General features: G+C 35.4%; 3 protein-coding genes across 9 annotated transcripts; 2 read left to right on the top strand and 1 right to left on the bottom strand.

Annotated features, from left to right (window-relative positions):
• Positions 1-24,123: 24,123 nt before the first annotated feature.
• Positions 24,124-29,494, bottom strand: LOC148575155 (uncharacterized). Its single transcript, XM_088506081.1, has 4 exons — positions 28,436-29,494; positions 27,349-27,422; positions 24,653-24,675; positions 24,124-24,194 (listed from the first exon to the last, which is right to left on the bottom strand). Exons 1-4 carry the CDS (start codon positions 29,492-29,494, stop codon positions 24,124-24,126), a joined length of 1,227 nt encoding a protein of 408 aa, XP_088362207.1.
• Positions 29,495-32,409: 2,915 nt separating this feature from the next.
• LOC107625715 (COP9 signalosome complex subunit 2) lies at positions 32,410-44,265 on the top strand. 4 transcript variants are annotated; one of them, XM_016328415.3, is made up of 14 exons: positions 32,410-32,564; positions 34,482-34,608; positions 37,082-37,169; positions 37,827-37,919; positions 40,678-40,756; positions 41,097-41,337; positions 41,435-41,509; positions 41,618-41,752; positions 42,477-42,664; positions 42,896-42,964; positions 43,083-43,173; positions 43,247-43,381; positions 43,720-43,832; positions 43,932-44,265. In XM_016328415.3, exons 3-14 carry the CDS (start codon positions 37,160-37,162, stop codon positions 44,017-44,019), a joined length of 1,317 nt encoding a protein of 438 aa, XP_016183901.1. In that variant the 5' UTR covers positions 32,410-32,564; positions 34,482-34,608; positions 37,082-37,159; the 3' UTR covers positions 44,020-44,265. The 4 variants fall into 4 exon arrangements, with proteins under 4 accessions (XP_016183901.1, XP_020971833.1, XP_020971832.1 ...); XM_021116174.2 differs by lacking the exon at positions 34,482-34,608 and having other exon boundaries at positions 32,424-32,564; XM_021116173.2 differs by lacking the exons at positions 32,410-32,564; positions 34,482-34,608 and adding an exon at positions 36,118-36,679.
• Positions 44,266-48,985: 4,720 nt separating this feature from the next.
• On the top strand, positions 48,986-54,668 carry LOC107625714 (protein NRT1/ PTR FAMILY 8.1-like). 4 transcript variants are annotated; one of them, XM_016328406.3, is made up of 6 exons: positions 48,986-49,131; positions 49,223-49,305; positions 50,672-50,852; positions 50,954-51,171; positions 52,156-52,709; positions 53,664-54,668. In XM_016328406.3, exons 3-6 carry the CDS (start codon positions 50,729-50,731, stop codon positions 54,493-54,495), a joined length of 1,728 nt encoding a protein of 575 aa, XP_016183892.1. In that variant the 5' UTR covers positions 48,986-49,131; positions 49,223-49,305; positions 50,672-50,728; the 3' UTR covers positions 54,496-54,668. The 4 variants fall into 4 exon arrangements, with proteins under 4 accessions (XP_016183892.1, XP_088359848.1, XP_088359849.1 ...); XM_088503722.1 differs by lacking the exon at positions 48,986-49,131 and having other exon boundaries at positions 49,161-49,305; XM_088503723.1 differs by lacking the exons at positions 48,986-49,131; positions 49,223-49,305 and adding an exon at positions 49,859-49,873.
• Positions 54,669-72,089: the final 17,421 nt, after the last annotated feature.

Raw genomic sequence — 72,089 nt, 5'->3', positions numbered from 1 at the left:
GTGAAATTTGGAATTTTGTAGAGGAAGTTATGATTATTCAAAGTTGGTGTTAAAAATCTAAAATTCTGCAAAGTTGCAGAATTTCAGGATTTTCTGATATGTGCAGACACACAGCCTTGTGCGTACGTACACCCCTGCAAAAATTCAATTTTGTGTGGATGCATAGACTTGTGGGTACGCACAGGCAGGGGAAAGGGCTCTGGTAGCAGCGCTAGCACAGGTTGTGCGTGCGCACATCAATGAAGAATTACGACCTGTGCGGACGCACAGCCTTGTGCGCACGCATAAGTCGGGAGGGGACGTCTGTTAGGGGTGCTTGCACAGCTTGTGCGAGTGAACTGATTTTATTAATTTTTGTACCTGTGCGTACGCACACTTTCAAAATATTCCTGGGCGTGCGAACGCACAACCCTGTGCGGACGCACACGCCCTGTTTCATAATTTTAAACTTTGTTTTCAACTATTTCCCCTTCCCAACAAGGTTGTAAGCATCTTTAACACCATTTTAAGTCATTTGGGCTTAACTTTAAGTATGGGAATATGAGAGATAGGTGACGAGTTTTAGTTAATGATTACCATTAAAGATTAGAGAACGGAGGCTTAGGTTTCTGGTGTACTGAGCATGGGTTTCTCTCTGATTGCAAGGTGGTAGGGCACTAACCCACGGAATCATGCGACAACCAGAGGAAGGTGGTAGGGCATGCTCCCTCGAAATATTCCTCTCTGAAAGGAGAAGGTGGTAGGGCACTCTCACTCAGAATTTTCCTCCTTATGCGCAATAGAGAGACTAATCCGGGAGTTATCGACCGGATTTGCTGTCGGGTTTGGCACAGTAACCGACATGTGATATCACAGCCAATAGGACAGACATTCATCATATGCATCTTATATATGTTTGCTTGCTTTGACTACTTGAGTTTGCCTACTTGTATACTATGCCTACTTGCTTCTTGAACTACTTGCTACATACTTGAATATTACTTGTGTTTTTCTTGCTTGTATTATCTGTGTTTGTCTGGTTTTGAGGAGGTTATGTAGGCGATGGTGATCTTGTGATGGATATGGAGCTAGGATTGTCTTTGGCGTCCCGGGGTCTTATATCCTACATCACCGGGCACTGTTACCATACTGAGAACCCCTGGTTCTCATACCATATTTATGTTGTATTTTTCAGATGCAGGTTGCAACCCACCTCGGTGAGTTGCTTTGGATGGTGACAAAAGCGGAGGATCTTAGATTCTTTTAGAGTTTTTTTGGTTTATCTTGTTTATACATCTCTCCTTTAGTATTTTGTCTTTGCTTAGAGGCTTGTATTATGAGAGAAAAACGTGTATAAGCTATTTTCACTGTATGGTTCTGTGTACCTGTATGTGGCTAGTTGGCTTAAACTCCGCGAGCCGTGACTAGTTTCCTATGATATTATATACTTATTTCTTATTATATCTTATATGTTTCTTGTACCTTAAGATAGTAGCTTCGTTAGTACGTTTTGCGCTTTTCAAATCCTGTTTTTGAGCTATATCCTTCATCGGGCTTCTAGATTATACTATTCTTTCTATAAATATAGTATGTATGAGCTTAGAACTGTCGTAATCTCTGATTAACCTTTCTTTATGACGCGAGGTAAAGCTTAGGCTAATTAGGGTGTTACATTTAGTGGTATCAGAGCGGTTTGTCCTCGTGAGCCTGAGGAATGGACCGAGTATGCTTCATTGCATACTGTGTGTCTTTTCTTTCATGCTATTTAGGTTATCTACTTGATATTTCGTAGCATGCTTGTCTGTGAGTGCCGTTTTGGGATAATTGAAGCACTAGACCTTTGATATTGAGACTGATCACCTTGATATCGAATGATTGGTGTAGACAGGAACCCTAATGGCTACTCGTGGACGAGGTCGTACACGTTCATGAAGAGAGAGTAGGAGTGAGCGACTGGCCGATAATCATGCCGAATTCATGGCGGCAATGGCGAATCTCACTAATACCATGGAAGCTAGTGCTGCTGCGACTCTGCAAGCTATGCAGAGGTTAGGCCAACCGGTGGGGAATGGAAATGGGAACACAGAAGGAAATGCGAATGACAATGCTAAAGGGAGCAGAGACAACACAGGAGGTGCTCCGATGACCTTAGCGACTTTTCTCAAGGTGCATCCGCCAAGTTTCAGAGGTTCAATAAATCCCACAGAAGCGGACAACTGGTTCCAAGCGATGGAGCGTATGCTGCAGGCACAACATGTCCCGCCCAACCAATACGTGGAGTTTGTTGCTTATCAGCTTCGGGAAGAGGCTCAGCATTGGTGGCAAGTAGGGCTGGAAGTGAGTCAAGCCAGCTCATGAGCCAGCTCGAGCTCGACTCGTTAATAGCTTGATAAGCTGAGCTCATGAGCTGGTGAGTCGAGCTTGAGCTTGGAATTGAGCTCATAAATTAAATGAGCCGAGCTTGAGCTTGGATAAGCTTAGCTCATTAGCTCGTGAGCTAGCTCGATTATATATATATATATATATATTTTGATTTATTCGTCAATACAAAAAAAATTGTGAGTTCCCAAAATGAATTTTTATCAAGTTCCTAGTTTCTATTTTTTAGGGAACAGAAAATATAATTAATTATACGGTCTACTCATTTAGATTTTTAATAAATTAGAAACCAAAAGACAAAGATACCTAAAGGGATAAAAATCATGAAATATAGTATGGCGGTACAGAGCACCTTTATACAAATCACAAATCACAATGGTCATTGGTCAATGATAATGAACAGAGAGAACCAGAGAGGAGGAAGAGTTTTTCCCAAAAGAAAATCTCTTGACTTGCAGTGAATCATTGATTTACTTCATTCTCTCAAATAGCGAATTGGTTTGTTCATCGATCTATTTTGAAAAATTCGATTACTTTGAAGTCTGATCTTTCTTGTTCTGGGAATCAATTATCAAGTTATATTTTTTATGCTCTTTCAATTTTTGTTTTTCTCTTTTTGTTGATTTTTTTTAATCTTTAGAGTTCTTTTTTTATTGATTGTTCAACACATTTATTTTTCTACTGACAGTATCATGGAAATTTCTGAACTTGAAAATCAATTGTTACTGTCTGCTTCAAATGAAAGCGCAAATAATAGACAAAATGAAGAACTACTTCTTCCTATTGATGGAATATCATCACCAGAAATACAAGTGGAGCTTGAAGCAGAAGCATTAGACAACAATGAAGGAGAAAATCAAAGTGGAGAAGATGAAGAGGTAGAAGACAATGAAGATGAGGGTGTTATTCACAAAAATAAAAGGAAGAAAACCTCCTTTGTCTGGCAACATTTTAAAGAAGTGAAATTGTCTAATGGGGTTGTGAAGAATCAATGTGTTCATTGCAAAAGAAAATATGCTATAACTGACTCAAAAGCTACAAGTCAATTGAATAGGCATTTGAAGAACAATTGTCCTAGCTACAGAAAAATGATGTTGGCAAAACAAAAAAATTGAACTTCCCTCAAAGCGATTCAACAGAGCATCCAAATGTCATTAGTCCTATGTTAGTAACTCCTGGTGGAAAGTATGATCATGCAAGACAAAGAGAAGCAACTGCACATTGGTTAATGATGCACGAGCATTCATTCAGCATTGTTGAAGAATTTGGTTTTTCATTGATGATGAAGTGCAATAATACAGCTTATGAGAAGATTGGTAGAAAAACCCTGAAAAGTGATTGTCTCAAAGTATATGAAGCTGAAAGGAAGAAGTTAAAGGCAAGTTTAAAAGATGTGAGTAAAATCAGTTTAACTACTGATTTGTGGAAATCACAGAACCAGAAAATTGAGTATATGGTTATCACAGGTCATTACATTGATACAAATTGGATACTGCAAAAACGAGTTCTTAGTTTTGTTCATGTTCCTCCACCTCGACGTGGTGTTGATATTGCAGATGCCATTTTCAAATGTCTTATTGAATGGGGTATTGAATCAAAGATTTATTCTCTATCTGTAGATAATGCATCCTATAATGACTCATGCTTAAGGACATTGAAGGACATGATTTCAAGGCATAGAAAATTGCTTTGTGGAGGAAAGTTGTTTCATGTGCAATGTTATGCACACATCTTAAACTTACTTGTTCAAGATGGATTGGGGGAAATAGCAGGAATAATTGAAAATATACGTGAGAGTGTGAAGTTTATCAATCAGTCTGAGGCAAGGTTGCGTACATTCTCTGAGATTGTTCAACAATTGCAACTTCCTGGGAGAAAATTGATTCTTGACTGTCCTACACGATGGAATTCAACTTATCAAATGATATCTACAGCATTGCACTTTAAGGAAGTCTTCCCTCGATTCCAAGATCGTGAGCCAAATTATAGATATCTTCCTGACCACGAAGAATGGGATAAAGTTGAAAAAATAGCTGAAGTTCTACAAGTGATCAATTATGCAACCAATATCATATCTGGAAGTGAATATCCTACTGCCAACCTTTATCTTGCGGAGGTATTTCGCATTAAATTAATTTTGGATGAAGTTGTTAATAGTGGACCTTTTTTCATCAAGGAAATGGCTGCCAAAATGAAACTGAAGTTTGATAAATATTGGAGTGAATATAACCTTCTCATGGCTATTGCTACTGTTTTAGATCCCAGATGCAAATTGACAGGTCTTAAAATGTGCTTTCAGCAGATATATGGGCAAGAAGCTACAAGAAATATGACATTGGTGCATCAAATCTTGACAGAAATGTATCAAGAATATGTCATTCTATCCAACGAGCAAGAAGAATCAACTTCACTGAGTGCAAGTGGCGAAAGTAGTATCAACTCTACAATACAAAGTTCAAACTCCTCACAAAATGGGTGGTCAATAATGATAAATTTTGTAAAGGATGAAGAAGCAGTTCCAGCTTTAAAATCTGAGTTAGAGACTTACTTGGATGAACCAAAATATTTTCAAAGAGAACGTGATGTAACTAGCTTCAGTGGTTTAGAATGGTGGAAGGTAAATCGTGGAAAATATAGGATATTATCTAGAATGGCAACTGATGTTCTTGCTATTCCAATCTCAACTGTGGCTTCAGAGTCAACTTTTAGTGCTGGTGGAAGGGTAATTGATACATTTCGATCCTCACTAAGTCCGACTACATTTGAAGCTTTAATTTGTGGAGGAGATTGGCTTCGAGTTTTTTATGGCCTAGAAACAAGTCTAAGGTTGAAGATAGCTATGTGGAGATTACATTACCAATTTAAGTTGTCAAATAAATATTTAAAACTTGATAGCTGATAACTATAAGATATAATGTTTTAAGTTTGTTAAATATATGGATGCATTGTTTTTTATTTTGTTATATTAAAATTATAATTTTTTATATATAACTATAGATTATGTTCCAGTTATTTGAGCCAAGCTCGTGAGCTTGAGCCAGCTTGTGAGCTTTCCGTGAGCTGAGCTTGAGCTTAAGAAATAAGCTCGATTGTTAATGAGCCGAGCCGTGAGCCAAGCTCAATTTTTGTGAGCCGAGCTTGAGCTTTGTCTGGCTCGGCTTAGCTCGGCTCACTTCCAGCCCTAGTGGCAAGCAGAGTGCCGCTTGTTACAGCTTCAAAATGCCGACGTTCCTTGGGATGTGTTCCAAACGGCCTTCTACAAGAAGTATTTTCCTGAGTCTGCAAGGGAAGCAAAGGAGATAGAACTATTGCAGCTGGAGCAAGGTTCCTTGTCGGTGGCAGAATATACAAGCAAATTCGAGGAACTTTGTAGGTTCTCTAAGGCGTGTCACGGTGCCCAGGAGGCCTATGAAAGCTGGAAGTGTATCAAGTATCAAAGGGGTTTGAAGGACGATATCAGGACTGCTGTGGCTCCTATGGAGATCTGTATTTTCTCCGATCTGGTGAACAAGGCAAGAGTGGTTGAAGAGAATGCGAAGATGGTAGCCTCGTCAAGGGACACTCATGGAGTAAACACAGTAGGGAACGCGACAACAACCTTGGACCAAGGGGACAAAACCTTTAGAAATATGGTGAAAATAAGCGGTCAAGAGCTTATTCCCCTAATATGAAATGTCAAGAGTGTGGGAACTACCATCCGAGTAAGCCATGCCAATTGGGTAAGAAACTATGTTACAAGTGTGGCACACCAGGACATTTCGTTAGAGATTGTCCACACCGAAGAACACATGAGGCGGGTCGATCATCACAACAGGATTGAGGTAATTATGAAGCCGATGGCTAAACCACAACTTATCTTCACAGTATAGACTATCGTCGTTCGTGTCGAAAAAGGTTTTATAGCTTAGATTGATTTTTAAACTTGGTTTAAAATTCTGGTTTGAATGATTTGGTTTTGAAACTAGGACTGGAATTTTTGATCAAATGATACAATTTTTAAAGGAAAGTGAGTCCTAGGATTCTGTTGACTTGTGAGTTTGGTTGTAAATCTAACTTATCAAAAAGGGGTTCAAATTTAAAGGTTTTGATTTAAAGGTTTTAATGAATTTAGGAAAATCAGGCCTTAAGATGATTGATTTACAAATTAAAAAGTTTTTGACTCTTTTGATAAGGTTTTAACAATGGTCTCATTTAGATTGGACTTGTTTTAAAGGTTTTGAAAAAAAAAATTTGCAAAACCGGTATTTGATTTAAGAAAAATTTTCGGATTTGTAATGACGATAATCAGAGTGACGCAGCGGAAGTTGTACATTAAGTAATCGAAGTGTGAGTTCTGGAAGGAAGGAGTGAAGCTCTTAGGTCATGTGGTGAGTAAGAGAGGAATAGACGTAGATCCTTCTAAGGTAGAATCGGTGATGGAACGGGAAGGACCTATAACGGTGGCAGAAGTCAGAAGCTTCTTGGTTTTAGCCAGTTATTACCGGAGATTCATTGAAGGATTTTCCCGGATTGCACTACCGATGAACAAGTTGACAAGAAAGGAAGTGCCTTTTTGGGGTGGACATCGGAGTGTGATGAGAGTTTCTAAACTTTAAAGTAGAAGTTAACTCCAACACCTGTTGTAATCTTGTTGGAATCGTACGAACCGTTCGAAGTGTACTATGATGTTTCTCTGAAGGGTTTAGGTTGCGTGTTGAGGTAACACCGAAATGTGGTGGCGTACGCATCGCGTCAGCTGAGACTGCATGAGGTTAATTACTCAACTCATGACTTGGAATTAACGGCGATTATGTTTGCACTAAAGATTTGGAGGCACCCCTTGTACGGAGTGAGGTTTAACATCTTTTCTGATCACAAGAGCCTCAAGTACGTCTTTGATCAGAAAGAGCTTAATATGCGTTAGAGGAGATGGATGGAGTTGCTTAAGGACTACGATTTTGAAATGAGTTATCACCCTGGAAGGGCGAAGGTGGTCGCAAACGCATTGGGTCGGAAATCTTTAACAATTGCTTGGATGAGAATCAAAGAAGAGGAGTTAGTGGATAAGTTTGTGGATCTTAAGCTGGACATTGGTGAAGTTGCCGGAAGAGCTTGTTTGAACTAGTTACAGATCTCAAGCACGTTTAAATCAAAAATACAAGGAGCTCAGCAAGATGAGCAGAAACTTCAGCAATTGTTTCAACCAGTTGGTGATAAGAGGCGCGAAGAATTCATTAAGGATGATGAAGGGTATAAAGATACAAGGGAAGGATTTGCATACCGGATGTAGGAAGTTTGAGACAAGATTTGTTGTCGAAAGCTCACAACAGTGGGTTTTCTATTTATCCCAGAAGCACGAAGATGTATTATGACTTAAAGAAGATGTTCTGGTGGCCTGGGATGAAGGGTGATGTAGCAACAGTGGTATCCAAGTGTCTAACTTACTAGAAGGTGAAGATAGAGCATCAGAAATCGTCAGGGATGCTACAACCACTTGAGATTCCTCAGTGAAAGTAGGAAGAAATTGCCATGGACTTTGTGACCGGTTTACCAAGGACAAGGTCGGGATTTGATGTGATTTGGGTGATCGTGGATCGCTTAACCAAATCCGCTCATTTTTTGCCTATCCGAATAAGTTGTTCTCTGGAGGAGTTGGCGAGAGAGAACATCGACATGGCAGGATGATGGTGAACGAGATGCTTTGGCAACTTGTAGAGTTGGCAACGTCGAAAGTAAGATGCTTCATGGAGAATATATATATATATATATATATATATATATATATATATATATATATATATATATATATATATATATATATATTACATCAAGTGATCTGGATTTTCGAGGGCGAAAATCTTTTTAAGGAGGGGAGGATATAAGAACCGGCGTTTTTACGAATAAAAGCATTTAAATGTCCAAATTAAATTCCGGAAAGTTAGGATGATAATTTGGGGATTTAAATATGATTTTTGAAGTCAGTAGATTTTTCTGAGTCAGGAAATGTGTTTTCTATAAAAAAAACCGAGAAAACTACGAACCGACAGTTGAACCGGTTAAACCGGTTCAAATCTGCCCGGTACTGCTCGAGAAAAAGTGGAAACAGTCAAATACCTTAGAAAAACATTAGAAATGGAAAACCAAGCGTTAGTGTTAAAGGTTTGGCCCAAAGTTGGACCAAACGGGGCTAAAAACGCTAACGGGTTAGACCGGGTCTAAGTTAGGCCAAAACCCAACATGTAAAAGGGTTCATTAATGAACCAAATCAGCACAACACAATCACAAACACACCCACACCAGCTGAAAGGGGAGAAAGAGAAGAAACCCCCATGAGCACTATTCATCTTCTTCTTCCCCAAGCTCATATCTTGAGCTACAGAGCTCCGATCATCGCACCGTTTGCGGCTACGCGTTCCTTGTGAAGAGCTCTACAAAATCCATACAAGAAAGTAGTGAGGTAAAAACGAAATATTTTCTATTCTTCTCTACAAAGTTTCAAAATCTAAAGTTTTGGGTTAAGTGAGATTTTGTGATTTTGGATGTTTAGGTTTGCTCTAATACTTGCTTAGCCTTAGATTTTGGCCATCAAATCTGTTGGGAGAGGTAAGAGATACTAAAACCTTGTGAAATTTGAATTATGTGAAGCCCTAGGTTGATTGGTGGTGATTTATACGTGTATAGCTTGATTATTATGTAATTGGGAGCTTTTAGAGCTTATTGGTGCTTGTTGGAGTGGAATTGAAAGCTTGGTTTGGAGTTGAGAGCATGCTTGTGCTCATTGTGGGTTAAAGGCATATTGGGAATCGGCCAAGGTATGGTTTCGGTTTCCTCTATGTAGTATATAATATTCATGGACACTTAGGCTAGTGACCCATAGGATAGGTTTGGATTTGAATGATGGTATGTGATGATTTGTTGATGATTTGATGATTATTGAGTTTGATTATAATGATTAATAAGGATATGATGAGGATGAATGATTGGTGAAGTTGAGATGTGATTTGTGTTGATAGATATATATGATATTGATGTTGATGAATTGGTAATGTAGTTGGAAAATTGTTAATGAGAGTTGATATATATGATATATTGATGTTGATGTTGTGAATGAGGAAAGTGAAGGGAAAATGTGGTAAGCTTGGTGTAATATGGCATAGAGGGTTAATTTTGATGAAAAGTGGAGTTTGGATTGGGTTGGTTTAGCTTTGGTTGTGTTTACAAAGAAATTGTGGAAATTGTGACTTTCGGGTAAAAGTTTGTTTTTGATGAACTTTGTCTGATCATAATTTTTGCCTCGGTTTTCAAAATCTGATGAAACTTATCTAGAATTTAAAGATCTTTGAAAACCCTTTAAATTGATATAAAGTTTGTGAAATTTGGAATTTTGTAGAGGAAGTTATGATTATTCAAAGTTGGTGTTAAAAATCTAAAATTCTGCAAAGTTGCAGAATTTCAAGATTTTCTGATATGTGCGGACACACAACCTTGTGCGCACGTACACTCCTGTAAAAATTCTATTCTGTGAGGACGCACAGACCTATGCGTACGCACAGGCAGGGAAAAGGGCTCTGGTAGCAGTGCTAGCACAGGTTGTGTGCGCGCACATCAATGAAGAATTACGACCTGTGCGAACGCACAGCCTTGTGCGCACGCACAAGTCGGGAAGGGACGTCTGTTAGGGGCGCTCGTACAGCTTGTGTGAGTGAACAGATTTTATTAATTTTTATACCTGTGCGTACGCACACTTTCAAAATCTTCCTGGGCTTGTGCACGCACAACCTTGTGCTGACGCACACGCCCTGTTTTATAATTTTAAACTTTGTTTTCAACTATTTCACATTTCTAACAAGGTCGTAAGCTTCTTTAACACCATTTTAAATCATTTGGGCTTAATTTTGAGTATGGGAATATGAGAGATAGGTGAAGAGTTTTAGTTAATGATTACCATTAAAGATTAGAGAACGGAGGCTTAGGTTTCTGGTGTACTGAGCATGGGTTTCTCTCTGATTGCAAGGTGGTAGGGCACTAACCGACGGAATCATGCGACAACAAGAGGAAGGTGGTAGGGCACGCTTCCTCAGAATATTCCCCTCTGAAAGGAGAAGGTGATAGAGCACTCTCCCTCGGAATTTTTCTCCTTATGCGCAATAGAGAGACTAATCCGGGAGTTGTCGACCGGATTTACTGTCGGGTTTGGCACAGTAACCGACATGTGATATCACAGCCAATAGGATAGACATTCATCATATACATCTTATATATGTTTGCTTGCTTTGACTACTTGAGTTTGCCTACTTGTATACTATGCCTACTTTCCTCTTGAACTACTTGCTACACACTTGAATATTACTTGTATTTTCCTTGCTTGTATTATTTGTGTTTGTCTGGTTTTGAGGAGGTTATGTAGGCGATGGGTTCGCATAGAGGATAGGTTGGTGAAGGCTGTGGGACAACGGTGTTTGGTTAGAGTAGAAATCCTTTAAGAATAGACTACCCTTCTTATATACTAAGGTTTTAAGTCTTTTGTTAAGGTTTTACATATTATGCTTAATTGTTTAGAATGCTTTAAGTTTGAATCTTGTGATGGATATGGAGCTAGGATTACCTTTGGCATCCCGGGGTCTTATATCCTACATCACTAGGCATTGTTACCATACTGAGAACCCCCGGTTCTCATACCATATTTCTGTTGTTGTTTTTCAGATGCAGGTCACAACCTACCTCGGTGAGTTGCTTTGGATGGTGACAAAAGCGGAGGATCCTGGATTCTTTTGGTGTCTTTTTGGTTTATCTTGTCATTGCCTAGAGGCTTGTATTATGAGAGAAAAACTTGTATAAACTGTTTTCACTGTATGGTTCTGTATACCTGTATGGGCTAGCCGGCTTAAACTCCGCGAGCCGTGGCTAGTTTCCTATGATATTATATACTTATTTCTTATTATATCTTATCTGTTTCTTGTACCTTAAGATAGTAGCTTCGTTAGTACGTTTTGCGCTTTTCAAATCTTGTTTTTGAGTTGTATCCTTCATCGGGCTTCTAGATTATACTATTTTTTCTATAAATATATTATATATGAGCTTAGAACTGTCGTAATCTCTGATTAACCTTTGATTTACAACGCAAGGTAAAGTTTAGGCTAATTAGGGTGTTACAGAAAGTCCGTTCCGCCCCGTCTCGCCTAACTGCAGGCTGTCGAGTTAAACCCGTCAAAGCTCCCCCTTTTTTTTTTACTATTAACTACTAAATAATATATATAATTTCACAACTATATTAATAAATTTATAATTTCTAAAAGCATAAAAAAATTATATTTTTTATATTCACATTAAAGTCTTTGTAATTATAAATATGTAATAAACATAATTATAAACCAAGTTTTCATCCAAAATAAAATTATAAATATTGTCTCCAAAGTAAAATAAACATAATTATAAATATTGTCTCCAAAGCAACATAAACATAATCCAAAACACTCAATTTTCATCTTCATACTCTTGTAAGTTGGGTTGAGAGAAGTTGGGTTTTGGAAAAAAATTATAAAAATACCCCCTTGCAAAAAAAAAAACTAAGCCCAGCGAAAAAGTTCATCCCACCCCGCCAAAGTCCACCAAAATCCGCGATTTAAGCAGTGTGGGTTAGGCGGGCTTTTGCTTTTTGACGGTCTTAATTTTCAGCTCGGCCCGTCTTTTGGCAGGTTACGCGAGTCAGCCCGATATGTTTAGACTCATTTGCCATCCCTAATAACAAGCCTGCTGAATATCTTTCGTCAATCATATAAAATGGGTGGTTAAGATTAAAAAAATAAAAGGATTCGATCATAAACTTGACACGTTTTATATCATAATTTATTTAAACAGAAATTTATAATTAAAAAAATCTTTTGAGACCAACTTCAAAAATAATTTATTCTTTTAGGATAAAATACTAACTCAGCATTGATTGTGTTCAGCCATGTACAAATTGACATAAAAGCTAAAGTAGCGGACATGCTATCGTTGATTGGCAAAGAAATGAAATTAGAATTGAAGAAAAAAAAAGGAAACATTGTAGGCAAATATAAAAGAAATTAAAGATAAAAAATAATAAAGATGGGTTAGTAATCATAATACAATTAGAGAGACAATTACTATATAGGAACTACAAATAAAAGAAAGATATTACAATGATAAATCTAACGTAAATTGGCTCTCAAAAGTGGTGGTTAGAATACACGTTTTTTTTTTCGTACCAAATTTCAAGACGAAAATAGAAAAAATAAAATGAAAATTTCTTTAGTGAAGAGCAAAATTTAGTAAAGAGTGAAATTTTTACTTAATTTAAATAGAATATGTGCATACATATGGTAATTTGTTTAGTAGGCTTTTTTTTATCCTAAAAAAATTACTATTTACCAAAATTTTTCTCTTCACCATAGCAATATTCAAATAAAAGATGGATTATGGACAATAAATAAGGTGTTCGATTCTCTTCCCTACAAACTATTGGTGATTTTGAAAAAATCTATAACGAGTTATTTTCTTCTTTCAATCTTCCAAATGAATTAGATGGGTATAGAAATGACAATGGATACCCGTAGGATAAGTATATCCCTCCCTCTCCCCCATCCTCATTTATGAAATACCCCTCATTTCCATTTCATTTCTGTTACGAATGTTCATTTAATTGTCTATCTGGGGATGTGGATACTCGCAGGTATTTGCAGGTATTTCCTTTAAAAAGGTTAAAAAATTTAAAACAAAACTCATAACCCGATCAATTAAAAGTTCTACAAAATTTAACATAATCTAATACACATATTAAATATCCAACATGGTAACATATAACTTTTATATATTAGTGAGGGCATTTTAGTAATTTCTCTCTTAGTAGAGATTTCAAGGGTCTTCGTGGGACGGGTAGAGCTATTCTGTAACATCCTAACTTTTAGCATCTCATGATCGTGCCAAAAACTCAGGCGTCACGTACCTCTAAACCTTTTTATTCTATACTATCTTTATTTAATATTGAGCTTTCGCGAATACGAACTGATACTTTAATTAAGAAAATGATGATTCCTTATTACAAAGGTATATGTATTCACATAGCATTAAATACATAGACTTATTTCAAGATTCTCAAAACAAATCCTACCCCTCTAAAAACCAAAATAATAAACGACGAGCGGAAGATATAAATTCTAACAACTCAACTTTTGGATATAATCTTCTATGCTCCTGTAGCTCTGCACTAAACCTCCGCACCTGTAGCTGAAAGGGGTGAAAATAAGGGGTAAGAATTGGGAGTTTTTAGTAGGGTCCGGGTGTATAGTTATACTCATTTTATTACCATAGCCAACAACAACGGGCAATAGAATACATTTAGACTTAACAAACAAAGGACACATAAATCAAGCAATCATATAGCACACCCACAATCACAAGAAACAAACTCACAAACAAATATGCGCAAACAAGTATGATGCATGTCTATCCCTAGTGCAGGTAATGAGATCATCTGTCAGTTTCGACCCACTCCTGGCATAACTCAGCAACCTTTGTCTGAGTTTGGTTTCCAGTGCCATAACCTCTGTAAGCAACCTCTGTCTTACAGGTGCGACTCTCTTAAGTCGATGTATGCAAACATAACCTCTGTAAGCAACCTCGGTCTTACAAGAGAGGCTCTCTCTAGACAATGTATGTATCGATGACCTCTGTAAGCAACCTCTATCTTACAGGTGCGATTATCCCCTAGATTGGCCGATGTATCTCTGGAAGCAAATCTCGGTGGTCTCACCACCCTATCTCTGCTCATTTTCAGCAAGTACACAATCATCTCAACTCGTTCTCAATGCCAAACAATATCTCTACTTATCTCTACTTGAAAAATAACGTTATGTTCACTAGCCTATGCAGGATGCAATGAGAGGAAGACCATCCAAATTACATGTCATTAGACGAAAGGCAAGAATGAATGCCTCCACCAAATCACATGTGGCTGTATCTGCTGAAACACTGAAAGGAATAAGCTCCGCAACTACTAAGAAAATGCAAAGCTTTATGATATTTGTGCCAACTCTAGACTTCAAGCATCCAAGAAAGAAAGATTAAGCTTTTTGATTAGGAAATGTGTTTTTGTCTGTGGTTGTTACCCTTTTTGGTACAGGGCTGTGTAAACAATATGGTTATGTTATCGGAATATTTTGGTTAGGAATATTATGTTGTTTTGTTTAGGTGAACAATGTTATGGCACCTTTGTTTTGATTTGCTCAGTTATATTGTGGAACCTTGATTACCACTATGGTATATCTACTAAGACAATATATTATGATATGATTATGATGTTTGTTATGCATTATGACAATGATTATGTCTATTGTGATTTATACAGATTTTTTTGTGAATTTATATTTAGATTATAAACATTACCATATTGTATTTTCATTGAAACTCATCACACTCAATGGATAAGTGCATGTTGAATTAAACATAATCTAGTTGGAACACCTAATTTCATTCATAAGTCATATTATCATTACATATCAACTAATTCAATCTCAAACCTCTAAGAACACCCCTAAAGCACAACAACATAACACTCCAATGTAGCTTTATTTAGAGGTACATGTGAACAAAAGTGATGCACAAATGATAGTAGCCACAATCATTGCAACTGAGATGTACATTATTAGCATCTTCATTGCTCTAACTTTACCCTCCAAGCTACCCACTCTCGATGACACATTTAATCTCCATTCATCACAGTCACTGCCAACCTCTACATCAGTTTCTGCCACTCCTTCATACCCATCATCATCAACCCACCTAAAGAAGTTGCAGTGGCATCCCTTGTGAATATTTTCAAAAAATATCAATGTCAACAACTCAATAAAATAGACAAAGAAAAATGAAAAACAAAATTAATTTACCCTAATTCATTGGATATCTTGCACAAGTCTGGAACAACCTATCTGGATTCTCTTGTGTTCCAGATTTCTTAATCATTGTCTTCAACCCACAAAAACATGTCTGGTCCTTGATCTTCCTCCTCCGTCGCATTGAAGAGTTGGAACCATGGCTACCAAGAGATTGAGACGGCAAGTCACTGTCGTGACCTCCATTCATCATGACAGCGACTGAACAAACATACAAGATCATCTACCAGGAGAATCACACATATTTATACTTCAGATTGGGATTAGGGTTCTAATATCCGGATTAATTTGAGCTAAATAAACAAACTTATCTATTCAGCATTAACGTTAGCCACGCTGGGGTGTGCCACGCTGTAACTTGACGTTCCACCTCAGCCAACGTTAGCCACCTCATCAATTGAGATGACGGAAGGACGAATTCCACCAATGCTAGTATTTTTCGGAGATTCTTTTGATTAATTTTATTTTTTAGGGACCAAAATAGAGATCGAGGTATCTTTCAGGGATGAATTTGACTATTAACTCAAAATAAAAAAGAACAGATCAAAGAACACAAATTTATTGAAAAAATTATGTTCACTAGTTTGATTCTATGGAAAATTTTATAGTCGAATATTTAAAAGGAGTGAATATCTAATTCGGTCCCTGATAATTATCTTAAAAGATAACGAGACTCTCAATAAAAAAGACTATTTTCGATCCCTGATCCTTATTTTTACAAGACTAATTAACCCTTAAAAATATTGACAAAAAAATTAATTAATCTTATAAAAATAAAAATCACTGACCAAAAAAAATATTTTTTTTATTGAAAACTTTGTTTTGTCAAGTAACAAGTGTAATAGCCCGTGTCATGCACGTGATAAGATTGAAATTATAATTTTAAATTTTTTTGTTAAGATTAATTTGAATTATAATAATTTGATTAATAAAAATGTAACATATTATGTATTGTTTATTTTTTCTTAATCTAGTATTAAATGTATTAACTCTAAAATAGCTATTAATTAGTTTTAGTAATTTAATTTTTTCAATAAATCAAACATATATACTCAATGTGACCATAAATAATCTAGTAATACTTGGACCCACCAATAATTTTTTATATGTTATTTTACTGTCAAGTAAGAACATACCAAAATCAGCTCAAAATAAATAATAAATTATTAGAGAATTCTAATGCACAAAATTCTCTAATAAACAATAAATAATTTAAACCCACTAAAAAATAACTTAACACTTTTCTTTGATACCTGCAAAATATATACCTGAAATAATATTATATCAATGTTAGTATACAGTTTTGCAATCATCGACCGTATTTACTATACGTGACTCCTTCTTAAAAGTTATTCTACATACGTGTGGAGTCGAAAGATAAATTACTGGACTTTATTTTATTTTTCTAAATTACTATAATTATGCATTATTCATTAAATGCTACTTGTAATATAATTGTAATATAATTATAATAAAGATATTTTTCTAAAATAATTTAAAAGAGAGAATAGTGCTTTAATTTAGAGAAAAAATGAATTCACGAGGAATTGACACTTCACTTTTATTAGTTGATAATGTATTAAATATTGATTTTATATAATTATAATAAAGATATTTTCCTAAATTAGTATAATCATCCATTATTCGTTAAATGTTAATTGTAATATAATTATAATAAAGATATTTTTCTAAAATAAATTTAGAAGAGAAAATAGTGATTTCATTTTAGAGAAAAAATGAATTCATGAGAAATTGACACCTCACTTTTATTAGTTGGAGGAAAATTCAGTTTTAGTATATTTCTCGTTATTATATATTTTTCTCTAATCATATATCCAATGTTTTCTTTCCTTTGTTTCAGCATTTTGAATCTGGATTTAACTTGTCGTAGTTCTCACTTCTCAGTCATTCTATTAGATGTAGTTGATAACTATTGAAATTCTTTGATTAACATAGGAGAAAAATATACTATTATATGATAGAATTAATATGAGTATATTTTGTTATTAAATACACAAAGTTAATGTAAAATAGAATTACACATAAAAAAAGCAAAGAAAATAAAATTAAAATAGCAAAAATGATAAAAAGATTATTTTTACAATTTTGTTTTGTCATTTTTATGTATAGAAGATTAGAAAATAATAAACTTTTGACTAAATTAATTTTATATTTGTTGTATTCAAATTAAATAAGTAATAAGTTATATTATTTTAATTTATTCCTTAAATTTATATATCATAAAAATCAAATCAATATACATAATTTTAAATTGTGTGATACTTAAATATCTAATCAAATCAATTAGTTGATATAATTAATGCATCATAATAAATTGTATTTAATGAGTTAAACAAAATAAATTAAGAAACACTCTCAGAAACATGCTACGTTGACTCTATCATTAAATGTAAAAAATCGATTTTTATATAATAGAATCGATAATATAATAGACGGCAAGAAAGAGAAAGATAAACATTTTAGATTTTATGTTGTTTCATTTGGATGTTGTAATGTGGGTATCACATTATTTTACTTATTCTATCCTATGGACCTTTTTGCAACTTTATTTCGGTATCAATAGAATTTCACTACCTTTTAGTAATAAATTAAAATCCAAAATAAAATTGAAAAAAAAAATAAAGAATATAAAATTATTGATTAAAATTTTATTTTATTTTTTGTTATTATAACAGGTATTTTTATTTAATATACCAACACCATACAAAATTAATCGTAAAAAATTATAAAATATAAATAAATATACTGAATTAAGAGATAAAATTATATTTGTTATCTCATTTTTATTTTTGGCAGCACAATAAAATATCATGTACTCAACATAATTTAAGATGCAAATTATAATTATTTATACTTTTTATTTTAAAATATTTAAAATTAATCTTAATATAAATAAAAATAATTTAATATATTAAATAAATTAATAGAATAATATAAGTTAACTATTTTTATTAATTTTGTATTTTTTTCCGACTACCTTTAAAATTACGACTTTTTTTTTTAAATTTGACCGCGAAATAAAATTAGAGTTGTTGGTCTACACCATTAAAAAAAAATAATACTATGCAATTACATTTGCACATATAACATGTTCCTAAATTTTTATATGCTAAACTTAAGATTCTATATTTTTTTGTTTATGCCATAAATAAGTATTATTTACAATGATTTATATTGATTTAAAAGCTTAAAAATTTTTGTACGTATTAATTTTATATTTAATATTAAAACATGAAAATTTACTATGTTATTTTACTATTAATGTATGTAGTATTACATTATAAAATATAAAAATTAAAATGATTATTATATAGTTTAGATGGATTGAACTAAATATAAAAATATAAAATAGAATTGTATTATTAAATTTTAGTAATTTTAATTAGTTAATAATATAAAATAAGATAGAAGTGACTATTTATAATTGAATAGTTTTGGTTGATTAGACTAAAAAAATCGAAAAATACTCTAAATAAAAAGCTAAATTAACTTTAATATTAAATTCATTAATACGATTTTAATTTTATATAATAGTTAGATAATAAATTAGTAAAAGCAAATGGAAGGATGGCTTTAATTAGTATTTGATAAAATATTCATTTAGAATAATTAAAAAAAGTAAAAGTATGATATTATTAAAAATAATACATTTTTATGTTTAAAATACATTTAAATAAAATATTTCTAAAATATAAAATTTAGAATAACATAGTTTCATGAATATTAATCATTAACCAATTATGAACTAACATAAAATTATAATACAATTTATTGACGAAAAATAATCAACAATTAATATTAATAAATATAAAAATCATCCAAACACTTTGATTAAAAGTATGAGTGGTTAATTATCATTTATTATTAATAATATTTTGTTCATAACTAAAACTAAAAATATAATTATTCAGATTTAGATTTTAGAAGAATAAACGTATAAGTAACAAATAATCTATTTTATCATGCATATTATAAATTAATGAATTAAACTAACTGATATAATAAATTATAATTAATTATAATAAAAAGAAATAGAAGCGATAAAATACTATAATAACATAAATTAAGTGTGAGAGTTTTATTTTTTTTTTTTTACAAATTTTATATCACATCTGTTTCAATAATAATAAATAAAAATACATCAACTTGATATCTAAGAGAAAATGATGAGATAAAATCATAACACAGTTCTAAAACAAAAGTTTAAATTAAACCATAATATCATTGCACAACACAAATTGAAAGTAATTTCACACTATAATATACCACACAAATAGGTAAATGACTTAAGCTTAATTACGAAATTTTTTTTATTTATGCATATATGATAACACCATGGTCTATAAATGCTTCATGGATAACATATTATATATTGCTCTGAATGATGAGCACGGGAGTTGAAGAGTGTGTGGTAGTTTCTGTCCACGATAGTTGACTTCTTGCGACGACGCCTCATAGGAAGAAAAAGAATTGTTGTAAAAGTTACCTAATAAAAGAGTAATTGGTAAATGAATGATATTTTCTTCTAGCATATATGGTCTTTTATAGTGGTAAAATAAAAATGGAAGGAATAAAATTTTATATTTTTATATTCGGAGTAGAATTTGATATTTATCGTAATAAAATTAAATAACTAATCAGTTATAATTCATTGAAGGTTGTGGTAGGCTTCGAGAAGGGGGGTTGAATCTATGCCTTCTTTTTAAGTTGCTGTTATTACGCTTTTAAAATGAACTTTCAATTCAGGTTCAGTTTGAACTTAGCAACGAAAATTTATGAGACAATTTATTTTTGTCTCATGAATATCAGAAAACAGAACTCAGCAGAGAAGAGAAAAGCTAACACCAGCATGTATCCTGGTTCGGTTGCCTTGTGCTATGCAACCTACATCCAGTCTCCTCCACAACTATGGAAGAATTTCACTATAGTTAACAGTATTACATACACCAATTTCACAGGATTGACCCAATCCTTTCACACTCAAGTTCTAACCTAACTTGACATTGGCTATGCTAATACTTAACTATTCCTCTTAGTGCTAACCCAACTAAGAAAGGGATACCTTACAGGTACAAGATACAAGACACTTAGCCAACCCAAAGAAATTAGAAAATAACTCTAGGTTTTTCTCTCAAGTGTATCTCTCAACCTTTTTCCACTCATGGCTTTTTCTTAAGCTTTCTCACAATGCCTTTTCTCTCAAGAAATTACAAAAAGATAAACTTAGAAAAGTATATTACAATCAGTAAAACATGAAGGAGATTGACTTCATCAGCAGCCTCTTTGCTATGTGCAAAACCAGATTTGCAAACCTTAGATGCAGTTCTTCAGTATTGGCCGAATGCTTCTTTGAAAGAAAGCATTATCCAAGTAGAGGAACTTCCTAACAGAACACTGTTCTCACACTCTGGTTTTCTCTCCTTAGTTTCTGAATGAACATCAAACCTCTTTTATCTCCTTGCATGTTGCTGGGTTCTTCTTCCAAGGTCAACACCTTGAGCCTTGAGCTTCACCAACCCACAGAATCACTTTTTCTCATTAAACCTTAGAGTAGAAACTTTGCTTCTGACTTCTTCATCTTAACCAAAAGCCATAAAGCAGTAACCATAGAAATCTTCTCATGGTCAACTTGATCTTAGCCATTGAGAAATTACTTGGTCCCCAAGTATCACTTGTGACCGTAGATGTAAAGCAGAATAGGGCAGAGAACAACTTTCCCTTGAATGCCATTTTCAGATATAGCAGAGAGTTGGGAAGAAGAGATGAAACCGAGTTGCATGTATGAGGAAAAGATTTACCTATAACCTAAGCTTGATTTGGTTTGGATTTGTTGAGATGACTTCTGCCTTTCAAGCTTAGTTTCTCTTTCTTGCTTCTTTGTGACTATCTTGGTGAAGAAGCTCTCTCTCTCTTTCTCTTTCTTACTTTTCTGAAGCCTTGATTTGACTTGATTAGAGAGGAGAGGAACGTTGCTTCTGGTAAAGCAAGATGGAGAAAATTGAAAATCAATTCGGGCTTGGATCGGGTTCTTCTCAAGTTCAGCCTGTTGGTGCCTTGCCTTGCTTCTTGGAAGACTTTTGCTTGAGATAAATGACTTGGGCTTGTCTTTATTTTCACTTACCATTCAGCCCATTAGCATATATCTTTTGTTTGATGTTGGGCTGCTGCAACACTTGTTTTTAGCCTGCATCACTTATAAAAAATAATCAAAACTAATTGGGTGATTAGCCCACTAATCAAATGTTTGTCATCATCATTTTTATTAATTAATTTCTTAACTCAACAATCTCCCCCTTGATGACAAACATAATCAAGCAATGATCAAAGGAATTTAAATTTTTAGTAAGGTTAGAAAATTTTCCTTTGATGTTTCTTGCTTTAGTGTTGCTCCCCCTTTCCTTTTAAAGATTAGCTCCCCCTGGATTTATACTTTCTTCTTTATTCTTGTTTTTCATTGTACTTAAAGATAACACAATAGAGAGCTGTACACAATTATCTTATCTAAGGGATATCAAACAAACAACACTATATAATCAGCCCAACATTAAGCTAATATCATCAGCAAGTGAAATCAAGTATTAATGCAGCAAACAGACAAAAATCCCAAAATAAATACTAGTAAAGCATCATCCTAGTAAAACATCATCCTATTGCTTTTACTCCCCCTTTTGTTATCAAGGGCGGACAATAAGCAAGAACAAAAAACAAGGTCTTGAATCCTGCAGAAAAGAGTTAGTTCACAATGAAAAGTGCTGTCTAAACTACCAAAGGTGCAATAGTATCTAGAGTTATTACAGTCATCCAAAATGAAACAGTTCAAGAGTAGCTAAAGAAACAGAATTCATGAGACAAAAAGTGAGTAACAGTAGCAGTTTTTATGAGACAAATCCTAGGCATCAAAACCATTCCCCTCAGAAGCAGCTTCGTCTTCAGCATCAGTGGCAATGTCTTCATCATTTTGAAGGTTGTCAATGAAGGTCATGAGCACAGCGACCCTATCCCTTGATTTCTTCAGGAAGTTCTCATGCTTGGTGGCTAGCTTCCTTTGTTCCTCGCTCATGGCAATCATGTGATTTGATTGGGAAACAAACTCTTGAGCGACATCCTTGACCACATTCAGCAGAGCAGATTTCTTCCCAGTGGAAATGGAAGTGCCCTCGGTGGAAGGAGGAGGAGAGTCATCTGGAATGAACTCTTCATCATCATCATCATCTAGAACCACTCTCTCAGATCGAGTTGGTCCTTTTTGCTGTTTCACTGAACCACCCCCTTTTAGGTATGAATGTCTGTTTTCATAATCCTCATTTGACAGGTCAACACCAAAATTCTCAAATATGCAAGTTAAAAACATGCCATAAGGTAGTGCTTTATCTTTTATACTTCGAACAGAATCAAACATGTATCTAGCCATCAAGTAGGCAAAAGAGATTTCTGTTTTAGTGATTAGGGCATACAAAACAAGTGTGTCAGTGTAAGAAACCCTTTGATATGAACCACTTTGAGGAATCAAGATGTGGTTGACAATACGATACAACTGAGCACATTCATATCCTAGGGCTTTGTGAGTGGGTGTGATGCCATCAATTAAGGAAACATGTTCACAAATGTGAGCTAGAGCATCATGGTAAGAGATACCAACACCTTCATCCCACTTCACAGATGTATAAGTACACGGCCCAACATCAGTGTACTTCAAGGAATCACTGATAGTTTCATTATTCAAGATAATGTCTCTGCCCTTAACATAAGAATGCACACTTCCTTCATGATAAGTCATGTTTGCATAAAATTCTTTGACTAACTGAGGATATACAGGTTTTTTGATTTTGAAAAGGTGATTCCAGTCTAAAAACTCCAAATTTTCAACAAAAGAAAAACTTTCTTTTTCAAATCAGGTAAATCAGCAAGAAAAGATGGATATAGAGTACGATACTGAATAACTCCCTCATAAAAATTATGGTTCATGGCAGATTTGAAACGATGGGGGTTATAGTTTGAGTGAGATATCATGAAGTGTGATTTGTGAGCAAAAGGATCAATGTCTGGTTCTCTAACAGATTTGAGAGGGCGATGAGGGTTACCTCTTTGTGAGCGCATAGGAACAGACCTTGACTTGGGTTTAGTAGTCTCAGGAACAGGTTCTTCAACAGTAGGACGCTTACCCTTGGATAAACCAGGTTTCGAAGAGCTTGGTCTGGAGGGCGTCGTCTTTGGTGGTGGCGTCGGCTTGGCAGAGGCAGGGTATCTTGGAGTATTTTTGGTCCGAGCCATGGGGTCACAGCTAGGAGGAGAGGTAGGAGGAGAAGGAGATGGAGTAAATGTCCGATCTTGGGAGCGAGTGGAAGACTTTGTGGGAAGCTTATAAACTTTTTTACGAGGAGGCCTTTTAGCAATGGTTTTCTTCCTCATTTGGTTAGTTTCAGTCTTTTAAGGGAAGAGAAGCAGTAAAGTGAGTGAGAAGAAACCAAAGAGTATGAGAAAAAGTTATGGAGGAAAGAGAGAGAGTGTTGGTAACGGTACCCAAAAGTGGAGTTCCAAAATCATGCAACTGTATCACCATTTGAAAAGACTTGAAAAGACATGACCTCATAAAAGAAAGATTTGATTTGATTTTTAAAACAAGAAAATTGAATTTTAAATTTTCGAAATCCTTAAAAAATTAAATCAAACTGAAAAGCCTTTTTGAAAAGTATTAAAATAAAACTTTTCCAAGAAAAATTAAACACACATGCCAACAAAAAATTGTTCACAAAAAAAATGTAACATTCATATTTGGGCCCAGAGATGGTTGGACTTAAGGAAACACATTTGAACCACTCATGATCTGAATATTGAAGTTGGCCCAGATTAAGTCTCACTTGAAACAAGCCCAGAACACGCCGAGTTGAGGGAAACGTTCATCTCCTGCCCAGAATTGTCTCATGCCTGTTTACGAGACAAAAAGCTCCAACAAATACATCAGCATTTTTCAAACAAAAAATCATAACTCAAAATTCCTAGACAAGTCCTAAGCATGCAGAATCTATCCTCAGCCAATGGTTTTGTAAAAATATCTGCTAATTGATCCTCTGATTTAACAAATTGAATGCAAATATCCCCTTTTTGGACATGTTCTCTTGTTGAGTGAAATTTCACTTCAATATGCTTAGTCCTAGAGTGCAAAACTGGATTTTTAGAAATATTAATGGCACTCATATTATCACACATCAAGGAAATATTTTTAGCATTTAATTTGTAATCAGCAAGCTGTGTTTTTAACCATAAAAGCTGAGAACAACAAGAAGAAGCAGCTATATACTCAGCCTCTGCAGTGGATAGGGCCACTGTTGGTTGCTTCTTACTTGACCATACATTTAAGGACTTTCCAAGGAAGTAACATAAACCAGAAGTGCTCCTTCTATCAACCCTATCACCAGCAAAATATGCATTACAATAACCAACTGCAGAAAAATCATCAATCTTAGGATACCAAAGACCAAAATTGGATGTGCCATGAACATATCTTATGATCCTTTTAACTGCAGAAAGATGTGACTCTTTAGGTTTGGATTGGAACCTAGAACACAATCCAACACTTTGCACAATATCGGGTCTAGAGGAAGTTAAGTACATAAGAGAACCAATCATTCCTCTATACCTAGTCTCATCAACATCTTTCTCAGTTTCTCCCTTATCTAATTTAGAACTAGGATGCATGGGAGTTCCCATGGGTTTGGCATTTTCCATACCAAATTTCTTAACTAATTCCTTGGCATACTTCTCTTGGTGGATGAAAATACCTTTTTCAGTTTGTTTAATTTGTAGCCCAAGGAAAAAATTAAGTTCACCCATCATACTCCTGTCAAATTCACTTGTCATGAGTTTTCCAAATTCAGAACAAAGGGATTCATTGGCTGATCTAAAGATAATGTCATCAACATATATTTGGACTAGAATAAAAGAATCATTAGAGTTCTTGATGAATAGAATTGTGCCAGTGGTGCCTCTTTGAAAACCATTTTTCAAAAGAAAACAGCTAAGTCTCTCATACCAAGTCCTAGGAGCTTGTCTTAAACTATAGAGAGCTTTAGATAATTTGAAAACATGATCAAAATGCTCTTTATTTTCAAAACCAGGAGGCTACTCCACATACACTTCTCTATCTATCACTCCATTCAAAAAAACATATTTCACATCCATTTGATATAATTTAAAACCACAAAATGCAGCATAAGCCAAGAGAAGTCTTATGGCTTCCATTCGGGCAACAGGGGCAAAGGATTCATCAAAGTCTATTCCTTCTTCTTGGTCATATCCTTGTGCCACTAGCCTTGCCTTGTTTCTTGCAATGCTACCATCTTCTCCCAACTTGTTCCGAAAAATTCACTTGGTGCCAGTCACTTTCTTTCCACTTGGCCTTGGAACCAAAGTCCATACTTGGTTCTTTTCAAACTCAAGAAGCTCATCCTCCATAACTTTAACCCAAGAAGGGTCACTAAGTGCTTTCTTGACATTTTGAGGCTCTATTTGTGAAAGAAGGGCAATGTTTGATCCTTCATTTGCCTTTCTAGTGGAAGACCTTGTTTGCACTCCATGAGATACATCCCCAATGACAAATTCCTCAGGATAATTCTTCAAGAATCTCCATTCACGAGGTCTGGTGGACTTGGAGGCAGATTCAGTCACCAAGGGATTCTGAACGCTGCTGGCTGTAGGATTTCCTTCAGATTCATGAGACAAAATGGAATTGTCTCTTGAATTTTCAGCATTAGCAGTTTCTGGTTCAGCTTGTCCAGAATTTTCTTTTTCATGATTTTGAGCAGCTTCATCTTCCTTTTGAGCTTGATTTCCTGCATCACAATCTTCAAAAATGATTTGTACCAAGTTAGTATCACAAAATGTAACATGTATGGACTCATCAATAATCCTAGCATCTTGATGATAAACCCTATACGCTTTACTAGTTGTGGAATATCCTACAAACAAACACTCATAAGCCTTTGGATCAAATTTTCCCAAATTTTTTTTGTTATTCAAAACAAAACATTTGCATCCAAAGATGTGCAAGTAGTCTAAGTTTGGTGGGTAGCCTTTCCAAAGTTCATATGGGATTTTCTTCAAAAATTTCCTTATGATTGTTCTATTTAAAATGTGGCAAGCTGTGTTTACCGCTTCAGCCCAAAGGAATTTTGGAACATTACTCTCACAAAGCATAGCTCTTGTCATCTCTTGTATGCTTCTATTTCTTCTTTCCACAACACCATTTTGTTGTGGTGTTCTTGGACAAGAGAAGTTGTGAGATATTCCAAATTCTTCACAAAAGGATTCAAACAAATTATTTTCAAATTCAGTTCCATGATCGCTTCTTATAGAAGAGATTTTCAAATCCTTTTCATTTTGAATTTTCTTGCAAAAAGGTTCAAAGGCCGAAAAGGCTTCATTTTTGTGTGCAAGAAATAAAACCCAACCAAACCTAGTATAGTCATCCACAATTACTAAACCATAATGTTTACCACCTAGGCTTTGAGTTCTTGTTGGACCAAATAAATCAATGTGTAGCAACTCAAGTGGTCTTTTAGTAGAGATGTCTTCCTTTGGTTTAAAAGAACTTTTTGTTTGTTTTCCTATTTGGCAAGCATCACAAGTGATGTCTTTGTCAAACTTTATCAAAGGAAGACCTCTTACTAATTCTTTCTTTACAAGTTTGTTTATTTGAAACATACTTGCATGGCCCAATCTCTTGTGCCATAACCACTTTTCAGATTCTTTAGAGTGAAGACAAGCTACATTTTGATCCTTTAGTTCATCAAGAGTAAGTCCATACATATTATTGAAATGCTTGGCAACAAACATCACTTCATTTGTCTTTTCATTAACAGCACATCATTCAAGCTTTTTGAAAACAACTAAATATCCTAAATCACACAGCTGACTTATAATCAAAAGATTGTGCTTTAAACCACATACCAAAAGTACATTATCAATGAAAGTAGATTGCTCATTACCTACTTTTCCAACAGCAATGATTTTACCTTTACCATCATCTCCAAAGGTCACAAAACCTCCATCATACTTATTTAGTTTTATGAAGTAGGTTGACCTTCCAGTCATGTGCCTTGAACATCCACTATCCATGTACCACATGTCCTTTTTGTTCTTGGATGCTAGGCAAATCTGCATGATGAGTTTTAAGTAGCCTTAGGTATCCAAATTAATTTGGATCCTTTGAAGTTAATCCATCTTGGTTGCCCAAGTGCATTGAAATCACAAACAACATTGTATACTTTGTTTCCTACAACTCTCTTTTCAATGAAGCATTGTTCATATGAGTGACCAACTTTCTTGCAATTAATACAATGATTTTCTGATATGTGTCGCTGAAATTTAGGTGAGTTAAATTGCTTGAAATGATTAAAGTGTTGAAATTTTCTGGTTTTTGGAGGAGATGCATTTCTTTTGACAAATTGATTTTTGTTAAAGTTATTCCTCTTTGCAAAAGCATTTTCACCAGAATTTCTTTGAAAATTTTTACCTTTCGAATATGAGGTTTTGTTGTAAAATGGTGGTTTCTTGAAAACAGCCTCATTTTTCGAAATGTAACCCAAACCTGGCCGGTTTGAACTCGGATCAGTTCTTGGTGAAGGCTCAGTTTTACTTGTGTATACTTCATCAAATTTTTCTTCAAAAGTTGGAACATATCCAATACCCGATTTGTTTGGTATGGATTTGGTATTTGATGAAGAAGCCACAAATTTTATAGAAGAAGTATTAGAAACTACATCTTCCTTGGCTATGTAGCCTAAACCAGATTTTTCAAACAATGGTCTTTGACTTGCAAGTAATTTGTCCAAGTTACTAGAACCTTGAGCAAATTTTGCTAAGTCACCATTCAGCCTTTTAATCATATCATTTAATCTTTTATTTTCATCAATTAACTCATGAGAAGGATCCACAATGTGCTTTCCTTTTAATTTTTCAAGTTCAGATTTTAGAAATCTGTTTTCTTCAATGATGTCCAAAGCACATTCAGTTTCCTTCACCTTTTCTTTTAAAAAATCATTTTTAGCTCTTAACACATCTCTTTCAGATCTGCACTCATTGTACTTGTCAAGCAGTTTTGAGGTGTTTAAAGTAAGATCATCAATAATAGCATGTAAATCCTCAATGGTCAAATCATAATAATTTACCTCATCAAGATTGTTGTTTCTAGCCATGAAGCAGTCTTTGTCATCTCCTTCAAATTCTTCTTCTTCATTTGAGTCATTCTCAAGATCCTCCCAAGCTACCATGAGTACTCTCTTCCTTTCCTTCTTTCCTTTGTCCTCCTTTTTGAGCTTTGGACAGTTTAGCTTGAAGTGTCCAGCCTCCTTGCAGTGATGGCACGCCACCTTGCTCAAGTCGATCTTGTGCTCTTTTGAACTTGAAGCCTTGTATTTGCCCTTGTTCTTCATCATCCTTCTAAATCTCCTAGCAAAAAACAAAAGCTCGTCATCTGAAATACCATAACTAGACTCACTCTCTTTCGGTTCTATTTGTGACTTGAGGGCTATTCCCTTTTTCTTTGAGTCTGTGTTTGTGTGTGTGGCTTCATAGGCAAGGAGTTTTCCTCTCAGCTCATCATAGGTTATGTGACTTATGTTGTTGCTCTCGATTAGGACAGTGGCAGTATTTTCCCATTCTTTTGTGAGGCTTCTAAGGAGTTTTCTCACCAAGGTTTGTTCTGTATAGTTTGTACCCATAGCATCAAGGTTGTTGATTATGATTGAGAATCTCTCAAACGCTTCATCAATGCTTTCTCCATCCTTCATGCTAAACATCTCGTACTCTTTTCGCAGCATATCAATCCTCGTTTCTTTGACTTGTTTGGTGCCTTCTTGTGTAACCTGGAGTTTTTTCCAGATTTCTTTGGCTGTCTTGCATCTAGACACCTTCCGGTACTCTTCAAAGCTGATAGCACAGTAAAGAAGGTTGATTGCTTTAGCGTTCAGCTCTATCTTCTTCTTGTCATCTTCATTCCATTCAGCTTCTTCTTTTGGAGTCACCACTCCATCAACACTTGTTTTTGTTGGGATCTTGGGACCGCTCACAACAATCTTCCATATGTTGTAGTCAATGGATTGGATGAAAATCCTTATCCTTTTCTTCCAGTAGGAGTAGTTCTTCCTGTTGAAGAAAAGTGGCCGGTTGTTTGACTGGCCTTCAGTGAGGGTGTAGGAAACTGTGGTTGTGCCCAAGTTGTTCGTCATTGGATCTTTGCTCCAAGCGGTTAAGCTTGATTCTTGAGACCTTAGCTCTTGATACCAATTGAAGGTTGTGGTAGGCTTAGAGAAGGGGGGTTGAATCTATGCCTGCCTTTTAAGTTGCTGTTATTACGCTTTTAAAATGAACTTTCAATTCATGTTCAGTTTGAACTCAGCAGCGGAAATTTATGAGACAATTTATTTTTGTCTCATGAATATCAGAAAACAGAACTCAGCAGAGAAGAGAAAAGCTAACACCAGCATGTATCCTGGTTCGGTTGCCTTGTGCTATGCAACCTACATCCAGTCTCCTCCACAACTATGGAAGAATTTCACTATAGTTAACAGTATTACATACACCAATTTCACAGGATTGACCCAATCCTTTCACACTCAAGTTCTAACCTAACTTAACATTGGCTATGCTAATACTTAACTATTCCTCTTAGTGCTAACCCAACTAAGAAAGGGATACCTTACAGGTACAAGATACAAGACACTTAGCCAACCAAAAGAAAATAACTCTAGGCTTTTCTCTCAAGTGTATCTCTCAGCCTTTTTTCACTCATGGCTTTTTCTTAAGCTTTCTCACAATGCCTTTTCTCTCAAGAAATTACAGAAAGATAAACTTAGAAAAGTACATTACAATCAGTAAAACATGAAGGAGATTGACTTCATCAGCAGCCTCTTTGCTATGTGCAAAACCAGATTCGCAAACCTTAGATGCAGTTCTTCAGTATTGGCCAATGCTTCTTTGAAAGAAAGCATTATCCAAGTAGAGGAACTTCCTAATAGAACACTGTTCTCACACTCTGGTTTTCTCTCCTTAGTTTCTGAATGAACATCAAACCTCTTTTATCTCCTTGCATGTTGCTGGGTTCTTCTTCCAAGGTCAACACCTTGAGCCTTGAGCTTCACCAACCCACAGAATCACTTTTTCTCATTAAACCTTAGAGTAGAAACTTTGCTTCTGACTTCTTCATCTTGACCGAAAGCCATAAAGCAGTAACCATAGAAATCTTCTCATGGTCAACTTGATCTTAGCCATTGAGAAATTACTTGGTCCCCAAGTATCACTTGTGACTGTAGATGTAAAGCAAAATAGGGCAGAGAACAACTTTCTCTTGAATGCCATTTTCGAATATAGCAGAGAGTTGGGAAGAAGAGATGAAACCGAGTTGCATGTATGAGGAAAAGATTTACCTATAACCTAAGCTTGATTTGGTTTGGATTTGTTGAGATGACTTCTGCCTTTCAAGCTTAGTTTCTCTTTATTGCTTCTTTGGTGACTATCTTGGTGAATAAGCTCTCTCTCTCTCTTTCTCTTTCTTACTTTTCTGAAGCCTTGATTTGACTTGATTAGAGAGGAGAGAAACGTTGCTTCTGGTAAAGTAAGATGGAGGGAATTGAAAATCAATTCGGACTTGGATCGGGTTCTTCTCAAGTTCAGCCCGTTGGTGTCTTGCCTTGCTTCTTGGAAGACTTTTACTTGAGATGAATGACTTGGACTTGTCTTTATTTTCACTTACCATTCAGCTCATTAGCATATATCTTTTGTTTGATGTTGGGCTGCTGCAACACTTGTTTTTAGCCTGCATCACTTATCAAAACTAATTGGGTGATTAGCCCACTAATCAAATGTTTGTCATCATCATTTTTATTAATTAATTTCTTAACTCAACATTCATGTATTTAAATAAATAAAATAAATTAAATAAAAATATTTTTAAAAATTAATTAAATCAGTTAGTTGATACAAATAATTAGTATAATTGATTTTATTTGATTTATTGAATTCAAAAAAATAAATTAAAAAATAATTGATTAAATTAATTAGTTGATATAATTAATTTATTATAATTGATTGGATTTAATAAATTAAAAAAATAAATAGGAAAACATATAAGACAATGATTTTTTTTAACTAAATTAATTTGTATTTATTGTATTTAATCATTATAAGTAACAAATCATCTATACTATTATGTACCTTATAAATTAATGAATTAAAATAATTAATATAATAAATTACAATTATTTGATTGATATGAATTATAATAAATCGTGTGATATTTAAATATCTAATAAAATCAATTAGTTGATATAATTAATCTACTGTAATAAATTGTATTCAATGAATTATAAAAAATAAATTAAGAAACACGCTCAAAAGTAGTGACGGATCCAGAAATTTTAAATAGTAGAGGTAAACATATAACATATAAAAATAATAAAAACTATTTATAAATATATCAAAATATATAAAAAATAAATAATATAAAATATTAAATATTAAATAATTTTTATGTAATCATTATCAATATTAATATATTAATAAATAATAATATGGTTATTAATTTATCTTTCTGTAAATAATAATAATAATAATAATAATAATAAATAAAATTAATCAAAATATAAATAGGTTATTTTTTAATCAATAATAAAAATGAAATATATTCTTTTATGAATTATATACAATAAATGATATTTTAAATAAATGATATTTTTTTATGTTATATTTTTTTCAATAAATAATATCACGGGTAATTATCATTATTATTATTATTATTATTATTATTATTATTATTATTAAAATGATTAAAAGTATTTTTAATTGATAATTGATAAGTAATTTAATAATGCATTAAATATTGATTTGGTATAATTATAATAAAGATATGTTTCTAAATTAGTATAATTATGTATTATTTATTAAATATTAATTATAATATAATTATAATAAAGATTTTTTATAAAATAATTTAGAATAGATAATAGGAAAGTTCATTTTGAACGGAAAACGGAATCACGAGAGATCGATACTTCACCTTCATTAATTGGGGGAAAACCCAATTTTAGTATATTAAGTAGATAGATTTTAAAAAACGTTTAGAGTTTTTTTTCTTTAAATAAATGATAAGGAAAGAAAACAGGAACTAAAGTAATGGATTGAGGCCCAAGCACGCGTTTCAGTCGAATACAGACTCAAGTAGCACAGAACCCCGATCAGTTTCCCAGCTGCAGGAGCCTCGTTTGAGCCAAGCTGAGATAGCGCACAGACGAGACAGAACAGGTATCAAACAACCGTGAATCTCTGTATATCTCTATTGAACTTAAATCTGTTTCTTTTTTCTCACTTCTCTCCCTCTCTGTGTCTTGCACTTCATGGCCTTGCTTCTGTGCGTTTCGCATTTGGTGTAGAACTGTTTCCCCAAATTTGTTCCTTTTCGTCAAATTTTGCGTTGATGATGCCCTAGATTCTAATACCGTGCACTGTGAAGGATGCTTTTCCTATATCACAAGGTCTTCTATTTTCCAAAAATAAAAAATAAAAGTTGTGTTAACCAAATTACTAAATTAGGTTGGTGTAGTGGATAGTTCACTAGTCCGCTTAAGTAAGTAAGTGGAGAGGTTCAAATTTTGGCTTGCGCATGCAGCAATTCATTGGCCAGCGACAACTCTTAATGGAGTTTAGTACCGTGGCGGATTAGTCCTTAGCCTGCCACGCTGGGATAATGTGAAAAACTAGCTTGTTTGGAATGCTAGGAATTAGAATTCACTCAAGAGTTGAATTCTGATTCTTGCTTTGAAACAACTAAAAATGAATGATTTGAATTTCTTTGAGAATTCCAATTCCCATTTTTCTTTCATTTGTAAATCAGACCAAAAAGGGTCTGATTTCCAAATCAACTCTCACCCTCTTTAAACTTGAATTCTATTTCATTAATATATTATAGTTATTCCAAATCATGAAATTGAATTTCAAATAGAAATGAATTCTTTTCTTAAAGGAAATAGAATTCTTTTCTCATGTTAAATGGTTTCCAAACAAGAAAACTAAAAGTTGTGTTATTTCTTTAATGTTAGATTAGGGAAATTGAGATTCTGGGGTTTTTATTTCCCCGTTAGGGTTTTGCCCCGCTGATCGGGTCCCTTTTTGTTTCAAAATGGGTTTTTTATTGTTCGGGGGAAAAGTGACTGTGTATTGTTCAGTGTATATTTAGGCAGATGCGATTAATTTTGGAATGATATGCTCTATGTGAGTTGCTTGCTTTCTTAGTTCTATCATTCCGTGCATATTAATAGATGAGTGTTTTTTCTTTCTTGAGTTTCTTTTTATGTTTAGCTTCTAGTTCTTAATCATGTTGGGTGCTCAAATTTTATATCTTTTTTGTTCTTGATGTGTGGAAGTGTATGCAAAGGGGAACTAACAGTAGAGAAACGAGTCAAATAAACTTTGGTCTTTTGTGGTGGGGAGTTTACATTAGAGAAACGAGTCAAATAAACTTTGGTCTTTTATGGTGCAAAATGAGTTTGGGTGGCATATGCCATTCCAGTTTTGAGTTCAGTTGGTTTTTCTCTGTGAAATTTGTTCTGGTTATTTATTTGAGATTGTTGATTCACTTGAATCTTGAAGTGAGTGGTGTGTTTACATCCACAAATCTTTCTACTGCAGATTCAAGCATAGTTTATGATTGAGTTTGTGCAATCATAAGTTGTGAAAATGATCCGAGGCTCTGTGCTTACAACTTATAGTTACAGCTACTTGTCTCATTAATATATGATTCTTTGCTGTATTTTATTTGGTTCTTGCTTCATATGACGTGCCAAAACTTTGTTATCTGTCCGTTGGAAACTTAAAATGAACTCATCTCAATTTTCCCATTCTTAGCTTGGAAAAAGACAACTATGTTGGAGTTGATCAAAATCTTTGTACTAATGGGTTCATCCTCCATTCTATTGGACAGTTGTGGAGAAGAAGACATTTATTGTTATGACATCTTTTAGTGGTTTCTTTTGTTTGAAAATTTTTGTTATGGGCTTTATGGTGGATTGAAAGTGAAAGAAATGAAATTCTTAGGTTGATGTAGCTAAGTAGCGCATTCAGCTGTTAAAATGTTGTTTTATGCTGTATGCTAGTTTATGCAAAAAAATTGTAACTTTTACCTCTTTTTTTTCTTTTTTTCCCCCCTCTCATTCTCATTTGCAGGAGTTTTTGCTTTGTTTTGATAGCATCCTCTACTGTGTGAGCTACAAATTTGAGAATTAATTGTTTTAGAAGGGTCATTACTACTCAGTGATAATAATAAAATACAGTCAGTTGTTCTGCACTGATGGTAAGTGTTTCTTTACCTATGTGTCTAGTGTCTACTTCCGTGTTCTGTGTTCATATTGCTCATGTATCATTTGCCAATGTATGTGAACAGATTTAGCATTGTTATTTAATTATGTTTTTGGTGTTTAATATTCTTATATTGTTGCATGGTAAGTTTAATAAATCTAACTAATACATGATATGCTCCTAAGTATTTTAATGAATAACAATTAAATAAATAAATGACAATACATTAATGAAAAATTTACAGCTAAAATGTTGCTTAATAGATTCAGCCATAAGAGTAATATCATTTAGATAATACAAACTGCCTTCAATAGACATTTTTTTTTTACCAAATTCCTAAATTTCTACCAAAATTTTCTCTCTTCTCTTTTCCATGGTGAAAACATTTTCTATTTTACTAAAGTAAAACCACTATCATCACTTATATAAGATGGTATTCAAGTGTGAAAATTGTGGTTGTAGTCCACGGTTTATTTGAAACCGATCCAAGCCAAAATCATAGTTCATATTCATGATTTACCAAATACCTTCTCGTACATCGAGGATTCACACTCTGTTATTTATTTGTATATTTGTTCATAGTTTTTATCTATGATTTAAGGTCTGTTAATCGTTGTTATATTTGTCATTGAAAATTTTGTTTTGTTTTTAAAATTTTAATTTATTTTGATTCAAAATCTTAAAATAATGTATACTGAAATATCAACCAAAAAAAAAAAAAACTATGACTTCACACCATATAAATCATAATAATCACATAAAGATTAATATCATCGTACCAAACACCTTCAAAAACAAAATAAAATAAATAAATAAAATTTAACATTCAACTTGTTACATCTTTTCTCAAGGTATGATGTTTTTATATCAATTATAAGTACTACAATAACTGCAACTATTGTCCTAAATTTTATTATCAATGGGCTCAAAAACTTTTGATCTTATACAATTACTCTAACATTATCAACTTAATAAATTTAAAATTTAGTTAATTATAATTCCTAATTCTCCCAAATAATTAAATAGTTTTATTTAAAACGTAATTTCTGTACCCTAAACACTAATCTAAATACCACTATTCAAAAACACAAAGCCTTTACCATTTCCAAGCGTAAAATAAAAATAGGATGAATTATAATTTTATTAATAACAAAATTAAATGGTTTAGATACAGAAAATATTAATGAATTGTATATATTCTCTAATAATTACAAAAAGTGAACCATTTTTATTTATATTTTAAGTTAATAATTCATAAACGTTAATATATAAAACGTTAGTGGAAAAACAATGTTCTTGATAAAGAAAAGTGATTTGGTTAAAATATTCATTTTACAAAGGGTCAGGAAAAAAATTTATAGTGACTGAACTTACGATCTATACATTAAATTATTTCAATTTAATCTCTTAAATTTTGTCAATTTTATTTTTAAATTAATATCACTAAATTATTAACAAAAAGAGTTTAATTTCATACACTGACAGTTTAAAAAGTTTTACACAGTCGTGCAATCGCATATGTCTTTTGGATGAACATTCACGCGGTCAATGTACGCGGTCAATGGAACTAGTATTTACTTTTGATGAAGTGGCGTTACGTGATTGGATGCACGTGTAAAATTACTTTATACTGACAATGCATCAAAATTAAATTCTAACAAAAATATTAAACATCCAAAATCAGTAAATTAGTGATACAAACCCCAGAATACCCCTACCAGTATGTACAGCACCCCACTCTGTATTCACTCCCTACTCCAAAATCCCTAGTCTTCTCCCGCAGACCCCAGTCAGTCTCTCACTCTGTCAAACACCACAACGGCTGCCCATTTCTTTGTCCAGCATCGCTCCTATCTCTTCACTGCGGCTGCTGCTACGTCTTCTCTCTCCACCGTTGCCGTTGCTATGTAATGTCTCTCCACCGAGGCTGCAACCTGTGACCTCGTCGCCGATCTAATCTCCTCTGTTGTTATGTGCCTCTCTCCGTCACTGTTGTGCTCTTTGCTCACCCAGTCTCGATAATTTCCTCTGTACTCTCTCTCGCCGCCAATCAGATCTCTCCACCGGTCAGGTCTCTTCTAGTTGTGTGTGCTTCTTGATATCTCGTTTTCTGATTAATTGATTGTTGAATATTGATGAGTTTATCTGTTAAGAATATGGATTAGTTCAATTTTTAAATTTCTATTTTATTAGATTACTGCTGGTTTAACTTCTTTATAAGGTGAAAATCCAGTGTGTGAATGAGCTTGATTATATTCAGCTGGAGCTCATTAATCTTTTTGATCAGTTCTGTCCAAATAGAGAGTTAATTTGCTTGTGTATGATTAAACCTTGTTACTTTGTGAAAGAATGAATTAATTTACAGCCTTAATTTGCTTCTGTTTTGCTTGCCATTTAGGTTCACTAATCCATCTTCATTAAACACAATGTAATAAGTGCCTCACTGCCTTGCATGTAATTGTTTGCAGTTCTTGATTTATCTCGGTGTTCCACTGACTCACTGATTCCAACCATCAAAACCCTATCTCGGATCCGTACCCTACAACATGGCTTCCGGTAATCACCTCCTCCTGCTTATTTTTCTAATCTGTTTTTTCAATTTTAATAAGCTTGGATTTTTATTTTCTATTTTAGTATATTGAAAACCCTATCTGAACTAAGCAATGAAGCACTTTCTTGTAATTGTTGAATGTGTGTGTGTTTTTCAGCGTGTCTATGCCGATGCTATTGTTTTGACCAGTTTCTGCAAATATCAAAATTCATGAAAAAATCGTGAAGCTGAGTAATGCCTATCAAATGTGGATTTTCACAATCATTGTTTTTGTACTGTAATAATACTGTTGCTTATATGATATAATTGTTTATTTAGAACTTCATCTGCATCTAGTGAATGCTTTTAATCCTGTTAAGTTAGTCCCAAGCTAGCTGACTTAAAAGAAAGAAAATTCCTATTTGAATCTTTGTGGCATGGTTTAATCACAAATCTCATGGTTTGAAATTCCAACTGTAGAAGGAATGACAATTCAACAGGGTTGTTAAATACTTAATTTCATGTTATTTGCACTATAAATTTTGCCACTTATGCTTCTTTGAAGTATTCATATTTTACAACATTGAATGTCCTATGCTTTTAACGTTGAAATATATATAATTATAATAGTTGATTAACTTTTTCTGATTTAGTTACACGCGCATTATGTTTTTATAATGTAGATGCTGATATGGAGGACTATGGATTTGAGTACTCTGATGAGGAGCAAGAGGAGCAAGATGTTGATATTGAGAATCAATATTACAATTCGAAAGGTATTTATTGCACCTATGCTTGCATTCACTTCTTTTCAATGTAATGAGTTTGGATAGGTTAATTTTATTTTTCGGCTGCATACTAGTTTGCTCAAATTTAACTTGGTGTTCAAAAGTGTTTTTGCACTTTCTTATGATCATTCTTCAATTGCATCATTGTTGGAACTAGAAGTTTGATGCATTAGCTTGTTGTTTTGAATTCATTTATGCTATCTTTCATCCTTTTGGAAGATAGGTATATGTGTTATACTCCTTCTGGTTCAAACTATCTTTCACGCCAGAAAACTTTTTTTTTTATATCTTAATCTTAATTATCTTTTTTTGTACAAGTTGATAGAAGTTAATCATGATTATTTTTTCCCAGTTTCTTATTCTATAAACCTCAGTAAGATGGGTAGATTGGATGAATGGTACAAATACCTATAGGTAAAACCATTAAAAAATTAAAAATATCGAGAGAAACTATAGGTGAAATCATTAAAGAAGTAAAATCATGTAGATTTTTATTGATTGTTTGGTTTGCGTTTCAGACTTTGGTAGCATGGTAAGTTAGTGTAAAGATTATCTTTTTCTTTCTCTTGGGCACTAAATGCAATGAGGGAGATCATTAGTGGGATTATATATATATATATATATATATATATATATATATATATATAAGTTTTGAGTATTTTAGTGAAGGGTAATATAATTACAGTACGTCTTGGAAATAGAAGGCTTGTGGAAGCCTTGATAAGAAAACTAAATTAGATGGAAGGTAGCTCGATAAGTGTAGGTATAGAAAACCTAGAAAATTGTAGATGAAGTCATTAAGAAAGGCTTATATTTAATTGGCTTCCCTGTAGATATGGTTTATGATACAATGTAATAATAGTGTGATTCGTGTAATCAACCTTAACTAGTAGGAGAAAAGCTTTGCTGTTGAGTTCTTAGTCATTGTGCAAATTGTTGGGAATAATACACCATTCCCCCTTGAGAAAACACCTTTGACAGAGAAATAAAATAGACACAATCACAACACAAGAATTTAACGTGGAAACTCCAATTACCGGAGAAAAACCACGGCCGTTGTCAAATGACAACCAGAGAATATCACTATGTGAAAATTGTTACAACACATAGACTTCTTTCTCTCACTGGCACCCCAGTACACCCACACTCTCTCAAAGCAAATATCTAACTACACCTCACAACACTCTCTAATCAAAGAGTACAGAGGAAGAAAAATCAGATACAAGCTTAAAGTGTTTCTGACTGGTGCAAAAACAAATGGAGAACTTAGCCTCATATTTATAGCCTAGGCCACCCACTCCATTTGCTATCCTGAGCAATGTGGGACTAATTCAACCAAATTCTAACAATCTCCACCTTGATTGAAATAGTCACACATCTTCAGCTTCCATTGTCAACACCGACAATTCTTTGCTGTCATTGTCTATACCGACAATCATAGTTCAGAGAATTATCATACTCCACCATGAAAGTATACTCACTTGGAATTAGACCACTCCAAGCATTTCACCTTGGTACAGATCGAAACCTTGCTGAAAATTCATGGTGCAACTTCCAAATTGGCTTTTCCTGGAAGTTCTTCAGCCATCGACCTAACTCCGCCACACACCTTGCATCTCAACGCCAACCAATGCCCGTGTGCAATTGTGGACCCGATTGCCACAACTCATCCTTATCCATGGCAGTGCGGTAATACCATGAGGATACTTCTTGTCTTCTAGAGAACATCATCTTCTCTCATAGAGAGAGCAACCAGAGATCTTCTCCTTCAACGCCTTGTGCAAACCTGATTGTATCAACACATCCTTGACTTGTATTTGTCACAAGCCAAAATTGATTCTTCCATCAAATTTCTCTATTTCAAGCTTCACAGCACTTGAATATCCTGACATTGTTGCAACCGTATACTGGAATAGTATAACTCAACCGTGCACTAGGAAGGGTCCCCAGGAAAGAGAGGTGGGTCACAATGGACACACTTAAATACCAAGTCTTTCCTTAGCCAGAACCTTTCCAAACAGCACTCTCACAGTGTCACACTGCCTTCCAGCAACAACAACAGCAACCAAAGATCAACCTCAAGCCACAGGACAAAATTCTTTTCTGATGTGGAAGGTCAGACTAGGCTGCAACCACAGAGCATACTAAGAATAAATCCCACCGAACCGAAGCTCTGATACCACTTGTTGGGAATAATACACCATTCCCCCTTGAGAAAACACCTTTGACAGAGAAATAAAATAGACACAATCACAACACAAGAATTTAACGTGGAAACTCCAATTACCGGAGAAAAACCACGGCCGTTGTCAAATGACAACCAGAGAATATCACTATGTGAAAATTGTTACAACACATAGACTTCTTTCTCTCACTGGCACCCCAGTACACCCACACTCTCTCAAAGCAAATATCTAACTACACCTCACAACACTCTCTAATCAAAGAGTACAGAGGAAGAAAAATCAGATACAAGCTTAAAGTGTTTCTGACTGGTGCAAAAACAAATGGAGAACTTAGCCTCATATTTATAGCCTAGGCCACCCACTCCATTTGCTATCCTGAGCAATGTGGGACTAATTCAACCAAATTCTAACACAAATGCCTTTAAGGACAGATATTTTGAAAGGGAGGAATCTTCATTTACAACATCATGATCTAGGTTTTCATAATTTGTGGTTCTAAATTGATGATTCCATTTCCATCCTCCACACTAATTTCCTAAGATGCTGCTGTTTGTATGTAGGTTTGGTTGAAACTGATCCAGAAGGTGCACTTTCTGGTTTTGCTGAGGTAGTGCGCATGGAACAAGAAAAGGCTGAATGGTAAGAACCCTATTATCTGAGTGCTGCATAATAATAATAAACATATAGACACTGGACTTAAATGACAGTATACTTTTGTATCTTCTGTTGCAATTTTGTATCATTAATAATTCAGTGATCTGATCCTGCTTGTGGTTTTTATTTTCTTTCTTTTCTTTAATGCTTTGTTTCTAGTTGGCCAATTAGTAAATACAGCTAATATATTTGTTGGCCGATTTTTCCCCTCTTTTTTGTATTCTTTTTTGAATTGGATCATGCATCGTGATATTTGTGTTTATCTTTTGATGGTACTAAGAAACTATTATGTATTTCATGTGATATTTATTTTACATTTTACCAGGGGATTTAAAGCTCTAAAACAAACCGTCAAGCTCTATTATCGACTTGGGAGATATAAAGAGATGATGGAAGCCTACAGGGAGATGTTGACTTATATTAAGTCTGCAGTGACTCGTAACTACAGTGAAAAATGCATAAACAGCATTATGGACTATGTCTCAGGTTCAGCTAGCCAGAACTTTGGTCTTCTGCAAAAATTCTACCAGACAACTCTGAAAGCCCTTGAAGAAGCAAAGAATGAGGTTAATCCCTTAGACACCTTATCTTGGTTGCGACTCATGTCATTGCATTTCCCATTAATGCAATCTTATGTTTAATTTTGTATTATTCAATTGGCAGAGATTGTGGTTTAAAACAAATCTGAAGCTTTGTAAGATTTTCTTTGATATTGGTGAATATGGACGAATGAGCAAGGTAAAGGTTTAATTTGCTGTCCAACATAATTTGAATGTGTTTGTATGATTATATTGGTGTCTAGTGTTTTTCATAGTAAAAATTTAAGGATTTGTTGAATCCTTTCAGATCTTGAAGGAACTTCACAAATCTTGTCAAAGAGAAGATGGCACAGATGACCATAAGAAAGGAACCCAACTGTTGGAGGTTTATGCAATAGAAATCCAGATGTACACAGAGACCAAGAACAACAAAAAACTCAAGGTCAGCATTTGTTTTAAAAAATTAATTTTGTGTACCTAACATCTAAGTATCTACCTCACCAATTTATTATTGCTTATTCTGGAATTTGCTTTCAATTATCCATCAGACTTCAGTTACTGTTTATTAGTTTAGAATGAATTCTCAAATAATTAATATTTATGTAAGTTTTATTCAATGGGAACTAACTGTATCTCTCTTGATGAAAGATGGAGTTGCTTAAACACATTGGCAATTTGGCATCTCAGTACCTTGCTTGTTTTTGAATTTTTATAGTTATTTTTCGTTATTCTTCACAATTTCCTGTTTTCTTTTAATCAACTGTTTTTAGCAGTTTAGATCTTGTAATCTTTGGGAAAAAAAAAATATTTGATGTATGGGCAGTGACCCGTGGCTGAATATTGATGCGTATGCAAAGTGGGGGTGTCATCATGGTTGAACATGGATAACTGAGCTATCATAACCTAATGGACTATTTCTAGTAATAAATTTGATAGGCTTAAATATCTTTCAATTGTTGTGAATGTTGTGAACTGTGGTTTTGGTGCCTGTATAAAAAAAGTTTGTTCAATTTCAAACACCATCTCAATACCTGGCTTGTAGTTAACCTAATGCTGTAGAGAATCTCTTGAATCTGGGAGCAGCCTCAGAATTATTTTATATTCATTGATTAGTCATTAGTTTTTAGGGAAGTTTGTTTAACAGTGTCTCCTGGTCTTAAATGCAGCAACTTTACCAGAAAGCACTTACTATTAAGTCAGCTATTCCCCATCCAAGAATAATGGGGATAATCCATGAATGTGGGGGTAAAATGCATATGGCAGAGCGCCAGTGGGCAGAAGCAGCTACTGACTTCTTTGAAGCTTTTAAGAATTATGATGAAGCTGGGAATCATAGGCGGATCCAATGCTTGAAGTATGCAGCATGGAATTCATTTTACTTTTAGTTATTAGTTTGAAACATTTGATTAATGATAGATTGCGGTGTTCATGAAATGAAATTCATCACGAGTCATCAATTTTAGGATAAGATTTGATACTTCTAAAATTCATAATCTTTCCCTCGGATACATTTCAGCTTGACTGCTGAGTAAAGAATTTTAGCTTTGTTTTTAATATGTATTGTTATTGTTATTATATGCACCAGGTACCTTGTTCTTGCCAACATGTTGATGGAGTCTGAAGTGAATCCTTTTGATGGACAGGAGGCTAAGCCGTAAGTGATGCGTATTTTATTCCTCTCTCTCCACCCATTTTTCATTCCTATCGTTCTTTGATCAAGTCCAGGGTGTTTTCCCATTCTTTTTTTAAATCTCATAAATTATGTATTGCAGATACAAGAATGACCCGGAAATTTTGGCAATGACAAATTTGATAGCAGCCTATCAACGGAATGAAATATTGGAATTTGAGAAAATACTGAAGGTACTTTTAGTTAGTCTCATTTCTCTTCACCTATTATTGGTTCTAAATGGATTCTGGGTATTTTGCTTTCCAGAGTAACAGAAGAACCATCATGGATGATCCATTTATCAGAAATTACATTGAGGATCTGCTAAAGAAGATCAGAACACAAGTCTTGCTTAAGCTCATCAAACCATATACAAGGATAAGGATACCATTTATATCTAAGGTAATTTTACTCCTAGAATTCTTGTGTCAGCTTCATTTTTGGACTACCTCTTACCCAGGTCCATGAAACAAATTAGTGGAACTAAAGAAGGAAAGTAAATACCGAAATTTACATCAACAGCTTATAGATATTATTATTATTATTATTATTATTATTATTATTATTAATTACCTCATAGTTGGTTAACTGGCTAAGTGAAGGGTTGTGCTGTTGCTTTTTTATTGCTTCCTTTAATGTAAGTAATACATATTTATTAACTTGAATTATGAGAGGTTAAGCTATGGTTTGCCCAACTTGATTGTAATTTCTTTTATGTGATAAAACCCACTAATTTACAGGAACTGAACGTTCCCGAACATGATGTTGAGCAGCTGCTTGTGTCACTGATTCTGGATAATAGAATTCAAGGACACATTGATCAAGTGAACAGGCTCTTGGAACGTTCTGATAGGTCTGTTTATATATATTGTGATTATTTCAAAATTTTTCAACTTTATTCTGTTTATAATCTTGCTATTTTATTGGTATTAATTGAATATACACGGTTCAGGTCGAAAGGAATGAAAAAGTACACTGCCATAGACAAATGGAACACACAGCTAAAATCTCTCTATCCAATAGTCAGCACTAGAGGTTAGACATTGGTGTGTGGTGGAAAGGGATATCTGTACTGTTGCTTCAGCATGCAGTTTTGTCATGTGAATTAACTTAGCTTCTATGCAGAGTTAGGAAAGAGTTACCAAATAGTGGGAACCAAAGTGAAAATGCAACTTGTGATTCATGTTTTGCGTTATTTGGAAACAATTTTAAAGGTGCTCAAGGTTGTGTAGAAAGGTTTTGATGCTCCGTGAGCACTGTTCCAATTTATTCGTCGTTTAGTAAAATATAATGCTACAACCGGTGTCGATATATAATTATATATTATATAATACACTCCTGATGAGTGATGGCCTTTCTAGGTTTCACCTTGACTAAGAACATTGATGCCTTGCCCTAGCAAGCAAGCATGCTAAAAGGATTTCAGGTTGTAGATTGAACCAATTTTTGGGGGGTTGGCCTTTTGAATCCTGAACAAAAACAGAATGAAAAAGGCATTTTAAAATTCTAACCTTTAGTTGACAAAAAAAAAAAAAAAAAAATCAAACCTTCAATGCAACCAAACCTCTGCAATTCACATATAGTTTTACATTTTAAACACACTCGGATATAAATTTATAATCATCACTTTAATTATATCATTAAACAAGAATAATATATCTAAAGTATAATGCATCAAACTTATGAACCGTTCTTTTTTTAGTAAATAGTCATTAATTATAGAAAGATTATTCATTAGTAACTGTGTACACAAAGTAGGATTTGAGCCATTGACAGTTTGACACTTATTTAAGGAGATGAGTGAGCATTCGACTAATTCAACTTGGTTTTTTTTTATAATGTTTTAAATTTTATTGTTATCCATAGCATTTTCCAATAACTAGCCCAATGCTTTTTTTTAATGATAACTAACCCAATACTTTAATTTATCTCGTACGTTTATTATTGTTTGGGTTTTTTTTCGAAGATGGTTTTGGATTGTAATATTTCTCTTCCTCTTTGGTATTATTTTGTTGAAGTGATCTTTTTCAGTGAAAAAAAATTGGATGGTGTCCAATGTTTAATTTTACCTTTATTGCTCTCTCTCTTCTATTTATTTTTGGTCCCACTTATAGAATTAAAGGTGAGAGATCACACTTTATTCTCTCAAATATTAAAAAAAATGGGGATGATTTATTTCCTGTTTTGGGATGTTGTTTATCTTTTTTTTTTAGAGTAAACTACCATTTCTACTCATAAAAGTTGAAAATGTTGACATATCTATCCATAGAAAACGAAAATTACCATTTGTACCCATAAAAAATGGTTTTTACAAGCAAAATTATCCAAACCCTAAAAAATTAAATAAAATTCCTAAACTACCCTTCTCTCCATATCTACCACTATCATCTCTTCGCCCACTCTCTCTCTCTCAATGTTCTCAGCGACCCAATCCTAACATCAACCACGTTACCGCTCAGTACCACTGTCTCACCCTCCTCCTCAATCGTCACCCTAACCCTTTCTGCTGCACACTCTCCCATTGGTGTCGATTGCGACTCAACAGTGCCACCACCGCCATCACCATCAGCCATCACTGCCGTTAACTTCACCACCTGAATGGATTGGGTTTTCTCTGTACACACATTCAAAGGCTGCGACTTTTTTAAGGGTTAATCGAAAACACTCATCAACAAGGTTAAGATCTATGACTCTAACCCTGAATCCTCCAAGCTTTCTCCAACACCGCCATTGATTTCATTGTCTCCCTCGAGAACTCCCGCATCGCCAACATCAGCTCCGACATCTCCACTGCACACTCTTGGCTCTCCATCCGCATCCTTCTCTTCCTGCCCGCTATCTCTGTCGTCGCCATCACCGTCGGCAACGAGTACCTCACCACCACCGTTGACACGAGTATGGCGGCGCCACGCTAACTGAGCGTTTGAGTGGCTGCGCGAAATGAGGATCATCGATGGGTTCCATGGAGGCGCACTTGCGTTTGAGGGTGGAGTTCCAGTGGTTCTTAATGGCATTGTCGGTTCTGCCGAAAAGGAGTCGGGCTATGGTGGCCCACTTGTTGCCGAACCGAGCGTGAGTTTTGATTTATGGTGTCGTCCTCTTCGAAGGTGAAAGCCCGATGCTCCACCTATGGAGAGAGCTAGTTGCACCATCGGAACCTGTAAAACTTGTCCTAGCGGAACATTGAGAGAGAGAGAGATGGGGGGAGGAGATGATAGTGGTAGTAGTGGAGAGAAGGGTAGTTTAGGAATTTTATTTAATTTTTTAAGGTTTGGATAATTTTGCTTGTAAAAATCATTTTTTATGGGTATAAATGGTAATTTTTGTTTTTTATAGGTAGATATGTCGGCGTTTTCAACTTTTACGGATAAAAATGGTAGTTTACTCTTCTTTTTATTTTTTTTTTTTTGGTTTACCCAAACGGTATCCCCCAACCCGACAGGTTAAGGACTAATCCGTCGCGGATCTGAGCTCCATTTAAGGGTCTGCCGCTGGCCAATGGGTTGCTGCATGCACAAGGCGGGGTTCGAACTCCCGACACTTGCTTAAGCGGACGAGTGAGCTGACCACTCGACCAACCCAAGTTGGTTTTTACTCTTCTTTTTATGTTATTGATAGAATAGATCTTCAGATTGGATTTTGGGCCGCATCAGTGGGTTGTTCTCTTGGGCCAAAAACATTTTGAAATTTAAAAACTTATCAACCCACAAAAAACATAAAGATCCTGCCCATATAGAGACTAAAGGTATCTCTCTCTATTTTATTTTTGAAATCCTCATTCCACACCAAGAAATGAACATACTACTTGCATCGAATCGCTAGAAGGTAGTAGTTAGTGTTAGTAGTTAGTGTTAGGTTTGGTAAATAACTTAATTAAGTTATTTTTAAAAAAATATCTTAAATAATAAATAATTATATTAAAAGTGGTTTATAAATAAGTTATTTTGTGTTTGAATTTTTAGTTTTAAAGTGTTTATTTTATAGAAATGTGATAAAAAAATAGTAGTATTATGAAAAAAATTAATGTTTATATTTAACTTTTAACTTATGAAAAGGTGTAGTATTAATGTTTAGTATAATTTTCAAAACAAAATTATAACTTTCTAAAAAGTTATTTTGGTACTTAAGAAGAAGTTAAAAAAAATGACTTCTCTCATAATAAAAAGCTTTTTATCACTTTTCTCTTAAAATAAGTACTTTTAGAACTAAAGAATCAAATACAAAATAACTTATTTATAAGCTACTTTTAATATAAGCATTTATTATGCTATTTTTTCAAAAGTAACTTAATTAAGTCGAACTTCTTTTTTATACACACAATCTTCATTCAAGTATATATGTCATATAGGAAAGAATTAAGGAATGATTATTATTATTATTCAACTCCTGTAAAGTTATTATTATTATTATTATTATTATTATTATTATTATGTAGGAATAGATAAGTTAATCTTTTCAATAAATTCATGCCGGAGATCAGAGAAGTTCCATAACCTCTTATTTTCATCAGATTTGGAAACAAACTCTATATATTAAGAATTTGATTTCCATATGCATTTTCCCCATAAAGTGGTCTTAGTTCGATGGTAGGTAGGTGAAGAAATAGAAATGTCCAAATACAAACATTCATTCAGTCTTTTCCTCTTTCTATTAGAAAGCTATAAACTTTGCATGAGTTGTCTCTTGACGAGAAAAATCTCTAGACACGTGGGTAAGTAGTTAGGTGTATACTTTATTACTTTTGCATATAAATCCCAAAGCTTTTCTTAATTTCAAAGTGGTCCTTGCTTTTATTTTTGAAAATTCACTGTCCCTGATCTAGTTGTTAAAGAAAAACCTCTATATATAGTAATCTAAACCGATGATACAGCTGTTGCTAGGATTTATTTCACACTAACACATTCATGAATACCATATTCTTCTAATTATTTCAATTATATTAAATTGTCTTTTTTTTTCCCCTTAAAATCACAACTATGTTGTTTTGTTCATCATCACCATCATATGAAAATAATGTAAAATTGTCTTTTTGTCTCAAAAAGTCAAAATGAACGCTGGACATGGCATGATCTATTTTGGATAGCAAGTATTAAGTAATTTTGTAAACCATAATAGTAACTTGTGATTGATGTATCATTTATTCATTTGTCCGAGAAGGAGAAAATGACATGAAAAAGATAAACATAAACGCGTACAAAAATGAAAAGATAAAAAATACCATATCATTTGTTACATTTGTAGCAAAAGATAAATGGAAATATTTTTTGGGTGGATGCATTATATTTATTAGTTTTTGTTTTTTTTTTTATGGTATTCTCTAATTCAACATGTCAAATTAAATAAAAAAGAACAGAAGTAACAAAGTATATATTATTTTAAAAACATACAGTAAAAATTATACAAAATTAAATAAAAAATAATAAAAAAGTTTCATAAAATTATATATTAATAAAAGTGACTAAAAAAATTATATAAATAAAAAAAATTCACGTAAATCATTTCAGCTATTGTGTTTTAGACTAAAAAATGTAAATTTTCTTAGGTTGGAACGATTTGTGGATACCTACTTAGCTAAAAAGATTTATACTTATTCTTTAAAAGTAGAACAAATTATAAATCGTTCCACCCTACAATCTTTAACGTGCTAAACTAAATTACAAAGTTCTAAAATAATTTATATAATAATAAAAAAAAAAGAGATTCACGTAGCAAAAGCTCATTTAGAAAATTCTGGTAATTTTGCTTTTTCTTTAATTTATTTAGTAACTTTATATGCGGATCCAAAATTCAATTTACTTCCATCAAATTTTTAGAATGAAAAGGAAGAAAGAAAATACTAATTTGACAATATTGAATCAATTATATATATTATTTAAAACGAAATGAATTTGTTAAAATTTAATTAAAAAATTAAAATTTAGAAAGAGTTACAGTGAAGTTGAAGGGTACATTTGTAAAATCACACAAATTCCTTTGTCGTATAATAATTTCAATTTCAGTTATTAGGAAAGCGTCAGCGTACGAGGAAGACTATAATAACAAAGTCCGCGGTAGAATCGGAGACTCGGTAAAGAAAAAGTCAAATAACAATTCTTCATTCTGCTCCATACAAATTCCCTCATCATCTTTGTATCATCACTTTCAACACTTACGTAAGATTTCTTACTCTTTTCTATTTTCATATTCTCTGTTACTATAAAATATATGAATGCTTCTTCTAACTTTTGACTTCTAACTTCTAAGATTCGAAGACCCTTTTTGTACCACTGAATTAAAAAGTTACCACCAAAAGAGGCACATGCACGATACGCTTTCTCTGTTCTGAGGTAATTAAAGCCTTTTAATCTAAATTGTTTAATGTCACAATGTCTCTGTTATCTATGTTATCCAATTGTTTGATTTGTATTATTTTTAATTTTATTTTTGGGTTTTATAATTTTATGATTTTATTCTTGTTCGAAAATCCACGAATAGGGTTTTCAAGAACGGAACTTTAGAGTATTAGGAATGTCACAAATTATTAATTAATTAATTTATTTATTTTTGAAAAAGATGCCCTAGTTTGTTTCGGTACGTTTTCTTGAATTTTCTGTTGCCACGAATAGATGATCTAGGCTTCACTTTGGAGCTGCAGATATGTTTTGGATGGAGTATTTTATAATTATGTATTTTGTTCTCAATGTAATTTTTGGTTATTCATTTTTTTTTTCCTTTTTTAATACTAGTATGGTCCACAAACATTTTTGTCACCTATAAAACTATGTTGAATTTTTGTGATCCAAGAATCTTGATGTTGACTGAGTGATACCCACAACTTATTATTCTATCCCTTTAATGATGCCAAAAGAGAAAAGAAAAGAAAAAGATTTTACATATCGGTTTCTTTTGTTTCTGGTAAGTGTTGCTATCATGCGGTTGCTTTGTATTTTGGGTCCTTGTGATATCATTAAACGCATTTTGCAATTGGAAAATTTCTTTATGAACTTTATTAATATTATTTTAGAGTTTAGCATATCTTTAAAATAATTAAAATGTTTAGCCCCTATTATTCTCAATCCAAGTTTGAATTTAGGGGATCAGTTCTACTTCAGTACTCCAATCTGTAATAGTCTTAAGGTTTTGATCATGATAGAAAATCCCATTCAATTCCACTACTGGTTTATGTTTGTGAGAAGTTCTGTGTTTTCTGTTTTCTTTATAGTAAAAATAATATGAAGTTGATGGTAAGTTAGGCAAACACTTTTATACTTTTAAAATTAAATATTGATTTTTAACCCTTTTTAGTAAGTTAGGCAAACACTTTTAGGCACTATAGCAATCACCTTCTTTTTATAGTGTTAATGATGTGATTGTGAATCATAAAATAAAGTTTCATTTAGAAGTGGTTAATTCTGATATTGGTTTTATATATGTCAATAGTATTTTGCATTTCATCATTTCTTTCCATTGAAGTAATATCAATTTTGATGGGGTTTCTCAACTCAAGGCTTAATATATAATTCTCTTCTGTTTTTTACTCTTACCTAATAATTCACATGATAAAAGAGTTGCCAACCATTATGTTTTCCCAAGAATTGTAAACTAAAATCAAGCGTTTGAAAATTCTTGATTCCAATTTGGTTAATTTTCCTCTATAGTTTTCTCATTTATGATTTAACTTTGTCTATCCGATTATCTGTTTGTTATTTTCAGGAACCTACAAACCAAGCTTTGTAGGTAACAAACATAAGAAGAATCTAAAGTTATACTATGGCTGGTACACGTAATGTGGCAGAAGATCCCTTGTATACAGATGATGGAACACTTGACATTCATAAAAGACCTGCCAACAAGAAAAAAACTGGAAAGTGGAAGGCATGCCGGTTTATTCTTGGTATTGGATTCTCTTTCTCTGTTCATCGAGTTATAATTAACTTATATCAATCCCTGTGTTGGTGTTTGGTGATCCTAAGATGCTGAACTAATTTATGGCAGGTAACGAATGTTGTGAAAGATTGGCATACTATGGCATGAGCACGAACCTTGTGAACTATCTCCACGACCGTTTTGGCCTTGGAAATGCTGCTGCTGCGAACACTGTTACAACATGGTCGGGGACGTGCTACCTCACGCCATTGCTTGGAGCCTTCTTAGCTGATTCATACATGGGGAGATATTGGACAATAGCCAGCTTCTCAACCATCTATGTCATTGTAAGTTCTGTTCAATATCAGACCTTCGTATTTGTTAAAGTTCATATTATAGTAGAGGCATTTAGCTTGCACTCTTCTCTCAATATGAGTCCATATGTTAGTGTCTGAGATTTTCAAGTCTAGAAAGCAACAGCTTGATAATAAGGATTTTTTCTTGGTGAATTATTTAATGTATACTTTTTTACACTCTTTTGTGATGCTTGAGAAGTTGGTATTTGTCAAGAACTAATCTCTCTGATCTAAGATGGATGCTGCTATGCAGCAATGGTGAGAAATTCCTTTAGAAACTAAGATGGATGAAGCTGAGTTCTTAGAACAGGAAGTGAATAGAAGACTTTGGAATTGTATCGAGTATTGAATCTAACAGAATGATATTGAGTTACATAACTAATAGCACTTCACATCTATTTATAGAAGGTTACAATCCTAACCACCTATCATGCACTCCTTATTCTACTTTGTTCACTGCTTCTATCTTCATTCTGTACTTCTTCCTTTACAGTATTGATGTCTATGAGGTTTTAAGTCTAAGATGTGTTTGTTTACTGTCTCAAAACAATAAAGATACAGTCACAGACAAAAAGACACATATACATAGATGCAGATACACTTGAATACATGAATAGGTGTAGTTTGTTTGTTTGGTTGTTAAGACACTAATAAGGAGATATAAACACATTTGTCGATGAAACTAATTTTAACCCATAACTAAATATTTTAACTTGATAATAAGGATTTTTTCTTGGTCAATTGTTGTTGCTGTTTATCTAAGATTATTACACACTTCCTCGACATTTTCAGAAGTTGGTATTAATCTCTTCTCTAGCTTCATTTCTATTCTAGTTTCCTCATATTTGCAGCTGCTTCTTTGTTCTTTCCATCATAGTTTTCATGTCTTCCATCCTATTGGGGTGAAAATGGTTACCATATAAGAGTGTAAGTCCTGTTAATGTTAATGTAGGATGTTTATTTACTTTTTTTCAGGGAATGTCGCTGTTAACATTGTCTGCTGTAGCACCTGGACTGAAGCCTGTGTGTCGCGGTATAAGTGATTGCCATCCAACAACAGGACAAACTGCAGCTCTCTTTATCGCACTCTACTTGATTGCTCTCGGAACTGGCGGTATCAAACCGTGTGTTTCGTCTTTCGGCGCTGACCAGTTCGACGAAAATGATACCATTGAGAGGAAAAAGAAGAGCTCTTTTTTCAACTGGTTTTACTTTTCCATCAACGTGGGTGCACTCATTGCTTCCTCAGTGCTGGTTTGGATACAAATGAATGTGGGTTGGGGATGGGGTTTTGGAGTCCCTGCGGTTGCCATGATCATTGCAATTATATTTTTCTTCATCGGTAGTCGATGGTACCGGCTGCAAGTACCCGGTGGCAGCCCTCTTACTAGGATTTGCCAAGTCATAGTCGCCGCCACAAGGAAATTCGGTGTTCAGGTGCCAGAGGATAAGTCTCTTCTTTATGAGACTTCAGATGCAGAATCTGCCATCAAAGGATGCCGCAAACTTGAACACACACAAGAACTTAAGTGAGTTATTCACACCATGCTGTCACTACTTAATTATGATAAATTATATTAGGCAATCAAAACTGGTTGCAAGTACTTTATTTGGTTCCTTAACAAAAAGGTTTTAAGTTCAAATTCACCTTAGTTAGGTCAGGCCAGATAACCCGAGTTTCCAGTAATAGAATTTAGATTTTGGCGGTTTAATTGGGATGAAAACTAGTTGTAACCAACATGGTATTCCATCCATTTCAAAATAAGTGTCGTTTTCATTTTTTTTTTTTGGTTCATTGAAAAGTTAATGTAATTAGTCAATGGGCTTATCTAGATACATTAATTTTTCAATGAACAAAAAGTGAAAGCGGCACTTATTTTAGATCAGAGGGAGTATTAGTTAAGAATTAAGATAGTAAATACTTTATTTGTTTCCTAAACTAAGGTTCTAAGTTCAAATTTACCTTAGTTGAGTTAGGCCAAATCAGAAGCGGAGCCTCATATAGGGTAAGGGGGGCAATGACCTCCCCCAACCATCAATTTTTCGCTATAAATTATACATAAAATTTAATTTAGTTTCCTAAAAGTGTTATTCTATTTTATTCTAAATATAAAATTATTTTTTGGCCCCTCTTTCACATTGAGGCTAGCTCCACCCTGGGCCAAATAAGTCGAATTCTCAGTAATAGAATCTAGATTTTGAAAGTTCAACTGGGACGAAGAAAGGTAAAATTGTAATCTAGTAGTTTGACAATATCCCTTATTGTTTAGCAGTGTAGAGTATCAATAACTCCATCTTTCCATTACTAGTTGATCAGCCCAAATGCAATGGTGATAATGCATATTCAAACAAACGAAACATCCACAACATGACCTATAATATAGAGAAGCGGGCTTGTCTTTTTCCTATTTTGCACTTCATCATATAGCATCTTCTGGTTATACTTTCATTCTAATTTTTTCTTTTATTCTTATGTTTTCCAGATGTTTGGATAAGGCAGCAGTAGAGACAGATTCCGACCGCCTAAAGGATTTGCCGAATCCATGGAAGCTCTGCACGGTAACACAAGTCGAAGAGTTCAAATCCGTGATTCGCTTGCTCCCAGTTTGGGCTTCACTTATTGCCTTTGCAACTGTGTACTCTCAAATGAACACCATGTTTGTTCTACAAGGCAACACAATGGACCAGCATATTGGTCCAAAATTCAAGATTCCATCAGCCTCCCTCTCCCTTTTCGACACTCTGAGCGTCATCTTTTGGGCACCGGTCTATGACCGCGTCATCGTCCCATTCGCAAGGAAGTTCACCGGACACGAACGCGGATTCACGCAACTTCAACGGATAGGCATTGGCCTCATCATCTCCATTGTGTCCATGATTGTGGCCGGAATCCTAGAGGTCGTTCGCCTCAACATGGTCCGGAAAAACAACTACTATGATCTCGAGACCATCCCCATGTCGATCTTCTGGCAAGTGCCGCAATATTTCCTCGTCGGAGCTGCGGAAGTCTTCACGAACATCGGTCAGATGGAGTTCTTTTATGGTGAGGCACCTGATGCTATGAGAAGTCTCTGCTCGGCTCTGTCACTAACAACTATGGCCTTGGGAAATTATGTTAGTACCCTTCTTGTTACCATTGTGACAAAAGTTACCACAAGTCATGGAAGGCTTGGTTGGATACCGGACAATCTGAATAGGGGCCATCTTGATTACTTCTTTTGGCTTTTGACCCTCCTCAGCTTGCTCAACTTCCTTGTGTATCTATGGATTGCAAAGAGGTACAAATACAAAAGGGTGATAACAAATGTTCGTTGAGATGTTGGCATATGATGTTCCACAACTTTATCTGCTCTAGCCTCTAGAATTGCATTTTGTGTTTAGTGTTTTTAGTGGATTTGATGTTGCTATATGAACTTTTATGTTGATATTTATGTAGATGCTATTTGTGGCTTGTAGTTTTTCTTAAGTAAAAAGTTCCTTTAGAGTCTTTTTTTTTTTTTTTCCTTTTCTTTTCTTTAGGAGTGAACTCTGTCTATGTTACACTTGCGGTACATAGTCGGTCCCAAACCCGGATAAAGGAGGAGGGTTGTGTTAGGTCTTCGACAACCAACATAAAAACATAGTCAAACCCCCATGACATGAATCAAAGACATTATTGCGCTAAAGCTAGGTCGTTGTCCGGAAGCAACGCGCTGTATGGCTCGAGTATGGTGTCAAATGAGAAAGAGCCACTGCATCGGTGTCCGAATGTAGTATTAAATGAGCAAGGGTTCTCACGTTTTCGTGAACGGACGAGGGTAAATAAGCTAGTTCACAAAGTAAAAGGTAAAGGTCGGAGTGACAGAAGGTTGAGATTTGGGACATGAAACATAGGCACTCTAACAGGAAAGTCCATGGAGGTGGTGGACACTATGACAAGGAAGAATATTAACATTATGTGTCTACAAGAAACAAAATGGGTTGGTGCGAAGGTTAGGGAGTTGGATACTTCTGATTTCAAACTTTGGTATACAGGAAAGGTGAAGAATAGGAATGTGATTTGTATTATTGTGGATAAGCAGTGGAAGAAGGACGTAGTGGATGTCAAAAGGGTGGGAGATCGGATCATCTCTATCAAACTTGTGGTGGAGGGAAGTGCTTTTCATGTGATTAGCGCTTATGCACCGCAAGTAGGTTCAGACGAACAACACAAGATAAGGTTTTGGGAGGATCTAGAGAGTTTGGTCCAAGACATACCTTCATCAAATAAGATTTTCTTAGGAGGAGATTTAAATGGTCATGTTGGAAGAGAAGTGATTGGGTATAGAAGTATTCACGGAGGCCATGGTTTCGGGGTGATCAATGCCGAGGGTAAAACTATTTTGGACTTTTCCTCAACCTTTGACCTTCTCATCGCAAATACATATTTTAAAAAAAGAGACGAACATCTTATAACCTATAAGAGTGGCATGACAAGCTCTCAAATCTATTTCTTCTTGTTGAGGAGAATCAGCCAAAAATTTTGCATTAATTGTAAAATTATCCCAGGGGAGTGTTTGACAACACCACATAGGGTGCTCGTTATGGATTTTCGTGTTGAGAAAAAGTTGAGGAAAAAACATCATACAACTCAAGGACGAGGTGGTGGCGGATGAAAGGTGAGGAACAAAGAAGCTTCCTAAGACGGGTAGGAGAAGAGGCAAAGTGGGATGGGAAAGGAAGCGGGGAAGAGATGTGGAGGGAGATGGTAGAAGTTATTAGAAGAACAGCAAAAGAAAGCTTTGGTGAATCTAAAGGAATAGGACCAAGAGACAAGGAGTCTTGGTGGTGGAATGCGAGTGTACAGGAAAAGATAAAGATAAAATGGGAGTGCTTTAAAGAGTGGTCTTTATGTCGCAATGCATATAATTGGGAAAAGTATAAGGCGGCTAAGAAAGAGATAAAAGTGGCTGTAAGTGAGGCAAGAACAAGAGCATATGAGGGTCTCTACCAGTCTTTGGGCACGAAAGAAGGAGAAAAATGTATATATAGAATCGCAAAGAGCCGTGAAAGAACGAGAGATTTGGATCAGGTTAAGTGCATAAAGGATAAGGATGGAGAGATGCTGGCTCAAGAGGAGAAGATTAATGAAAGGTGGAAGAGCTACTTCTACGAGTTATTTAATGAAGGACAGAAGACTCTTTCGAGCCTTGGTCGGTTATGCACAAGGAAAGAAGATGAAAACTTTGACTACTATCGAAGGATTCGAGACTTCGAGGTAAAAGAGACTCTAAAGTAGATGAAAAATGGCAGGGCAGTAGGACCTGATAATATCCCGATTAAGGTTTGGAAGGGCCTTGGAGGGAAAGGCATCAACTGGTTAACCAAGATTTTTAATGAGATTTTAAGGTCAAAGAAGATGTCTGATGAGTGGAGAAAAAACACATTGGTACCTATCTACAAGAATAAGGGGGATATATAAGTTGCTAAAACTATAGAGAGATCAAGCTCATGAGCCATACCATGAAGTTATGGGAAAGGGTGATAGAACGGAGGTTGAGAAAAGAGACACAAGTAACAGAGAACCAATTTGGATTTATGCCAGTTCTACAACCGAAGCGATATACCTGTTAAGAAGGATGATGGAGAGATATTGTAGTAATAAAAGGGATCTACATATGGTGTTTATTGATTTGGAAAAAGCGTACGATAGGGTGCCAAGGGAGGTCTTATGGAAGGTTTTAGAAAAGAGGAGAGTAAGGATCGCATATATTCGTGCAATTAAAGACATGTATGATGGGGCCACAACTAGTGTGAAGACTCAAGGTGGTGTGACAAAGGAATTTCCTATTGGTATAGGATTACACCAGGGATCATCCTTAAGCCCATATCTTTTTACATTAGTCTTGGAAGTACTGACAGAGCACATCCAAGAGCCTGTGCCATGGTGCATGCTTTTTGCCGATGATATCGTCCTTATGGGAGAGTCAAGGGAAGACCTAAATAAGAAGTTAGACTTATGGAGAGAAGCTCTAGAAGTGTATGGTCTGCGCATAAGCCGTAGCAAGACGGAATATATGGAATGTAAGTTCAGTCTGAGAAGGGAAAAACCTAATATAGAGGTGAAGATTGGAGAAAACATCCTATCAAAAGTTAAAAGTTTTAAGTATCTTGGGTGCATCATACAAGAAAATGGAGAGATTGAACAGGATGTAAATCTGAAGGTTGTGATAGGCTTAGAGAAGGGGGGTTGAATCTATGCCTTTCTTTTAAGTTACTGAAATAACCCTTTAAAACAAACTTTGACTTCTGATTCTGTTTGAACTCAACAGCGAAAATTTATGAGACAATTTATTTTTGTCTCATGAATATCAGAAAATAGAACATTGCAGAGAAGAGAGAAGCTAACACCAGCATATATCCTGGTTCGGTTGCCTTGTGCTATGCAACGTACATCCAGTCTCCTCCACAACAATGGAGGAATTTTCACTATAGTTAAAAGTATTACATACACCAGTTTCACAGGATTGACTCAATCCTTTCACACTCAAGTTCTAACCTAACTTGACATTGGCTATGCTAATACCTAAATATTCACTCTTAGTGCTAACCCAACTAAGAAATGGATACCTCAGTGGTACAAGATACAAGACATAGACATACCTAAAGAAATATGAAAATAACTTTAGGCTTTTCTCTCAAGTGTATCTCTCAGCCTTTTTCCACTCATGGCTTTTACTTAAGCTCTCTCAGTATGCCTTTTCACTCAAGAAATTACAGAAAGATAAACATTGAAAAGTAAATTATAATCTGTAATAACATGAAGGAGATTGACTTCATCAACAGCCTCTTTGCTATGTGATAAACCAGATTTGCATGTCTCTGATTCAGTTATTCATTTTTGGCAAAATACTTCTTTGAAAGAGAGCACTGTCCAAGTAGAGGAACTTCTTCAGAGAACTTCTTCACAGAACAAAACCTCAATACTCTGGGTTATCTCTCCTTACTTCTGAATGAGCAAAAATTCTCTTTTATCTCCTTACATGTTGCTGGGTTCTTCTTCCTAGGTCAACTTCTTGAACACTGTGCTTCACCAATCCCAGCCGTTTACTTTCTCCCATTTTTACTTAAATTTGGGACTTTGCTTCTGACCTCTTTGGTTGACCGAAAACCACAGGTCATCATGAACAAGAGTTTCCAACGGTAAAACCTTATCTCAGCCCTTGAAAACTAACTTGGTCCCCAAGATATGTTTAATACCGTGGATTTACAGCAGAGAAGAGCAGACAACATCTTTCCCATGTATCTCAGAATGGATAGGCAGAGCGTTGAAGATGAAGAGAAGAAGATCTAATGCATGTAAAAAGAAATATGTTACCTTTAATCTTTTATTAAGCTTGAATTGGTTTGAACTTGCTGATTTGTCATCTGCCTTTCAAGTTTAATCTTTCTCTTTCTTGCTTCTTTGATGACTAGCTTAGGGAAGAAACTTTCTCTCTCACTTTTTCTGATTTCTGACCAAGGCACAAAAGTGAACGTTGCTTTTGGTAAAGCAAATGAGAGGGGTTTGCTTGCTAAAATCAAATCGGACTTGGATCGGGTTATGATTTGCTTGGCCCGTTTTGATTTCTCAGCTTTTATTTCCTTTTGGGCTTCATTTATGTTATTATCCCACCAGTCTTTTTTTTTTATTTTCATCTAATTAGGCTGCTCCATTATATTTATTTTTTGGCCTGCAACATATCATTATAAATAATCAACACTATTTATTTATTTTACCCAATAAAATAATGTTTGTCATCATTAATTAATTTAGTTAATTTCTTAACTCAACAATCTCCCCGTTGATGACAAACATATTTTAGCAGATCAAAAGGAAATGAATTTGAGTAAGGTTAAGAAACTTCCCTTTGAATGATGTTGCTTGCTTTTATGTTGCTCCCTCTTTTCTTTTCAAGAGTAGCTCCCCCTGAATTTATGTTCTTCTCTTCTTTCCTGTTTATATATACTTATTTGGAGCCAAATAAATACCATGTACAAACCAAAGATGCAGCAGACAGTGATAATTTTTAATAGCTCATGACAGATCATACTTGAGTCAAAGTAGAGCATTAAAACTTCATGGTCAAGGTTAAAACAGCAACATATCATAAAGCAAGTTTCCAAACTCATGCCAAAAACATTCAACAACATTGTAGCAGTAGCAATTAACTAAAAGCGATATATATCGCTATTACTCCCCCTTTTGTCATCAAGGGTGGAAAATAGGCAAACTTAATCAAAACATCACCTTAAAACATGCAAGAAGGTGTTAGAACCCAGTTCAAAATACCAAATAAATTAAAAGTAACTGCAGCAGTTGTTAAGGTATTACATTCATCCAGAAATAAGAAACATAAGTTTCAAAGTAGCAAAATAAACAGAATTCATGAGACAAAAATAGCAGACAGTAGCAGCTTCAAGAAACAATCCTAGGCATTTGAACCATTTTCCTCCGAATCAGCTTCCTCTTCAACATCAGTGGCAGGATCTTCATCTTGATTAAGATTATCAATGAACTTCATAAACACAGCCACTCTATCCCTTAATTTTTGGAGGAAATTCTCATGTTTGCTGGCTAGCTTTCTTTGCTCTTTGCTCATAGTAATCATGTGATTAGATTGGGAGACAAACTCTTGAACAACATCTTTGACAATGTTCAGCAGAGCAGATTTTTGGCCAGTAGAGATGGAGGTACCCTCGGTGGAAGGAGGAGGAGATTCATTGGGAATGAACTCTTCATCATCATCTAGAACCACTCTCTCAGATCGTGTAGGTCCTTTTTGCTGTTTCACTGCACCACCTCCCTTTAGATATGAATGTCTATTTTTATAATTCTCATTGGTCAAGTCAATATCAAAATGCTCAAATATACAAGTTAGAAACATGTCATAAGGAAGGGCTTTGTCTTTTTCACTCCTAATCGAGTCAAACATGTATCTAACCATCAAATATGCAAATGAAATTTCTGTTTAGGTGAGAAGGGCATATAAAACAAGAGTGTCAGTGTAGAAAACCCTTTGATATGAACCACTTTGAGGAAGTATGATGTGGTTGACGATTCTGTGCAACTGAGCACGTTCATATCCTAGGGCTTTGTGAGTGGGTGTAATGCCATCAATCAAGGAGACATGTTCACAAATATTAGCCAAAGCATCATTGTAAGAAACACTAACTCCTTCATCCCACTTAACCGAAACATAAGCACAAGGCCCAACATCAATATACTTTAATGAATCACTGATAGTTTCATTATTCAAAACTATGTCTCGACCCTTTACATATGAGTGAACAGTGCCTTCATGATATGTCATGTTAGCATAAAACTCTTTGACCAAGAGAGGATAAACTGGCTTTTTGATGTTAAAAAGATGATTCCAGTCCAGAAATTCCAAGTTTTCAACAAAAAAAAACCCTTTCTTTTTCAAAGTTGGTAAATCAGCAAGAAAAGAAGGGCATATGGTACTGTACCTAATAATGCCTTCATAAAAATCATTGTTCATGACAGACCTAAATTTAAAAGGATTATAGTTAGAGTGTGATGTCATGAAGTGGGATTTATGAGCAAAAGGATCAATGTCAGGTTCTCTAACAGATTTAAGAGGAACTCGAGTTTTACCTCGCTGAAAACGTAATGAAACAGACCTCCACTTGGGTTGAAGGGGCTCAGAGGCAGGTTCAGGCGCTGCTGGTCTTTTCCCTTTTGAAGAACTCGGCTTTGATGATCCAGGCCTTGAAGGAGGTTCCTTTGGAGGAGGAGTTGGCTTGGCTGAAGATGTAACCCTAGATGGGTTTTTTGTGCGTGCCATAGGATCGGTCCGAGGAGGTGAGGTAGGAGGAGGAGGAGAAGGAGAGGGAGTGAAGGTTTGGTCTTGGGAGCGAATTGAAGGTTTTGTAGGAAGCTTGTAAACTTTTTCACGAGGAGGCCTTTTAGCAATGGTTTTCTTTCTCATTTGGTTAGTTTCAGGCTTTTGAGGGAAGAGAAGCAGTAAAGATGGTGGAGGAAACTGAGGAGTTGTGGAGAAGTTAATGGAGGGAAGATAGGGAGTGTTGGTAACCGTACCCAAAAGAAATTTTTCACAAACCATGCAACTGCATCACCTTTTGATATGACTTGAAAAGACATGACCTCATAAAAGAAAGATTTTATTTGATTTTAAAATAAAACAGAAAATTAATTTTAAATTTTTAAAACCTTTTTTTTGAAAAAAAATTAAATCAACCTGAAAGGATTTTTGGACAAAAATCTGAAACACACAAGCTTAAAAAAACAAATATTAAAAAATATAACATTCATATTGGGTGCAGAGGTAGTTTGAATTAAGGAAACATGTAGGACCACCCATGATTTGATTTTTGATGTTGGCCCAGATCAATTTTCACTTGCAACAGGTCCAGAACACGCTGATTGAAGGGAACGTTCTTCACATGCCCAGAATTGTCTCATACCTATTTATGAGACAAAAATTCTAACAAAAACATCAGCAACTTTTAAACAAAGAATCATAGCTTAAAATCCCTAAACTAGTCCTTAGCATACAGAATCTGTCCTCAGCAAGTGGTTTTGTAAAAATATCTGCTAATTGCTCCTCAGATTTAACAAATTGAATGCTAATATCCCCTTTTTGTACATGCTCTCTTATTGAGTGAAATTTCACTTCAATATGCTTAGTCCTAGAGTGCAAAACTGGATTTTTAGAAATATTAATGGCACTCATGTTATCACACAACAAGGGAATATTTTCAGTATTTAATTTGTAATCAGCAAGCTATATTTTTAACCACATAAGCTGAGAACAACAAGAAGAAGCCGCTATATACTCAGCCTCTGCAGTGGATAAAGTCACTGTTGGCTGCTTCTTATTTGACCAAACATTCAAGGACTTTCCAAGGAAACATAAACCTGATGTGCTTCTCCTATCAACTCTATCATCGGCAAAATCTGCATCACAATAACCAACTGCTGAAAAATCATCAATCTTAGGATACCAAAGACCAAAATTGGATGTTCCATGAACATATCTAATGATCCTCTTAACTGCAGAAAGATGCGACTCTTTTGGTTTGGATTGGAACCTTGAACACAATCCAACACTTTGCACAATATCGGGTCTAGAGGAAGTTAAGTACATAAGAGAACCAATCATTCCTCTATACCTAGTCTCATCCACATCTTTCTCAGTTTCTCCCTTGTCTAATTTTGAATTAGGGTGCATGGGAGTTCCCATAGGTTTGGCATTTTTCATACCAAATTTCTTAACTAATTCATTGGCATACTTCTCTTGATGAATGAAAATACCTTTTTCAGTTTGTTTAATTTGTAGCCCAAGAAAAAAATTAAGTTCACCCATCATACTCATGTCAAATTCACTTGTCATGAGTTTTCCAAATTCAGTACAAAGGGATTCATTGGCTGATCCAAAAATAATGTCATCAACATATATTTGGACTAAAATGAAAGACTCATTAGAATTTTTGATAAAGAGGGTAGTGTCTGTGGTACCTCTTTGAAAACCATTTTTCAAAAGAAAGGTGCTAAGTCTCTCATACCAAGCTCTAGGAGCTTGCCTCAAACCATAGAGAGATTTAGATAATTTAAAAATATGGTTAGAAAACTTTTTATTTTCAAAACCTAGTGGCTGCTCCACATACACTTTTTTATCTATCACACCATTTAAAAATACACATTTCACATCCATTTGATATAATTTAAAACCACAAAACGTAGCATAAGCTAAGAGAAGTCTTATGGCTTCCATTCGGACAACAGGGGCAAAGGATTCACCAAATTCTATTCCTTCTTCTTGGTCATATCCTTGTGCCATTAGCCTTGCCTTGTTTCTTGCAATGCTACCATCCTCTCTAAGCTTGTTCCGAAAAATTCACTTGGTTCCGGTCACTTTCTTTCCACTTGGCCTTGGAACCAAAGTCCATACTTGGTTCTTCTCAAACTCTTGGAGCTCATCTTCCATTGCCTTTACCCAAGAAGGGTCACCAAGGACTTCCTTAATATTTTGAGGCTCCATTTGAGAGAGAAGGACAATGTTTGTTCTTTCATTTACCTTTCTAGTTGAAGACCGAGTTCTAACCCATGAGAGACATCCCCAATAACAAATTCCTCAGGATAATTCTTTAAGAATCTCCATTCACGAGGTCTGGTGGACTTGGAGGCAGATTCAGATATCAAGGGATTCTGGGTGCTGTTGGCTTCAGGATTACCTTCAGATTCATGAGACAAAATGGAATTGTCTCTTGAATTTTTAGCAACTGCAGTTTCTGGTTCAGTTTGAACATAATTTTCATTTTTTTGATTTTGCACAATTTTAACGTCCTTTTGAGCTTGATTTCCTGCATCACAATCTTCCAAAATACTTTGCACCAAGTTAGTATCACAAAATATAACATGTATGGACTCCTCAATAATTCTAGCATCTTGATGATAAACTCTATATGCTTTACTAGTTGTGAAATTTCCTACAAACAAGCACTCATATGCCTTTGGATCAAATTTACCCAAATTATCTTTGTTATTTAGAACAAAACATTTACATCCAAAGATGTGCAAGTAGTCCAAGTTTGGTGGGTAACCTTTCCAAAGTTCATAAGGAGTTTTCTTCAAAAATTTTCTTATGATAGTTCTATTCAAAATGTGACAAGCCGTGTTAACCGCTTCAGCCCAAAGGAACTTTGGAACATTGCTTTCACAAAGCATAGCTCTTGTCATTTCTTGTATGTTTCTATTTCTTCTTTCCACAACACTATTTTGTTGTGGTGTTCTTAGACAAGAGAAGTTGTGAGATATTCTAAATTCCTCACAAAAGGATTCAAATAAATTGTTTTCAAATTCAGTTCCATGGTCACTTCTTATAGAAGAAATCTTTAAATCCTTTTCATTTTGAATTTTCTTGCAAAAAGGTTCAAATGCCGAAAAGGCTTCATTTTTGTATGCAAGAAATAAAACCCAACCAAACCTAGTATAGTCATCCACAATTACTAAACCATAGTATTTACCACCTAAGCTTTGAGTTCTTGTTGGACCAAATAAATCAATGTGTAGCAACTCAAGTGGCCTTTTAGTAGAGATGTCTTCTTTTGAACCAAAAGAACTTTTTGTTTGTTTTTCCATTTAGCAAGCATCACAAGTGATGTCTTTGTCAAACTTTATCAAAGGAAGACCTCTTACTAACTCTTTCTTTACAAGTTTGTTTATTTGAAATATACTTGCATGGCCCAATATCTTGTGCCATAGCCACTTTTCAGATTCTTTAGAATGAAAACAAGCTACATTTTGATCCTTTAGTTCATCAAGGGTAAGTCCATACACATTATTACAACACTTGGCAACAAAAAGCACTTCATTTGTCTTTTCATTTACAACACAGCATTCATGCCTTTGAAAATCACTAAATATTCTAGGTCACACAGTTGACTTATACTCAAAAGATTGTGCTTCAAACCACATACCAAAAATACATCATCAATGAAAGTAGATTGTTTGTTGCCTACTTTTCCAACAACAATTATTTTACCTTTACCATCATCTCCAAAAGTCACAAAACCTGCATCATACTTGTTAAGTTTGATGAAGTAAGTTGACCTTCCAGTCATGTGCCTTGAGCATCCATTATCCAAGTACCACATATCTTTCTTGTTCATGGATGCTAGAAAAATCTGCATGAGAAACTTCAAGTGACCTTAGGTATCCAAATTAATTTGGATTCTTTGAAGTTAATCCATCTTGGTTGCCCAAGTACATTGAAATCACAAACAACATTGTAAATTTTGTTTCCCACAACTCTCTTTTTAATGAAACATTGTGCATATGAGTGACCAAATTTCTTGCAATTTACACAATAATTTTCTGATATGTATCGCTGAAATTGAGGTGAGTTATTTTGCTGGAAATGATTAAAGGATTGAAATTTTCTAGTTTTTGGAAGATATGCATTTCTTTTGACAAACTGATTTTTATTAAAATTGTTCCTCTTTGCAAAAGCATTTTCACCAGAATTTTTTTGAACTTTTGGACTTTTCGAATATGAGGTTTTGTTGTAAAATGGTAGTTTCTTGAAAGCAACCTCATTTTTTGAAATGTACCCCAAACCTGGCCTGTTTGAACTAGGTTCGGTTCTTGGTGAAGGCTCAGTTTCACTTGTGTATACTTCATCGAATTTTTTTTTCAAATGTTGAAACATATCCAATACTAGATTTGTTTGGTGTGGATTTAGTATTTGATGAAGAAGCCACAAATTTCATAGAGGAATCATTGAAAACTGCACTTTCCTTGGCTATATAACTGTTCATACCCTGGGTCGAGCTGTCCGACCCGGGATGTTTAACGACAAGTCGACCGACCTCTTCAAGTCAGGACCATCCGACCTCTTGTCAAAGAGCTCGGCCAAATTACCAGAAAAAGCCCAAATAGGGCCCAAACAGAGGAACACGACCCAAATCCAAAGGCAGTCCAAGCCTACCGAGATAAGGGCGGTTCCCTTGAAGATAAAGATGACCTCACTCAAAGATAAGATAAGATAAGATAACTATCTTATCTCCAAGAAGGCCATTCCTCACCATTATAAATACATTGGAGCACCCAGGTATAACTCATACTCTGATTCTACTAAAAACCTGCTTAATACCGTTGCTAACTTAAGCGTCGGAGTCCCTTGCAGGTACCCCCCACCCTCCAGTGACGAAGGATCAACATCATCTACAAGTCCAATAAGACGGATACGGCGGCTCCAACCACCATCCACAAATTGGATGCCTCATTGCCGACCAACACAGAAGATCTCGTCTGAGATCGACCTATAGTTTCAGGTAACCCTCGGAACATTGGCGCCATTGCTGGGGAACCCGAAAGTCATCCCATCGTCATGGTGGACAACCTTGACAACGACCACAATTCTGATTTGGAGAACAGAACACCACATAAGAATGCAGAGGTTACAATAGACGACACTTCTCAACTTAACAAAGACAAGAATTCACCAAACACGGGAGCCATGGAGGCACTTCAAGATTGCCTAAAACAACTCGAAAAAGAGGTCGAGTATCAACGGAAAGCCGAAAGAGACCTACGAAGGGAAGCTAGGCGATGCCGCGAGTTAGAGGACAAGCTCCTAAAACTCGAAGCAGATCTCAAGGTCAAAACTACTCGATCCGGCCACGAAGGTAGTCTCGCAAGGATCAAGATCCGTTCACCAAAGAGATAATGAAAGCCAAAATCCCGAAAGATTTCAAATCTCCCGACATGACTCTATACGATGGCATGTCAGATCCTAGCCATCACCTCAGTAATTTCAGAAGTAGAATGTACCTCACTGACGCCTTAGATGCAGTTCACTGCAAAGCCTTCCCGACTACCTTAACAAAAATAGTAATTAAATGGTTCGACAATCTACCCCCTAGGTCCATCTCAAGCTTTGACGATTTAGCCAAGAAGTTTCTAGCCAGATTCTCCATCCAGAAAGATAAAACTAAGGATGCCCCAAGTCTATTAGGAATCAAGCAAGGAGATCGAGAAAGTCTCCGCAACTATATAGAAAGATTCAACAAAGCATGTCTAGACATACAAAGTCTGCCAACTGAAGCCGCCATTATGGGTCTCATCAATGGCTTACGAGAGGGACTTTTTAGTCACTCAATATTGAAAAAATATCCCAGATACCTAAATAAAGTACAAGAACGAGCAGAGAAATACATCAACATGGAGGAAAACTCTCGACTAGGAGAGACCTCAAAATCAGAATTTTCCTACTCCTCCCGGGATAAGGACAAAGAGTCCAAAAAAAAAAGAAGATCAGCATGGAAAAAAGATCAAGAAATACCACAATTACACCCCTCTTCGGGTGTCTCTTGTAGATGTCTATCGAGAAGTATGTCATACTGAAAAGATACCCCCAGCTCGCCCACTTAAAAGCAAGAAAGGAGGAGGAAATCGGACTGAATACTGTGAATACCATAGAATCTATGGACATTCCACCAACGAATGCTTTGACTTGAAAAATGTCATAGAAAAACTGGTAAGAGAAGGAAAACTAGATCGATATTTAGCCAGCCGAGCAGACGAACCAAGAAAAAGAAGAAAGGACGAAGATGTTGGACGAGCTGAACGACCACCCCGTACACCAGAGAGACATGTTTACATGATACACGGAGGATTTGCGGGAGGAGAAATCTCTAAATCATCTTGCAAAAGACATCTTAAAGAGGTATATCATGTGGAGGGAGGAGAAGAAACACCCGACATCCCCACTATCACTTTCACTAAAGAGGACGCAGCTGGCATCATCTCGGGGCATGACGATCCCATGTTCATCACTATCATATTGGTCAACGCTAATCTTCACCGCACACTGGTAGGTCAGGGAAGCTCGGCTGATATCTTATTCAAAACCGCCTTCGACAAACTCGGCTTGGAAGAAAAAGAACTTAGAGCATATCCGAACAGCTTATTCGGGCTGGGAGACACTCCAATCCAACCACTTGGATACATCTCACTACACACAACCTTTGGAAAAGGAAACCGGTCAAGGACACTCAACATAGATTACATCGTGGTCGACGTGAGTTCAGCCTACAATTCCCTAATAGGCCGGACAACATTAAATCAGCTCGGCACAGTAGTCTCAACTCTACATCTGTGCATGAAGTTCCCAACAGCAGAAGGAATAGCTACGATAAAAGCAAACCAGAAGACGGCGCGCCGCTGTTATAACGAAAGTCTAAACCTTAGAGGCAGAGGAGAAGAATTCCACACCATCGAACTCGGGGGAGTTCGAGGGCGGGAAGAACTTCGTCCACAACCCGAAGGCGAAATAGAAAAAGTCCAGATCGGAGATGTCCCAAACAAAATAACTAATATCGGCACAATCCTAAAAGGAGACATAAAAGAATCACTCATACAGTTCTTAAGAGACAATGTCGACCTCTTTGCATGGAAGGCCGCAGACATGCCAGGCATAGACCCTAAGTTAATGTGCCACAAGTTGGCAGTCTATCCAAGATCTCGGCCAGTACAGTAGAGACGTAGAAAGCTCGGACCAGAACGATCCCGAGCTGTGGAAGAGCAGGTACAAGCACTACTGGAGGCAGGATTCATAAGAGAAGCTAAGTACCCACTATGGCTAGCTAATGTCGTCCTGGTGAAAAAATCAAATGGGAAGTGGCGGATGTGCACCGACTACACTGATCTCAACAAAGCCTGCCCAAAAGATCCTTATCCACTCCCAAGTATCGACGCCCTGGTAGATGCCTCCTCCGGATACAAATATCTCTCGTTTATGGATGCCTATTCGAGATACAATCAAATCCCGATGTACCCACCTGACCAAGAAAAAACCTCATTTTTAACCCCGAAAGTAAACTACTGCTACATCGTCATGCCATTCGGACTCAAAAACGCAGGAGCCACTTATCAAAGATTAATGAATAGGGTCTTCATAGATCACATCGGAAAAATCATGGAAGTATACGTGGACGACATGTTAATAAAATCCCAAAGCGAAGAGTCGTTACTGTCCGACCTCACCCAAGTATTCGACACTATAAGAAGGCATGGTATGCGACTTAACCCTGCAAAATACACCTTCGCAGTAGAAGTTGGCAAATTCTTGGGTTTTATGCTCACACAAAGAGGAATTGAGGCAAATCCAGATAAATGCCAGGCCATACTCAACATGAAGAGTCTGACCAGCGTTAAAGAGGTACACCAACTCAATGAAAGATTGGTAGCCTTGTCCAGATTTCTAGCTGGATTGGCAATAAGATCTCTCCCCTTCTACGCCACTCTAAGGAAGGGAAAGAGGTTTGAATGGACAACAGAGTGCGAGCAAGCCTTCCAGGATTTCAAAAGGTTCCTGGGATGACCACCTATCCTGACTCAGCCACGGGAAGGAGAACCACTTGTATTGTACCTCGTAGTGGAAAATCGGACAATAGCCTCAGCACTGGTCCGAGAAGATGACAGTGGACAACAACCTATATACTTCCCAGCAAAGCATTACAAGGGTCCGAATTGAACTATCAAAAGATAGAAAATTTCTCTTATGCTCTCATACTAACATCTCGACGACTTTGCCCATATTTTCAAGCCCACATCATCAAGGTTCGGACCAACCAGCCCATAAAAGGCATTCTGCAGAAAACAGATTTAGCAGGAAAAATTTTGCAATGGGCAGTCGAGTTGTCCAAATTTGACCTTCAATATGAAGCTCGGACAGCCATCAAATCACAATATTTGGCCGACTTCATTGCAGAGTTCACGGACATCCCGGAAATCCCTACAGAATGGAATCTTTACGTAGACGGTTCTTCAAACAAAACTAGAAGTGGCGCAGGCATGATAATAGAAAGCGACCAGGGAACCCAAATCGAACTTTCTCTCAAATTCGGGTTCCCTACCTTAAATAACCAAGCCGAGTATGAGGCACTACTAGCTGGTTTGAAGCTGGCTAAAAAAGTTGGAGCTCAAAAGCTTATCATCTTCAGTGACTCACAAGTAGTCACCTCACAAATAGCAGGGAGTTACCAAGCTAAGGACCCCACCATGAAAAAGTACTTAGACAAAACCAAGAAACATCTCGGATAACTTGTGGAATATGAGGTCCACCATATACCCCGGGAACAGAATGCTTGAGCTGATGCACTCTCAAAACTAGCCAGCACCAAACCAGGGGGCAACAATAGAAGCCTCATCCAAGAGATGCTGCAAAACCCGTCAATCTCAGAAGAAGAAAAAATCCTAGCCATAACAGGTCTGGATCAAGGATGGATGACTTCCATAATTAATTACCTCAAAACAGAAATACTCCCTACAGATAAGAAGGAGGTAAAGAGGTTAAAACGGGAAGTACAATACTACACCATCATAAATAATACTCTATACAAGAGAGGGGTTTCAACACCACTGTTAAAATGTGTGCCGACTTCCAACACAAAAGAAGTTTTAGAAGAAGTACATAGTGGCATCTGTGACAACCATCTTGGAGCACAAGCCCTCACCAAAAAAGTACTCTGGGCCGGATTCTATTGGCCAACTTTGCAAAAAGAGGCAATGGAATTCGTAAAGACATGTTCACCATGTTAGAAGCATGCTAATTTTCATATCGCTCCACCAGAGGAGCACATCAGTGTAACCTCACCCTGGCCATTTGCAAAATGGGGACTCAACCTCCTAGGACCGTTCCCTCAAGGATCAGGACAGGTCAAGTTCCTCATCGTCGGGGTAGATTATTTTACAAAATGGATTGAGGCAGAGCCCCTAGCCAACTCCACTGCTCAAAAAAGTCGAAAATTCCTATATAGAAACATTGTCACAAGGTTTGGGGTCCCATACTCAATCACCACAGATAATGGCACTCAATTCACAGACGCAGACTTCAGAAAATTAGTGGCCGACTTGAAAATAAAGCACCAATTTACATCCGTAGAATATCCCCAGGCTAATGGACAGGCAGAGGCTGCCAATAAAGTTATATTAGCCGGGCTAAAATGGAGATTACAGGATGCCAAGGGAGCCTGGGCTGAAGAGCTCCCACGAGTCCTATGGGCATATCGGACAACTTCACACTCCACCACAAAGGAATCACCTTTCCGATTAGCTTACGGAATGGAGGCAATGATCCCAGTGGAAGTCGAAGAAGGATCACCCAGAGTAATCCACTATAATGAAGAGGCTAATTCTCTACTTCAAAAGGAGGAACTCGACCTACTTCCAGAAATTCGAGAAAGAGCTCGGATCAAGAAAGAGGCGTTAAAACGTCGGATGGCCTCAAGATATAACTAAAAAGTAGTACAACGAGGTTTTGCCGAGAACGATCTCATCTTAATCCGAAATGATATCGGAACAAGTCGACCTGGAGAAGGAAAGCTGGCAGCCAACTGGAAAGGACCTTACCGAGTCATTGAAGTGCTCGGAAAGGGATACTACAAGCTGACCGAACTCGAAGGGCGAGAGCTTCCAAGGTCATGGCACGCCTGCAACTTAAGAAGGTATTACAATTAGAAGGTAACAAAAGATCTTAGGATGAGGTGCACTCTTTTTCCTAAAAAAGGTTTTTTAACGAGGCACCAAGCCAAGATCCATGAACTGCCTGACTTAGAGGGGTAAAATGCCCACATGTATATATTTGCATTTTCCTTATTTTGAATAAAGTTTTTAGATTCTCTACAAATCCTCTTATCAAGACGCATTAATCTGAAACGCAAAAATTCATCGCCCGATTATAAAGCTACAGATCGGCAGAAAGTGAAAATCAAATTCACTGCTCGATCACGATAAAGACCAACGAAGATGAAAATCAAATTCATCAAAGGTCGACCAAACGGGGATCAAACCCAATTTCTACAAAATCGGTAAAGATGAAAAGGAGACAAAAATAGAATATTGCAAGAAGTTATCGAAAGTGATCCATGGAAAGGACCTGACGAGGTCTTAATAAAAATGGGTTGCTAAAAATAACTTAAAGACAGGCCGACGTAAAGAAGTCGGACCAGTCGATCATAATAACCAAAGTTATAAAAAGTAAATCCTTGGAAAGAGGCCTGGCCAGCCCTAAAAAAAAGGATTGCTAGAAATAACTTAGAAGGGACCGACATAATGAAGTCGGCCCAAACCAAAAAATTATAAAAAGTAATCCATAAAAGAGACCTGACTAAGGTCCAAGAAAAATGGATTACTAGAAATTCTTTAGAAGGGTCCGACATGATGAAGTCGGCCCAAACCAAAAAGTTATAAAAAGTAATCCATAAAAGAGACCTGACCAAGGTCCAAGAAAAAATGGATTACTAGAAATAACTTAGAAGGGACCGACATGATGAAGTCGGCCCAAACCAAAAAGTTATAAAAAGTAATCCATAAAAGAGACCTCACCAATGTCCAAGAAAAAATGGATTACTAGAAATAACTT

Source organism: Arachis ipaensis, chromosome B2 (genome assembly GCF_059453495.1).
Source record: "Arachis ipaensis isolate K30076 ecotype BB chromosome B2, ASM5945349v1, whole genome shotgun sequence".
Classification (NCBI taxonomy): domain Eukaryota; kingdom Viridiplantae; phylum Streptophyta; class Magnoliopsida; order Fabales; family Fabaceae; genus Arachis; species Arachis ipaensis.
The sequence above is the reverse complement of the archived record's forward strand: the minus strand, read 5'-3'. Positions and strand labels throughout refer to the sequence as shown.

Bases quoted from the DNA above. Each gene is read 5' to 3' on its own strand.
- LOC148575155 (XM_088506081.1), bottom strand. From the start codon at position 29,494: ATGACGAACAACTTGGGCACAACCACAGTTTCCTACACCCTCACTGAA. The intron at 27,423-28,435 runs GTAAATTATTAT...CTCATCATGCAG, and splicing joins GAAACAACAATCTTGATGAG to ATTTGCCTAGCATCCAAGAA. The intron at 24,195-24,652 runs GTTTATGTTACT...TCTCGTAAACAG, and splicing joins TGATAGAAGGAGCACTTCTG to GCATGAGACAATTCTGGGCA.
- LOC107625715 (XM_016328415.3), top strand. The intron at 37,920-40,677 runs GTATTTATTGCA...GTTTGTATGTAG, and splicing joins TCAATATTACAATTCGAAAG to GTTTGGTTGAAACTGATCCA. The intron at 41,510-41,617 runs GTAAAGGTTTAA...GAATCCTTTCAG, and splicing joins AATATGGACGAATGAGCAAG to ATCTTGAAGGAACTTCACAA.
- LOC107625714 (XM_016328406.3), top strand. From the start codon at position 50,729: ATGGCTGGTACACGTAATGTGGCAGAAGATCCCTTGTATACAGATGAT. The intron at 50,853-50,953 runs GTATTGGATTCT...AATTTATGGCAG, and splicing joins GGCATGCCGGTTTATTCTTG to GTAACGAATGTTGTGAAAGA. The intron at 52,710-53,663 runs GTGAGTTATTCA...TATGTTTTCCAG, and splicing joins GAACACACACAAGAACTTAA to ATGTTTGGATAAGGCAGCAG.